Below are 72,089 nucleotides of genomic sequence, written 5' to 3'. Positions count from 1 at the left end.
AAACCCCTATTGTTATAAAATCCCCATTAACTCTAAGATTATTGCTGAAGATATTGCTACGGATAAAAAAAACATCTTAATTGTCATATATTATATTACAAAATGTTTAAACAATAATTACCTTTTTATAACTCACGAAATTACGAACCAATTATGTCCTTTGTATATTCGTATTAAATTTTAATCTTTGACTACTTATATTTTTAATTGCCTTGGTCTCATCCCATACAATTGTAAGTGGTTATTTTTCATGGTTAGTGTTTGTACTTCATTATTTTTTGCACCTAACCCGCGACTTATATTTAGAATGATATATACGGTTAGATCATGCATTGACGCATCTCATGAAAGTAAACTGAACGCTATAAACCCTTACGGTGTCTAAAGTGTTATAAACCGTCGCCGCTGCAACGCGCGGGCACCACTCTAGTTTAGGAGGAAAAGGCATAATAAGGTTAATTTAAATTAGTTGGCTAGATTTATTTAAATTTTTTTTAGCTTCAAATTGATATTAGAACATAATATTTAAAATTTTAATGTAGTATAATCTTAACATTTAAATTACGTACATGTCTAAGATGCAATTCAATTTATCGGTACAAATGTAAGAAAAATGCCTCTCGAACTATGGGTATACTGTACATCACTTTCCAATTTCAAACAAAATATATCTTACATTGATGTTGATATCTTTCGATAGAGATTAGTAAAAATTATAAACATTAAGTCCTTAACTACATTAATTATACGAGCATGGTACCCGCACAATGCGGCGGCGATGACAATGACAATGATGTGGTGGTATCGACGGATGGTGACGGTAGCGGCGACCGTTGGTGACGGAAAATGCGTCAATTGGTGTATGTATTTGCTATAAAGATATTTGATTTAAAAGAGTTGTAGATATCCTTAAGTATTAGCTCAATGGTTGAATGATCATTCCCCATTCATAAGGTTTTGAGTTCAAGTATTCGGTAGGACATAAGGAAGTCTCTTTATGAGAGTTTGACTTGGGTTTACCCATGTTCAAGTCTGAAGGGGCAGGGTTTACCCCTATTATTCGTCGTGCATTCGAGTGGATTAGTAGAGGGTTTCCCCCATCGGGTATTTAAAATAGACATTCTACTTCGAGGGAGCTCTCTAGCGCGGATCCGGTTAAGACAATGTATGCTAGACCTCTCGCTGTCGAATCGTGACACGAAGTTTTCAGCGAAATTCACCTTTCAAAAAAAAAGAAGTTGTAGATATCTTTTAAAAGATAATGAAATAATTCTGTAAGTTAATTTATTAAGGGTAAAATAATAATTTTGGGCGTAAGGTTTTTTTAAGGGTATTTTTGATATTTCAGGAATAAAGTATTTTGTGGTAGTGTAAATTAAAAGGGTAAAATAAGAAATTTAAAGGTAGAGTGTTTAATTTTGAAGGTAGTTTGTTTATATAAGGAGTATAGATATAGATAGCGTTATTTACAACTAGCAATGTTCCGTGTAATGTAGATGAATTATTACGAATTTTAACTCTTAATAGATTAAGAGATTGAAATATAAGCTAAACGTTTTATAAGTGAATATAAATACATATACATTATTTTAATTTTTAAATATGTTTTTTTGAATAATATCACCTATACTTAGAAGCTATAATAACATGATCCAATGTTTCAGTGAAATAATTTTATAAAATATAGAAGAACCGATACAAATATGTTAATCTAGAATTCAAATTTTTGGAATTTTAAATGTATTGAGTAAGGGGGAAATGTGGATACACATATAGTTGCCTATAGTTTACTAACCAAATGCAATTCAATAACATTTAAAACATAGTTGGTGGATCCAAACAAATTTAATTGCTTTTTATAATGCGTTACATTTGATTTTGAAAAAATAAATTACTATAATCGATTTAATTAAGTGGTGAACTAGAGTGCGACGGCAATAACGTTAGTTATTACTGTAAAGGTAATTGAATAAAAAAATAGTATAATTATTTTAAGAATTGATTGATAAATGTTGTATTTCATTAAATATATAAGTAATATAAATTATCATTCACCAAATATTATTATTAATTAATTAATATTAATATATAATAATTCGGCTTCAAAACGTCATGATTTGTCGTCGTTGGCCTTTACATATGTCTATCATGGTCTCTTTTCATTCATTCATAAATGTTTATTTTTAGTTAGAGTTCCAAATTATCACATTTGTATGTTTTAATATTCACGGTAAACAGGACCGTATTTTGAAAGCCAGGTTCCAAAATGAAAAATAAGACCCCTACAAAGTAGAAAGTCAATGTACCAAGATGAATTATGATTGAGAGTTTGACAGTCGAGCAAGTTATAGTTTTTTTTTTCTTTTTTTTCTAGTGTTTTCCTCATTTTCTATTGTCTTATAAAAAAAGTATATAAATTTTCCTTTTCCAAAAGAGTGATCGACACAAATCGTCCTTGTGGTTTGTCCAAACAGTCAGGTTTCATCCTTTAACTTTTGAAACCTCAGAGACAATTCTTTATAGGCGGATAACATTCACGTTTCATCCTTTTCGATAACAGACGTTATCTCGAGTCCGTTAAGCCCCTCACGTGTAAATCACGTGAGGGTATTCTTGTATTTTGCCAGCCTTAAAAGGACCAAACGTGACACGTTTTCTGCTTCTTCTTTAGTTACCTGCAAACCTAGATGTACCTAGTCATACATACATCACACATTCACACTTAATACAAATCTTTAACCAAAACCCAATAATTTTACAACCATACATATGTAGTCATTCTTCACCTGGGCAATAATATATTTATATTAATGGTTTGAAGAGAGACTCAACCAAGATTTGATTTATATTAATCTATATATAAAGTCGGATTTCGGTGGTGGGCGAATCTAAACAAGAGAAGAAGAAAAAAAGATAAGAACATTTACATCAACCATGGTTGCTGTTTTAGCTTTTTTGATAAACAATATCATCTCTGAAGAGGGGCAACGGATCTCGGTGGTGTAACATATCGTTGTGGTGGTGGTGGTTTTTTTCCGGCCTGATGGCTTTTTCTGTCATGCAACAAACTACGGTGGTGGCGGTGGCTTTTTCCTGCGATGAAAAGTGACGGAGGTGGGTTATTCGGGTCTTGGTGGTCAACTTCCGATTTAGATATATTCAGATCTATATATGCTTTGCTTTATAAATATGTATGTATATTGATATATGTAGAAAGATTAAAGGTATGAAAGGGAGTTGGATATACAAGAGGGTTTAGGTCTGAGATAAGGATACAAGGGGTTGGACAAACTAGCTCCATACTTTTAATAAATTGGTTATTTTTATAAAGAAAATGGGATGTAAGAAACGAAGGGCATGTTATGAATATAGATACAAATTGATAGATTATAGTTTTTTTAAGAAACTTGTAAATACAATTTTTGTGTTTGATTTCTTCTTACCAAAAAAATGGAGAAAGTGATATAAATCGATGATATTTATGTATCTATACTTATTTAAATATATTTAGTTTTGCAGGTGGGGTGGAAAAAGAAAACAATCAACTTTGGTCCTTTAACAATGAAAATGACCTTAATACCCTCACTTGATTTACACGTGAGGGGCTTAACGGACTCGAGATAATGTCTGTTATCGAAAAGGATGAAACGTGAATATTATCTGCCTATAAAGGATTGTCTCCGAGGTTTCGAAAGTTAAAGGATGAAACCTGACTGTTTGGACAAACCACTAGGATGATTTGTGTCGATCACTCTTTCCAAAATGTACACTTTATATATTTCCAACTGCAAATTAAACGTCGCCACCACTCTTTATATATTAGACACAATCTTTTGAACATTTACTGAAAGTTTATATATATATATATATATATATATATATATATATATTAATCAACATCCCAGACAAGTATCATCTAAAAGATACCAAAATCTTGAAAGTTAGCAACTTCGTGTGAGAAGAAAATCAAGTGATACACAAGTCACATGAAATACCGTTGAACCTTACAAGTAATCATCGGCTAAAATTATATATAACTTTTTTCCCAGCAAATATTATATATTATTATTACACTAATAATTATACTGAATACAATTAAAATTATTATTTTTTAATGTTTGAATGGTTAAAGTATGTTCGTCCCACTTATCAGCCTTACGTCTTTCGGGCAGGATGCTATTCTAATTTTCTGAAAACCACATAGGGAGGAAAGCTTTCTATTAATTCGTCAAATGACACGACAATAAATAAAACTAAACCTTGTCTCTCAGGATTTGAACCCGGATTTCCCCGGGTCCAAGACCATCATGGGAGTACTAGAATAACATTGATATTTTTCTCGATGATTAAACTTTCGGTGCCAAGAATTAAACTTTAACTTTTACTTCAAGAGGTAAAAAGTCTATGTCAAATGGCTAACCACACATTGGCGGTTAAAACAATACGGAGTATTACATTTATATTTATATATATCTATACTCCATTATAAAAGAACTGAACCTCCTCCCTTAAATTTAAGAACTTGATATGTCTAATTTATCATACATCTTAATATATCATTATTTTCATTTTATAGACTATGACTAAATGTCCTTAAAAAATACAATCTCTATTTATCCCTCACACGAAAACACATAGCAAAAACCTTAACTCATAATGCGTCTAACTTTTCCACCCTTCCACATCTTATCGCAAACATTCATCATATCTCTAGCCGCAATGAAATTATTTTTACATTAATAACCAGACCGTCACTGCCGCCTTCACCGCCGTTAAATTGTACAGACACCAACATAGTATGTATACATGTATATATACAAACACATAAATTTTATGTTTTTTGAACATTATATACACACATAATACATGTATGTAATATTATAAAAACAAATAAAAAGAAAAAAGAAACTAAATAAAACATGAATGGGAAAAAGGTGAAATAATGGGGGGTGTGGTGTCAGTCAGCTTTGTTTCATCACACTGTCAATTTTAGCATCTGCAATGGCATGTGCTCACTCCCTCTTTCCCACCCCACAACAAGGCGTGCAATCACATCTTCTTCTCTCAGAATAATTCCAACTCAATTTATTTTCTTCATATATTATTATTATTATTATTATTTTTCAATATTTGTCAAAGTTGTGGGTTCCAAGCAAACTACTACCCAACACATACACACCTGTTCTAAACTAACCTCATCACCCTCTTTTGGTAAATCTTTCTCCTTTCAAATATATACACACATATGTGCATATGTATATACTAGAGATATTTATAAAAATCTTAGTTATTGATAGATCAGCTTTTTTTAACTGTGTATTTTGAAGCATTTTACATATGAATACAACAAGTGTATTCTAAGCTAAGCTTAAAGATCAAAACTTGAACAACCCCTTTTCTGTTGTGTTATAAAAACCAAATATTTTTCTTGCTTTTATTTCAATTTTTGTTATTTTTTGGTTGTGGGGTTTTTTGTCTTTTAAGTTTTGTTTTTTGGTTTAATAACTATTTAGTATTTTATAAAGTTATAAGGATTGTGGCCATTTTGTCAATTTACAAACCCTACTTTTACTGTTTCTTGGTTTTGTGTATGTGAATAAAGTTTACATTTTTAATATTGGGAATCTGATTTTAAGAGGTTTTGCATTGTGGGTATTCATTGTAATGCAATGGTATGTGCTCAAGTTTTGGATTTGAATGATCAAGATTGGTGAATTTGTTGATGAAGTGTGAGTGTGTGGGTGTATTAGCTGTTGGTTTTCCATTTGTTGTCGGGAAAGATGGATCACCGGAGTTGGTTATGGCGGAGGAAGTCGTCGGAGAAAAGTCCGGGAGAAACAGAAAGCTCTGGAGGGTCCATTTCTTCTCATTCTGAGAGGTTTTATGATGATCAGGTATTTTTACATCGTTGATCTTCTTATTATCATGTCATGACTCATGAAAAATGTGGTTGTAAGGTATTTGTGTTTATTGTATATCAATGTGGATCGAAAATTATGCTTTAGAGATTGAACAAATAACTCTGAAATCAGAAACTACTAGAACGTTTACTTGAAGTAATGGTAATTACATAGCAATGTATGAAAGGTATGAGATATCATTGAATCCACTTAAGGATGTGAAGTTTGTTTGTAATTTCAAATCGGTTTAGAATTTGGCGAAGTAGTAGGTTAGTGTTTGACATTTGAAAGTGTATTAATTCTTAGAAATACAAATAGGATACTGCCGGCTTTCGTTATTCTTAGACAACGTACTTAATATTGATGGTGAGATAGATCGAAGGTAGATAGCTACTTCATCTATCTCGAGATCAAAGACCACTTTTAACTCTTATTTGGATGATACATTATGACTGCATATATCAAATGACAAATTAAATACCCGTATACTAAAATGTATGAGACATTAAAAGTATCTAACACTTGTAGGTTTGACCTTGTTCCTAAGAAGTTTAAATACCTATGGATTATTGAATAAGATAAGTGTCTGGCATAGCATACTTTGCCCACTTTCTATCCATTGGTCTTGCATTTCAGTTAAATAAAAAAGAATCTGATTTGACTGTTTCCCCCTTGGTACAACTATGTTGTGCTCATACCATGTGAAATGCATCTTTTAGCATGAATTTATGATCAGTGATTTTAGGTTTCAGCATTAGGCTTAGTGGTGGCTTTTTTTTATATCTTTTTTATTGGTTATTTTGTCATTATTGTGGGCGTTGGAGTCTTATTTATACTTCTCATATAATTCGTTAAAGGTATTTTCGAATCAAATTTCTCTATCACCTGAAGTCTCATCAAAGGCTGAATTATCACCAGAAGAACTTGATGGTGGCGTCAAGGCTCTATCTGAGAAATTATCAGCAGCTCTTATGAATATAAGTATTAAGGAAGACATGGTGAAACAGCATTCCAAAGTAGCAGAGGAAGCGGTTGAAGGTATATAATGTTCCTAGCTATTTTATGCATTCTGAAAGCACATTTGACCACTGAGGGCAATGACGTAATTATGAACTTTAAAATCAAAATGTAATAGATACTCATCCCATCATTATAAGATTTCCAGTTTTTGTATATTTCGAGGGCACCTGATTTTTCCCATAAGTTGAATAACTAAGTTCGAATTGTAGTCTGAAGTTGGTTCTGTATAGCTCAAAAGTCAAACGGTACCTCTCTTCTGCACAGGGCTGATACCTAATTAAGAAGCCAAATGAACTTCAGAATCTGCTTCACATTTTCTTTATATGTTATTGGATACCGGGTAGTTATCAAATGCTGTTAAAAAGTTTTAAAAAAAGTTGAAAGTTAGTTTTTCTAACCTCAAAGGCTCAAACGTGATTATGTGTCTTTCTTTCCTTTAACTCTTTAAGATGAACTGATAACCCTAGTTAACTTAAAAGTCGGCTTGAGTAATCTTATCTATGTAAATAGAGGTGGCACCAGAATGCATCAACTATGTTAAATACAAAGCTATTAAAATAATTTGTATAAGATGGAAAATAGGTGAAGGTATGTTACATAGATAATCTATATTTATTTGGGATGATAGAGGTTGTGAATAATTGGATACACCATGGGATACTTTCAACCCATTAGTCCTTTTTTGTTACTATTTTGTTTGCCCGTTTGACTCGTTAGAGTTAAGATATATAACCCAGATTGGCCAATTCTAGGTAAATGTGTATGCATAACTACCAGTCCATGTCATCATCTTACCTTATTCTCCAATCTTAGGATGGGAGAAAGCCGAGGCCGAGGTCTTAGCTTTGAGGAAGCAAATTGAGGTTTTAACACTTCGGAACTCGACCCTTGAAGATCGAGTTTGTCAACTTGATGGAGCCCTAAAAGAATGTTTAAGACAGCTACGGCAAACAAGAGAAGACAAAGAGCAGATAGTGGAGGAAGTTATTGAAAAGAAAGCATCCGAATGGCAGATAACAAAAACCAAACTTGAAAATCAGATCTCTGACCTCCATTCACAACTTCAATCTGCTAAAAAAAAGGAATCTACTTTGACTACCAATGGAATGGCAGAGAAAGAAAACTCGGCTCTAAAGCTTGAGCTTGCTTCAATGGCTGAAGAGCTTGAAATAAGATATATTGAGAGAGAGTTGAGCAACCAAGCTGCAGAACAGGCTAGTAAGCTTCATCTAGAAAGCGTAAAGAAAGTAGCTAAACTTGAAACCGAGTGTCGTAAGCTAAATGCCGCCCTTAGAAAAGCACTAGCTACTAATGATCTAAGATCACTTGCTGATAGCCAATCGAGCGATGATTATAAGGAAGTGAATGAGTCTGAAAGTAACCGAAAGACCCCTTCACAGGATATTAAACTGATGGATGATTTTCTTGAAATGGAAAAACTTGTAGCATCACCTGATAGTCATCCAAGAAGAACTGTACAAAATCAAACATCTGAAGTTGAAGAGACTTTGAAAAAGGTACAAACTGAAAAAAAGAAGCTAGAGATCACTTTGAATGAGCGTGAAAATGACCTCAAAGCATCAATTTACGAGCTCAAAACATTTAGAAATAAGCTCAAAGATGCTGAAACAAAGTTGGTCAAGATTGAAGCTTTGTTGACCGAGGCTTGTGATGCAAGAGAAAATACGGAAAAAGAACTCAAGTTGACGAAAGCATTAGTCGATACATTACAAGAACGCGTCAAAAAATCTGAAATGGAATTGGTGGAATCGAGAAGTCAACTAGATTTGGAGTGTAGAGAAAGAAAAGAAGTAGAATCTCGATTTGAAGATGCCTATGCACAGAAAATTGAGGCAGAATCACGCTTGAAAACATTAGAAGCTGAGTTCGAATCCTTGATTCCCAAAGTTGGTTTATTAGAGACGGAGGTTGAAAAGGAACGTGCTTTATCAGGGAAGATGGGAGTCAAATGTCGACAATTAGAAGGTGAGTTGGAATCCTTGATTCTGAAAGTCGATTCTCTAGAAACAGAGGTTGAGAAGGAACGTTTTTTATCAAAGAAGTTAGGAGTCAAATCTCGGGAGTTAGAAGGAGAGATTTTAAGATTACAAAGCGAAAATCAGTACCCGAAATCCGTCATCCTGAATGCAGAGCTCAGGATAAAACAGGTCAGTTTTTTAAATAACAATTAAGGGTGTCTGAATATGTGTTATGTAACTGATTATCCAATTTATGCCATCTGCAGTTAATATGATTTAGGGGTTAAAAAATCAATTTTGGATATTTATGAGAAAAAATCTTTCAAGTACGCCCACCCTGTTCTTTGAATACATTTCTATCTAAATTATCTGGCAATGTTTTTGGAAGCATCAACAAATAGTTTATAAATAAACAATATTACTTCAGTAGAAAGTTTGTACTTCAATGATGTAACACAAAGTTCCTGACTGTGCTTTCGTCATTTTATCTATTAGACTCCCAAACACTCGAGTCATTGGTTATTTGATTATTACAACTTTAAATAGCAAAGTATGTTAAAACACTATCTTGTGCACAAAGGACTATTACCGTCGACTACTTGAGTATATGATTAGTTATTCAGTATCACATAATCAGTTTCAGAAGGCACATCAAACACTCTTTAAAGTTCTATCTACAGGATGAACACATCCTTTATCTAAAATCAGCAATCTTATGATTGAAAACTTTCAAATTTGTTGATATGATTCTTCTGCTATGTGTAGGATACTGAACTAGCCTTGGCTGGTAATAAATTTGCCGATTGCCAGAAGACAATTGCTTCTCTTAGTCATCAACTGAAAACGCTTGCAACACTCGAAGACTTCTTGATTGATACTACTGAATTCAGTAAACGTATTTAAAGACGTGAAGAAAACCCAAGCCTTCAACAGTGTAAATTTTGCTTATGCTCTGCAAAATGATGGTAAGGTTGGCTAGTAAAAAAGTTTTAGTTATTTTTCATATACAAAACAAAAGAACCGAATATTAAGCGTGTAAATCTTATGTTGTATTTAGACTCGTTCAGCCACATTCATCGTTATACAAAAACATTACAAAAATTCGTTCATTTGTTATTGGCTAGACGAAATTTCATAGGTTTATTTAGCATCTAGTTCTTAAGCTAATCGGCTGCTTGTTATTGGTATGTACTGGCAACTACATCTCTTCCGATGGTTGGCGGTGTTTGGGTGTCTTATTGTGGATTCGCTTCGAACCTATCTCAATTTACTCTCAATTGAGTTACTGAGTTTTATTTCTTTTTGGGGAAATTTGTAATGGATTTTGAATTCCTTGTAATTGCTGCAACTATTTTGCAACTCTAGATGGAGTTGGATGCAAGTAAAAGCCACAAGCATTTTGTTCATATACGGAGTATTATCCATTTATGCAAAGTTGTTCATATACACGTCTGGTATGTATGGATTTATATAGCATCTCTTTCTTTACACTAATCAGTATTTTGCACTGTATAATTTGTTATCCCTGTCATGCATTGATTGGTTAAATTACATTTGGAGTAAATAGTTGAAATAATAGGAATAAATTCATATATGTTGTAGATATTTTCTTTTTTCACAGGTTACTTTTACCAAAGGGAAGGGAAGGTTTGTCAATAACTCAATGTAAATCCAATCCCGCTATTAGCAGGGCATGAGGGAGGTTAAATGTAAATAATCATATCCTTACCTATGGATAGAGATACTGCTTTTAGAAAGATCCCTGGCAAGAACTAAAATAAACATATTTCAAACTTTCCTAAAATATAACAAACATTTTGACATTGATAGATTTCTATCTATCTATATACTGTAGTTTTAATTCAACTAATATCAAGTTGTCACAAGGCAGATAAACCAAATGGCTATCTTAAGTTAGTCATTATAGTCAGACTAAATATTGTTGAAATTTTTTAGAATAAGCAATGAAAGGAATACATAGATTCAACAACCGTGGTTAAGATACAAAAGTATTTCTACATAAAATAAGTTGAAAATATATATCCAATGATCCATGAAGGCAAATCTTGTATACTGTTGTTGTTGAGCATGCATAAAATGTGTATAATACTTGTATGCCTCTACTTGCAATAACAAGTATTTTATGAGCAAGCAAGCTAGGAATGGAATCGAGAAGTAGTACTAAAGAAGTCCGATAGCAATAACGATGACAACCACCACCGTAATCCCAATGAGGAGGAGTGGAACGAGGATAGGGAAAAGAAAGGGAAGAATAATAAGAGTGATGAACATAAAAAAGAGAGGAACGATCATGAGAAGGATCATGGGAGTCGAGAGCAGGAGCAGAAATAGCCCCATACTTGCAAGTTCAACTAATTTTCTGACTGTTTTTTTTTACGGTTTATAAATGTGAGGATACGTAAAATATGTTCTTTGTTTCTCATCATTTTGGCATGGTACAAACAAACAACGTATCGAATTGGTCGTTTGTTTTTAGACAGATATAAGATGCCAAATACATGGCAAATTGGAAATGCATGACATGAAAATTTCCCAACTTTTGTTAATCTTAATTACAACATTGTTAATGGTGTCATCTGAAGTATAAGTTATGAAAATGTATACATTATAAAAGAAAAGGTTCTAAGTTCTAACTTTTGGTAAGAAGAAAAGTTTGAGAAAATCAACCAAGAAACACCTAAGAAATACACCTAATATTCTTTAATAAAAGTGTACACATTAGACACTTAGATTTCTAGTTAGAAAAAGTTACATAAAAAAAGAAAAAAGAAAAAAAGAAGCCATGCCTATGATGCACAACATATATATAAATAAAAGTAATGATATATATGCATCACTCTTAATCAATGATGCCCCAAATATTTAATTATGATGAAAAAAACTTAATTCATGTAAGTTCTTCTGAAAAGCTTACATATATATCAAATACAACAATTATAATTTAATTAGTCACTAAATTCTATCATGTTTTTCTTACCAGTAGATGATAAAACGAGATTTGAAAACATTTACAACTCAAAATTTTGAAATAAAAAATCGATGTGTCATAGTCTAGGAAATTGTACTAACATATATAAATATGGTACATATAAAAAAGGTGCATCACAGTTCTTGAACAAAATAGAAACCTCAATTTTTCCTCAAAGCATGTTTTAAGAGTATATCCCCAAAGCATAATTATTTTATTTCTGTATTGAAATCTTACATTTTGAGAAATAATATGTCCCATAAGTTGTTGATATATGTAAATTTTCATTCTCCTATACCTTGGCAGATTTTACATGCTTCTGAAATTCATATGCTTAATCAATTCAACTATTTACGCATGGATTCCACTCCCTTTTTTTTTTTTTTTTTTTTTTTTTTTCATATTCACCTTCAATATTGACATGCGTCTTGATTACCTTTTTAAACATGTTTAGGCCTATAAGTTTTTAGTCACAATATCATTTTTGTTATTATCGAGTAAGCATGTTTTAAATATCGTTAATGTAATAGTTTTACTATGGTATTGATTTAAATATTCTTTTCTCTCCATAAATATTTCAATTTGGTGAGATTGACAAATTGATATTTTCTTAACCATGTCCCATAGCATTTTAGCGCTCTTAGGAAGGTCTCAACACATTGTTGTACTCATTCAATTGCACAAAACTACTCAAAGATGATAAACATTGTGCAGAAATAGAATCAGAACTAAGACTGAATCACATTCAATTCAATTCTCATCCGTTAATCAAGTTTCTTTGTGATAATAACCTACAAAACCGATCTGTCATCAAGATGCCAAGCTTTTTCATTCTTTCAACATAACCCGTGAATTTAAACGTTACAAACACGCAGGTAACGGTATCACATACGACTCTTTTGCACTGGCATCACTGCATTATCCATCTTCCCTTGCAACATGAAAAGAGGTTGTTCGCACCATCAACGACGTTACGTTGGAACTAAAGATGTTTCCCTTTTATTTCCGCGGCAAAAAGAATGCATATAGGATTGTTAATTACTAGCCATTATTTTCGAGCCAAGCAACAATACTATGTTCATATGAAACTTATATAAGCCCGAGAATAACAACAACGACAACAAGTATAAGAATGAGTAGAAGAATTAGAGGCATAGTAAAAGGAAGCAGAAAAGGAATACTAATAGAAATCATGGCGAGAAGAAAGATAGGAATGAGGACGAAGAAAAAGAGGGGGACGAACAAGAGTATGAGAAATAGTCCCATGATTAAATCAGTAAATTCACGAATTTTTTCCTTTAAAGTTAAAAAGCAAGAAGATAATATACGCAATTCTTTGCTTAGCATTATTTTGGCATGCCCTTACAAAATGTGTTCAAAAAGAACTAGTGGTTTTGATTTTTTGTTGACGCAATTGTATCGTGCCAAATGTGTGTCAAATTACATAACTGGACGTGTAGATTTGACCCTTATTGTTTTACATGAATATTGAGGCAATCCAACATATATCAACATGGTTTCAAAATGGTTAAAAGCACAAATCACTTCTTCTCGAAATGAAATCAAGACCGTTTCCACGAAAGGACTCAAAAGTAAAAATGGCGCATTCTAAGTGAAGCACGGAAACGAACTCCAGGAGAAATTAAAACCGAGGCTTGAATATATAAGTTTTGAGCAAATCAACCATCATTTTAGTCATTTGCTACAGGAACTCGCTTCATGTACTTAGGAAACCATATGTGGAGTCAAAATCATCAGATGAACTAATACGTGGTCCTCAAAACCACTTGTATAAACATAAAATATAAATTATATATGAACAATGCGGTGAAGACTTTGCATTCTTCTGGTAACACATCTGTTAAGAATTTTATTTGTTCTTCACAGATACAACCATTTTCTTTATAAATATAACTTATCGTAGTGACAAAACTTTCATGTCATTAGTCACCGAAACGGAACTCCGATGCAAAAGAATGATGTGTCATGATTCCATCAAGAATGGTCATTGGTTGGAACGTTTCAAGTAGACCACACAAGCAATACCTGCAATGACTGCTGCACTTGCCAAAATCCCTGTCTGGAGGTGACCCGACTTTGAAGTTTCTATTGTTTGCAGATGACCTGATTTTGAGTTTTCTATTGTTCGCTCTTCCATAACTGTACCTAGTTGTAATTCTCTTTTTTGTTGCCCGGATTCATAGGTGTCTAGATGCAATCTCAACACCTACAAATGGATGCAAAGATCATTACTCTAATATAATTAATTGTTTATCATGCACATGGACAGACCTACATGGCCACTGCATATCTTGGAAAAATAAATGTACTATAGAAACTTTATGAAACTGAATTAAAAGAATTATTTCAGTCAACCCTCAAGCATTATTCATGGCATACCCTGGTAAAATATCCCAGATCTGCCACTAATCATGTAGCATAAGTTTTAATTGGGTGGCATGGTGCATGATGGCTAATGACTTGGCAAATTTTTGACAGAAATCATTGTAGAAGATTATTCCATTGTGTTTTGTACAGAAGTGATTTACATCGTGCACCAAATTTATTCTTCTGTTATATCATCTGTGAGTAGCACCATGATGAATTTGAGACTGAAAACATTTGAATAACTTTTTAGGCCACTTCCAACCGTTTCCCATTTCATTTATAGACAATTTGATATTGACCAGTTTAACCCATTATAGATACAAATTTAACAAGACCGAATTTAGGGAGGTACTAATTACCTTTTGTCCTGCTGACCTGGCATGATTGACAGCGCCAACCAGATCACTGTCGGTGGTAAGCAACACCCTATCTCCCTCATCATCATCGTACTATGACAATTAATGCAGAGAAGATACACTTGATTAAATAAAGAAGCAAAAATGAACAATATTAATGACCAAGTATCCTTACCAAAAGTTGGGGTAAATTTTGATCAAGACTACCACCACCCATCCTTTGAGCAACAGCAGAAACTAACTCACCCAGGTTTTCTGTGCCTGTGATCAAATGCAGCTTTAATAAGACCATGAATAGCTATTTTTTTCAATTATCTACGCTGACTGATTATCACAAGTTCAAAACATAAATATATACTTTTTTCAATGAATAGGTATGTAGTCTAAGGCGTTAACTCGCTTCCACACACAAATGATAACAGAAATTGAACAATCTTATTAGTATTCACCAGGTCTTATATTACAACTGCTATCTCATTTGTAAATACCAAACAGTAAAACTATGGGGTATAAGTCAAAGTCAATCGGATATAAGTACATGAATTCGATGATCGTAACTTGTACTTCACTCATTTGGGATACCATGCCCTGATTGCCCGCCCACATGTAGCCACCCAAAGTATCTACACATAACCTTTGTGGCCACAAGGGGGTATATTTTTTTGCTCCTAGGATTCAAAACTTGGGAGCTTTAGGTATTTTCCACCCTTAGAGGCCAAGCTTTTAACACCAGGCCAGGTACCCTTGTGCTTAGATTGAGCTGTATTGTTGTGTAGAAAAATTAATACAAAAGATTATCGACTGTAGTTCTTAACTACATATCCTAAAAAATTTGATATAACAGTTACCGAAACAAAAATCTTGGGCCGCCACTAAAAATTGCATTTGTTTTATGTAAGAAAACAAATTTAATAAATGAATCCGGGGTCTTGAATAAAACTCACCAAAAGTAAATCTGTGTACACGTCCCCTTAAGTCTTCAAATTTGAAAGCAAAGGAATTCCCAAGCCCAAGAGACGGATATGGCAACCTCCCCAAGTCCACAGCATCAGATGTCATAATTGCTGACATCGACATTTCACTGTACAAACACATTTTGAAACCCTATCTGAGATACAAACTTCAAGCATGCCGATAGTGAAAGTGTAAAACAGTGTTAACAAACCAATGGGTAACCTTTGACTGTCATCATAATCATCTGGTGGGTCTAGGTTGAGTGCTGAATCCCAGAACTTCTGCATCACTGTGTTTGCCACATCGGCGCCTGAATTACTTTCAGCCTGGAAAAAGGATAGGCTACCTTAGATCTCTATTATTCAAAGCATCAATTAGATGATCTTTATGCAAGATGTCACATCAACAATCCTTCATTCCTAAATAGCTTTTATAACAAGAAGTCACCTGAATAATGTTTGTTTTGGAACTTGAATAATTTAAATTCTAACAGTTGGGTAATGTTTATCCATTTAGGTAACTTGTTTGGTATTCAAAACTCAAAAGGCGACTATATACTCCCTCTACTAAGAACTAAATAGGGAGAGCATGATTTACCTTCCTTGCATCTATTTATTTATAAACTAATACGAGTATATGTTTATGTTATATTTGCCTATAACAATATTTGTCTTTGTAGAAATTAGTGTCTTGAAATGATAAGATATGCAAAAATCATTGGATCAACCTGATGCAACTTGTTACCCATTAGATGCTCATACATTCATACGGTTGAAAATTATTGTATACATTAACATGTGACTAATAGTTGATGACATTTAGACAAATAATGTACTAATATTAGAAAGAAATAAAAACATACATGCAGTGAGCAACATAAATGTATCTTTTATGTATTGCTAAAAGCAAGCTTTTGTTAACAAGGAATTGAATACAAATCATCACTGAGCATAGAAACTATATTACGAGATATTTTTCAAAGTAATTTGTAATTCATAGTGGATATGGGTACAAAATAGATGGATATGCTGGATAGACGGACATCCATTTACCATTTCTATATCATTCACTAACAGTAAGCTAAAACACAAAATATTGAAGCAAATTAAAAAGCCATAGCAGCTTTATAGTTACCATTGAGATAGAGGCATGAGTTATCTGCAGGACATCGATACATGCTACAACACTTCCATCTGCCAAATCAGATATAAGAATATGATACAAATTGATATTATATGTTTGCTAGTTTAAATGTGAAAAGCTTACCTTTGTCTACAACAGGGAGATGTAAAAATTTCCCATCATGCATTATATGTAATGCCTCAAGGATTGTTGTGTCTACTGTTGCACATTCGGGATTTGGTGTCATAACCTTGAGAAAAACAAATGTTGATTAGATCTTAAGGAGTGTTAGGATTTGATTTAGAATAATAGATGATATAGACTCTCAGAATCAGATAATCAACCAATAAAACATTTTATAGATCATGTTTGAATGTGCTTCTGCAGCTTTTAATAATGTTCAGTGTTAGGCACATTCTAATATTTTAAGGAGCTAATAACTGAAAGAATATATGAATATCTACTCAGCATTTGATGAACATATAATTAACTTCACATTACCTTTTGATCACAGCTTTATACAACTAGTATCAAACTGAGCATCAGAAAATCATAAGCAAAAGTAATTTATCGGGACACTAGAAACTAATTTTTACAATCTGAAGTTGCATTACTCAGAATGATCACTTTCAAAACATGCATGCAAACACTCCCGGTTGAGATACAGAAAAGTACAGATGATGTAGATAATTATAATTTCTCTTGCATCTTTAGTAACAGAATTATCATCTTAGAAAAATTATAACAGTTGTAGAAGTATCACCTTTTCAACAGGTGTTAACTCAGGAGGAAGATTTTGTGCCACAACTCGCATTAGAAGGTCCTTGGAACTGTCAACAAGCCAAAACACAATTATTATTTTTTTATTATAGAGTATAAACAAGCAATATGGAACATAAATGATCAGTTAAAGAAATAACTAAACAGCAATCATACGTCAATATGCCCTGGATGTTATTCCCAGCCATAATGATAACAGAATTAACCCGTAACTCTTGCATCCTTTTAGCAGCAACAGAAACTGGATCTGATGCTACAACAGTTGCAACCCTGAAACACAGTGATTCTACAATGCTTAGTCACTCATAAACCCATGTATTCACATTTACACAAAGTAAACGAAGTACTTGGATGTTTCGGCAATTATGGTTGACAGAGAGGGCTTGAACATGCGGTCCCTGAGTGTCTCTATAAAAGCAGAAGGTGCTGAAAATGATTGTAAATAATAAGTATTAAAAGGTAGCAAAGGATTTGCAATTAAGACTCCAAAAAGATATGTTGCATTGGAGAATTAAAGTTTAAGTAGCTTCCCAACAGAAGTAGAGCTTCATGATAATTATAAGACTTGTCCAGTTTTAGAAGTAAGATTTAAGCAAGAAATAACATTTCAGAATAATTGCAATACATATCAACATAACTTTCACTTCAATTGTGATATGGCTACTGGCTTTAAATCACTGTACTTCTCAAAATTCTTTATTTAGGGATAATCTCATCCAAAAATCTGTTGACAAAGTCAAAATGTTCTTATAACAGTCTTCCAAAGTCAAATGGTTTTAGTAACGACTTTGTATCATTGCTTGAATCTTGGACCCATGCAGCTTTAGGTAAATGCCTCCTAGCAGGGAAAGATAAGTAGCTTGCTAAGGGATCTATGTCATAAATCAAAGTTTTTGTAGTGTAAAAAGTTTTCTTATAACATAGAGTTGGTGCATACACACTTTAAGATACTTGGGTCTACCACTGGTACCTGATCTAAGGAGTCATATATACTACAAAAAAATCGCTAATACAAAAGAGCCAATGTGACATACGTAACAAGCTCAAATAAGGCACAAATATGATTTTAGGATCATACAAGCATTTATTGATATAATTTCCCTATCTTCATAGCATACAAAGATTTAAGTAGCCACTCACCAGCAAAATTATTTCCCCATTGACGTTCCACCCCTTCAACAGCAGCAGCAATGGCACTACCCTGTTCAGCAGCTTTTTCCATTCTAGATATAGCATCGTATAGGCACTTCGTGATATCCAACAATGCAATTACTTCACCATTTTCAACAACCGGGAGATGCCTGAACTTTCCTGTTTGTAATAAATGAGAGCAAAAAGAGAGGAGGTGCCATAAAAACTTCAGAAGAGATAAGGAGAAAAGATAATCTACCATCATAATGAATATAAGCATACAAAAATTAACAGGCAGTCAAACGGCGTTCCTAGAGCTACATCACCTTCAAGCATAGTGAAGAAAAAAACATGAACTCCAGAAAACAAACCTTGGACCATCTTTTGAAGGGCATCTATAGCCAAAGAATCAGATGAGACAAAAGTAGGATTCCTAGTCATAATTTTCGAAATTATTGTCTGGTCTGGTCGTAGTTCTTCTGCAAGAACTCTAGTGGCTATATCCTGAAAAGTCAGAAATAACTAATTAGCCTGAGAGCATATATAAAACTTATGTAAGCATGTAAGAAAGAACATAAGAGATAATAAGTGCACATATTCCACATTGTCAAACCTTGTCAGTGACTATTCCAGAAAGTAAAGCATTGGAATCCGTCAATAACACGGCATCAACACGACGGGCTGCCATTCTCCTACAAGCATCCGAAACAGTGGTCCCTTCTGGTATAGTGAGGGCCTTTGACAACCTAAGCTTCTTCACGGTCCTTTCCCCACTAGTCAACCCAAAACAAAGAACTTATCAAACAACCATATGGAAACTCAACAAGAGAAGTACCAAAAAATAACTCTTTTGTCTGGCAAACGAATAACCAAAAGTAACTACGACACTGGCCGACAGCCTGCAACATGAAACTTTAAATTGGTCTGAAACCCCATAAAAAAGTTTGTTGTAACAGTGTATACCGCTGTTGAAAATCTTAGACTACCACTTAACGTAAACGTTAATATTGCATTTCCTATCTATCCTCCTGGACAGTCATCCAAATGAAAATCCAACAAGCTCTGATATGGTTCCAAAATAATTGAATGAAGTCATACTAATCACAATTTTAGCTAGTGGGCAGGTCATTCATACGTCGATTATTTTCTATTCCTAAGTCATCTGATGCTACTATGAAATTCCAAAAGTTATGAAATTCTGATTCTTCGATAAAGTAACAGACAAAATATATATACACACAAACAAAAAGACTTTTGAAAAATGATTCAAGAACTGACCTTAAGGAAGAGGGTTTGTGGGAAAAGCCATTATTGGTGGTAGTATGGCCAGTAGAAGTAGTTCCATTTTCAGATTGAGTTGATGAAAAAGATGATTTCTTGATTGTTGTTGATGGGTTATTATTTCTTCTACTACTCATTGAACTGTTTCTTCTTGAAAGTGGTGGCACTTGACCACTCATTTTTAAATTTTTTTGTATATATGCTGTGATTCTTGAAATATGATGAATAGGGTTTTGATGGGGTTTATGAAATGAAGGATCTTTTAAGATGGGGTTGTCAAGATTTCAAAGATAGAGGGGTTTGTTGGGGGCCTTTGCCCTAAACCCTCTTTTTTCTGCTGTTGTTTTTTGTTGTGTTTTGTTGGGGGCGATGGAAGACAAAAATCAACTAGAAACATGGGAGAATGTGACCCAACATTCATCATCAAAGAGTCAAACCAAAGGTATCTTTTATTTTTACTCGAGATAAAACCGAAACACGAGTTTTATGAAAATTTAACATAACTAACTACAGTATCAAAAATAAACAATACTAACTTTTGAGGTTTTAAGTGGAGCTATTTTTATTTTTTTAAAACTATCCATGTATAGCGGGGCCGATAATGATATAGCGGTATTGATGACCGATTGGTGATTATGACAATTAGTATCTGTTGTAAGTAATTAATGTAAATACGTAAATTTACGTAAATTGATTTATTAAGGATAAAATGGTCATTTAATATAAAACTTTTTTAAATAGGGTTCATCAATGATATCTTGATCAATTCATTTTTTTTTCTAACACTTTCACAACAAAAAAAGGGTGGGGTAGGGGGGCTTTATAAACTATAAAGTACTATAGAAAATTTTTAATTTTATTTTAAAATTTTTAAATTGTACTATTGAAAGGAAACGTGCAATTTTCGTCTCTGTGGTTTTTCATAAAAACACTAATCATTCTTACAGTCAGAAAGATCTTTTTTTGTCTCTTCGGTTTTATTCCGTTCAAAAAAAAACTCGTCTCTGCCGTTATGTCCCCCACGATCACGTGAGGGACTTTTTCCACATGGATGAAAAGCATAACCACATGAACGGAAATTGCACTTTCCCTGGTTTGGATTATGTTATTGACTTATATATGTATAAAAAGATATTTGTCTCTTTATTTTTGATAGAAAAAAACATTATTGAAATATCTTCTAAAAATTAGCTTATCCAAGTCCAAAAACATGAGCTTAAAAATTCAGTCAAACATTAAACTAGCTTATTTTATTAAAAACAACACCTTTTAGTTTTTTTTTTCTTTACAGAAAAATAATTAAGTGTAATCTACTAAACGTGTTTCTTTTATTTTGTTTTCAAATAAGAGATAAACAACAGAAAAAAAAATTACTTATAAAAAAACGATAAAGATTAAAAACAAACTAAGCTAAAAGCATATATCCCTTATTATTATCACTTAAATTTACATATTTTTAATATATGTTAATTATATTTATTAAATATACTTGAATTTTTGGATTTTAAAATATAAACTATTGATATTCAGTTTAAAAATGAATTAAAACTATAATTAAGAAATTTTTTTCTTTTTCAAGTTTAAGAAACTTCTTTCATGCATTATAAGTGAATATTACCTTATAACCCATAACTATAAATTTTACTTATATTTAATGGGAAAATGTTATATGATGTTAATATTATCTAATTTAAATGATGTTCTCTCACAAACTTGCTCACATCAATTTTTACACATGTCAAAAAGCTCCCCATGATTTTCATGATTTGTGAAAACAACATCATCTAACTAGACAATGTCAACATCATTTAAGTTATCCTCATATTTAATACCTTGTACTTTATTAAAAAAAAGAAAGGGAAAAGAGATAAATACTACTCGTATATTACAATAAACATAAACATTTTTTATGAAAATAAAAGGAAGGAGATCCCATCCCCAACACTTGTAATAATTAATCAAAGTAACAAGAGTCTGTTAAGTTAAATTTCGATCTGGTTTTGCCGTGCCTTTGGGTAATATATCTGGCTTGTGTCTACATAACAAACTCCACCTTCCCTTTTTTTTTTTTACCAAGATTCTCCGCGCACCCTCCTTTTTTTTTTCTTGCAAATTCATAGCAATTTTGGGACCTGTTAAAAGAAAGAAAGAAAGATTTGTTATAAAAGAAAACCCAAAACCACTAATTTGAATTTTGGGCCCTGTTATTCATAAAAATCTTTTTATTGAAAAGAAAGAAAGAAAGATTATGAGCAACAGAGGTGGAGGGAATAGTAGTAATAGTAACAGTAATAGTAATAGGCCAGAATGGTTACAACAATATGATTTGATAGGAAAGATAGGTGAAGGAACATATGGGCTTGTTTTCTTGGCCAAGATTAAGTCTAATAGAAGCAAGTCTATTGCTATTAAGAAATTCAAGCAATCCAAAGATGGAGATGGCGTTTCCCCGACCGCAATTCGCGAAATCATGGTTAAAGTTCTTTACTTTTTCTCTTTTAATGGTTGAATTTTCCATCTTTTATATATGGGGTTTCTTGTGTTGTTTTGTTTAGTATTGTTGTTACATTACATGGGTTTTTTTGAGAAAGTTTAGGTTTTGATGAAATTAAGATTGGAAGTTTAGTTTTTGAAAGGAGGACTACTTATAGTACACACCTTTGTGAAGGTGGTATAAGGTTTGAACCCCCTTTTTAGGATTGGTGGAATGAGACGTACCTGGTTTATGGGAAGGGGATGCTTTGCATAAATGTTGCGGATTAGTGGCTTACCAATGGTGGAGTTGAAACCAGGTCTAGAAAAAACATCGATTTTTGATAAATTTAGGGGTTTTTATTTGTTGGACTTGAAGAAGGATTTTATGCTTTAGGTGGAGGTAGCGCCTCGCATAAGACCAATGGATTAGCCGCACTTCGAAGGTTGATTTGAAACCATGTCTAAGATAAAAGTTGAAATTATTGACAAATTCAAGGGCTTAAATAGAGTTCAATTTTGACAATGTTTCCATATATGTAAATTTATTTTAAGAATACATATTGTTTTCTTTATTTGGGAGGAAGGGTGTAATTATGAGGGTAATCACTTGTTTGGTCTCTAAAAGGTAGTAGTGATATTGGGGGTAGACCTAGTTTCCCAAAACTTTTCTCTATTATAATCTTAATTTAATTGTTTGCGATACATCATACATGTAATTAAGCGAAACACCTTACTATCGTATTGTTTATGACATAAGTGTCATTTGTGTTTGTGCGTGTGCACGTGCTCTTGTTATTCTAGCTAGTGTGGGATTCATTATACTTTGGATCAAAAAAGAGTTAAAATTCTTCATCCTCTGTCAAACCTCTTTTATGAGAGGCAGGCCCCTCATTTTAGAGCACAAGCGTTACTCTAATTCTTGTTACTTTAGTTACTTTAGATACTTGGTTTACATATGAAGAAAAATGTTTTGCTGAAAATGCAACGTGTTGATGCAGTTGCTTAGGGAGATATCCCATGAGAACGTGGTGAAGTTGGTCAATGTGCACATCAATCATATAGACATGTCTCTCTATCTAGCATTTGATTATGCTGAGCATGACCTCTATGTGAGCCTATTCTATCCCTGCTTATATAAATCTGCATAAATTATATATTATATTATATTTGTTCTATATGAAATGTAAATCTAAGCATAGTGAGCAACTGATATGATTTAGAATGTAATAAACACAAGTCACGACACACATTGACGGTTGGTGCTATACTATTCATTTCTCACCTTTAATATGATCTACGTGGGGATTCCCTGGATCATTTGATTGGATATATGATGTGTACACAATGAGACAATAAGCTCAAGGAGAGGTCTTGTCTTGTCAGATAATGTCATTTCTTTGGTGGTGGGGAGATAGCGTGGTGGGCCATAGATAGAGGAGAACTTGCTCAAAACGAGCATGCTTTGTCTATGTCACTACTATGGTTTGTGAATTACATAATTTATATGTTATTTAAGCTTGTTTTAATCAAATGGCATTTGCCATTTCATTCCCTATGAGTTATGATAGTTGTTGCAAACTCTAACTTAAATGTTAGTTGAGGTTTTTTTTTTTGAGACAAAAGGGAAAATTTACCCCAGCATATTTAATATGATAAGATAAAACATTACAATTATAAGGCCGTGGAAGACCACATAACGACTTAGCCAACAAAAACTAAGTGCATACACATAACAGGCCATCTGTATGACCTCCCTTTTAACACCCACACTCCCAAGACCAATACAACTATCTCAACGAAAACTAGTTGAGCTTGTTTTAATCCATGGTTGCTATATAAATGCTCAGTGTTTCTTCGAAATGTACACTTGACTTGATACTGGTACCATTCATAGTATCTATTTTTAATGACCCAGCTGTATTCTGTAAAGTATCTATTTTTAATGTCCTTTCTGATGTTTCTTATTAGATTTTTAGGTCTGCAATGCAAGATTTTGGTACTGGTACCATTCATAGTATTTCCGTAGTGCCGGATTTTGCTTCACTGCATGATTTGATGATTGTGATATGACTTCTGACGCATGAAACTTTCTAAGATATTTTTACCATGTCGCTAACCTTCTTGACATACCTTTTTGTGTGAAACTACCAGGAAATTATTAGACATCATAGAGACAAGGTAAACCAAGGTATCAACCAATACACTGTGAAGTCAATACTTTGGCAGTTGCTTAATGGTCTAAATTATCTTCATAGGTAAGTCAAACTTGGCAAACTCTTCCTTGTGGTAGTATAATAATCACGAGTATAACACTTACATTTAGTAAAATAAATGCAGCAACTGGATTATGCATCGAGATCTTAAACCCTCCAATATTTTGGTTAGATTTTATATCTTTTGTCATCATTGATATTTTAATGCTAATTACTTGGTCCAATGGATATTGACATTTACTTGTTTTTCCAGGTGATGGGTGATGGAGAAGAGCAGGGTGTTGTAAAAATTGCGGATTTTGGACTTGCTAGAATCTATCAGGCTCCACTGAAACCTTTATCCGATAATGGGGTGAGAAGCAATATATAAGTTCAATTCTAATGCTTCTTGAAATCATTTTTGCTTGGTAACATATCAATATGGATGCTTGTTGAGTATGATGAGCTTATTGCACCAATGGCGTATCTTTTGTTTAGCTTAATGGCAGTATCTGGCTCCATAAGTAGGTAACTAAAGTCTCAAACCTTGATTGTACCCTTGAGCTTTGGCTCATGTGGTATGTGTGATGACCTATCAATCTGTATGTCGTAGGTTCAAGTCATCACAGTGGACACTTAGTAAAGTTGTGTGGAATTTGTGAGATTTTACCTTTCTAAAAAAAGACTAAGGGGAGTAAAAGTATTTAAACATTAATAATAACATTTTTTATCTGTCTATTTTCTTGTCCATGAGAGTAATTTATTTTCATCGCATTTGTTTACAAAACTTTGAGCTGTACCTTATGCTAGGATTTACTGTGACATCTGAAATATATTTTTTGATATTATATGTATGGTCTAATTTCTACATGTTACTTGGTGGTGATAACTATTTGCAGGTTGTTGTAACTATTTGGTATCGTGCTCCAGAGTTACTCCTCGGGGGAAAGCACTATACTAGTGCCGTTGGTACGGAGTTTTGGAAACCATTTCCATATTTCTAGAATTATTTTGTTAGTTGTAATATTAGGTATGAACTTATAATGATTCTGAAACAACATACTGAATATTATTAGATATGTGGGCCGTTGGCTGTATATTTGCGGAGCTTCTGACATTGAAGCCATTGTTTCAAGGACAAGAAGTAAAGGCCACACCAAACCCTTTCCAGGTAACAAAATAGCTGAACTCATTAGTATCTTTTCGATAAAAGTTTCTTTATGATGTTAAAATAAATTAGTATCTTTCCATATTGTAGACTTTTCTAATATGTGTTATTGCTTGTTCAGCTTGATCAACTCGACAAAATTTTCAAGGTCTTAGGTAAGAAAAAATTAAGTTGTAATTTGATAAAATCCAAAATGGAACAATATTTTATCGTTTTGCAAATACTGACCTGTATACGAACTTCTAACTACTTTTGGATTCAGAACCTAGATGATCTTTATGGTTCCCTTCCTCTTCTCTTCATTCCCTTTGGATTTGTTATTTTGATCTAATTTAACCATAATCACAATATCAGGTCATCCAACAGTAGAGAAGTGGCCAACACTTGCCCATCTTCCACATTGGCAGTCAGATCAGCAGCACATCCAAGGGCACAAATAGTAAGTTTAATTCTTGCATCTTATTTCTCTGACTTTGTGAGTCATGTATATTTTCTGTGATCATCATCTTACACCTACAATCTGTGATCCTTACAGTGATAGTCCTGGTCTTAACAGCGTTGTTCATCTCTCTGTAAAACATCCTGCATATGATCTTCTCTCTAAAATGTTGGAGTATGTGCTGTTCCTCAACTTGCAAACCTTTCCATAAAGCAGAGTTAATAACATGCTAATTAATGAACTATTCAATGAATATCTACCATGTGGAAAAGTGTTGTTATGAATATCTATTTACTAGCTATGGTGCATAATGGAACATGCCACCTCCTTGTTCACAAATTGGATTGTTGAGTAAATGAACAATGTTGTAGGGTCTAACCTTGTTAATACGCACTTATCAAAGCTTTCACAAAGTAGAGGCAACAATGGGGAGCTCTATATTTTCATTTGCTAATCTTGTTCACATTCCAAAAAGGCTCATACTGATGACTGGATGAGGTTTTTTTTATTAAGGTTATCCCGTGACTATCAATGAACCCTTCCCTCGATTGGAGGTGGTTTCACATGCAAAAAGGCTCACTTTACAAAAATAATCATTCAAGTTCTTGATGAATATCTTAATATATTTGGCTAGTTGATTTTCTTAATTAATTTACTGAAATATATATTTTCTCTTTGCATATTGTTTATTGCAGATATGATCCACGAAAACGTTTAACAGCTGCACAAGCTCTTGATCATGAGTGAGTCTCAGTCTCTGTCTCTCTCTCTCTGTGTTCTCTCTCTCTCTCTCTCTCTCTTCCCATGCATACATACATATGTACGTACAGGCGTCATATACATATAAACGGCATGTGCCTTTGAGCAATACTGGTTGGTCATAGCTAAACTGTGAATGTAGAATTATATGTTGTTGAAATATCTATTGGTATTTTGTCTTGGTGTATAACAAGTTTCTAATGATTGCCTACAAATAGTTTTCGCAAATAATATTCAAGCTGTCAGAATTTGAATTCAGCTATAATTTCTGTACAATTAACCAAACTTCACTCTGGTAGGCCCACTATCTTCTACTCCATTGTGGTTTCACTTGAGTATTGGCTAAAACCTGAATGTGTGTTTGTGTTTCCAAGATTGACTGTGAACAAAAATGATCCTTTTACTGTGTGTTTTCAAATACAATATACTCTATCTAACGGCTTTTATCTATGTAGGTATTTTCGGATGGAACCTTTACCCGGACGCAAGTAAGGTTTCTTTCTCAAAGGTTTTTTTTTTGTATCATTATGTGTATTTTGTTGCTTTGGTTTTGCTGATTTGTATTGCTGTTTACATACTTGAACTTTTTTAAGTTAACAATTTCATACTTTTGGTAGCTGTTACATGTATGCATCTATATCATTATGTTTGATGAGGTATCTTTTTAAACTGTAATGCTCAGTGCACTGGTGCCTCCTCAACCTGGAGAGAAAATTGTGAATTATCCAACTCGTCCTGTGGACACAAACACAGATTTTGAGGGTACAGCAAGTCTTCAGCCAGCTCAACAGGTATGCTTGTACATGCTTTATGATGCTCATGCAGATTTGGCCTCTGAAGTACTAATTTGACCTTGTTCTTTGCTTTTCTTACAATCCATGAAATAGATCTGCTTCATATACAGAAAACCTTTTTCTTCATTTTATTTTGTTGACTTGTTTTAGCATTAATAACCGATATCAACCTAGATCCATATCTTAGTTTTATCATAGTGTATTGTGCTAGATCATTTCATCATTTGACATAAAGTATCTACGATGTACTTCCGTATCTTTGATTCCCAGGAAAAAAGTTATGTACTTTTTGGACTAATGATATAGTGTTCTAAATGTTACTCATGAAAATCAGTAATTCGTGTATGTATTAAAGTATATCTAATGATAGTTGTATTACCATATTTATGATACAGATATAAGTCAATAATTTTCTTGCATATGTGGACAGCTTGATGTTCTTGCTGTATCATGGTGCATTTACCACATTACCTGATACTACATTACGCTGCGATTAGTTTACCATTTTAATGCATGATTCATACTTTTATTTGATTTAATTGTTGCATGCAAGTTTTTGTAGTTTATACTTTCGAAAGTATGCCTGTTATTAGCTGTCTAGAAATATAGATCATCTATCAGCTTCCAAGAGAACATAGAACACCCTAAATTGTGGAAATATGATATCTGCTAAATGTAAAAGATATATTCGAATGCTCTCTTAATATTGTTTTAACATGTCTTAAAACATTCTCTAGAATATCTTTGCACCAAAGTAGGTTCCAAATTCATAGAGATTTGTACGTAACGGTTATGGGCCTTCTTTGATTTTCTTACCTGATTTTGACCTGATCATTCGATACTAAGTTGATTCTGCGTTGGAAATCACCACTCCTTTCGTAAATGATTGATGTGTTTTTGTTTTCTTAAAATATATCATTGAAATGTATTTTGGACTCATTAATTGTGTTATAGGAGCCCTTGTTGTACAAACTAATGTTGTGCCTTGTGAGTACATATGATGTAGAGATTTTAGCAATTACATTTTATAAAAAGAGCAAATACACATTTGGACAAATTACCCATTTTCTAATGATTTCATCAGGCATCTAACCAGTCTGGGGGTATGGGAGGCCCTCATGCAATGGCAAATAGAAATGCTCCACGGCCAGTGCATATGGTTGGCGTGCAAAGGATGCAGCAACAGAATATGGCGGCTTATAATCTTGCCTCTCAGGCTGGAATGGGTAGTGCAATGAATCCGGGAAATATCCCCATTCAGCGTGGTGTTGCTGCCCAGCCTCATCAACAGCAGCAACAGGTTTCAAATATGTTTATTTTTTTTTGTTATATTGATCATCTTGTCCAGCTTTTGCGCAACACTCTGATGCTTTTTTCTCTATGAAACCAGTTAAGAAGAAAAGATGGAATGGGGATGCCTGGATATCCGCAACAGAAATCAAGGCGTTTTTGAGGTAGTTATTATACAGTTTATAAAATTCATTACTATTGAGAAATTTAATCCACTTCCATGTAAATGTATCAAATAGCATAGGTTATGTGATCATAACTTCAATATGGTTTCTGCCAATCTTATGCCGAAGCTTTTGGTTGGCAGTTGGTAAAAGAGATGTAGATTTATTAAAACATGAACCATAACACCTATTTGCCTTTTAAATCAATAAATACCTACTGATGCAATATATCTCATCTGCGATGTCCCTAAGTATTTGCAATATATGCTTGTTAGTTTTTGGAAGTGTTTTTTAAGTAAAGTTACATATCTGTCGTCATAGATATCATAGTGTAAGCTTTACTCAAGCGTAATATGGTTTTGTTTTGTAGCCTCAGTCAATGTAGTTCATTTATTTTTCCTGAAGTAGTGAATCACGAATTGTCCACTCTATTATATTATATGCCTCTTACTAGTTTTTGTACTCTAAAAACATTTTCTTTTTTGAGGCAATTAAGTGGAATCGGATATATTTACATGTAACTAAAAATTTTCAATGTGCGAGTCCAATTTTTGGTTGTGTTTTGGGATAAGATTAGTAATATTATTGCGTGTCCAGAAAGGTTGTGCCGGGTTGACGACTCAGCAATTGTATGCTATTTTAAAATAAGTAAACTCATAAATACCTTGGTATGTGACTACTACACTTTATCCCCATTTCCTGAATACAGCATATTAGGAGGTCTAAAACACTTTCGGTTCTGCATGGGAACAAGGGAACTTGAAGTCATTTCGGTTCTGCATGGAACACGGGAAGTTGAAGTCATGTCAGTAATTTAACAAGGAAACTTGAAATCATTAAGTGATAACAGCTTGGTGCACGTCAGATCAGAGCACGCTGCCAGATATGCATATCATGTAAAATGTTTCCTGCCGGTCTTGTTTAAAGAAATTGTGTGTTGTATATTGTAAGACTGCATATTATTCACAAATATATTAAAAGGAAAACCCTCATGGGTCTTTTCTATTCACGTGTTCAATAGCTACGAGGCATCAACAATTATCCTATTATCCTTATGCATTGATGATTAAGTTTAGCATAACTCGTGATAAAAGTCACGTTACTTTGGGCAAGTTGCATAGAACTGTTGAATACAGTAATTTACAACATTTTCAAGTTTGTGGTTCATAAGTAAAATAGAAAAGCATTCTAAGGTTAACATTTTCGGTTTGCAACTTTTGAAGGTCCATACTGTTTATCTTAAGCTGGCATTCGACTTAGATACTTTCCTTTAATACGTTTGTCAATTGATAAGGTATATTTGCCGTAAACAATTGTTACTGTAGTGTGGAGCCTTAATTTTTCATTTAAAGACCAAGCTACAATTTTTTGGAAGCAAGTATATTGTCTCTGCAATTTGCCCTATTTATGGACGGTCGTGCTGCAAGTCTAATGTTAATTGTCCCAAGCAATACCACAAGCTTGACGAGATACGACACAACTGCTTCATGAATCATGATGCAAGTTTGGGGAAGACTTGTGATAGAATCACTGCACCAAACAACTCAAAAAGCCTACCATATATGAGGTTCAATTTTCAAAACCAATTGACAATAAAAGTATATTTTTTTTAGCATGGGAGAATTATGTTTGCACCTAATAGTTCAGAGGTTGATTAAAATACTTGGATAGTTCAAAAGTATTCATCAGAAACCATTGACAATTAAGCAAGTTCGGTTTACTAAAGGTAGCATGAATTAATTGGGATGAGCTCAAGTTGGATTTGAGCTTGAATAAGTTCATGAAAATTTGATTCATGCGTGCTAGGAGCTTTTGATCATCCCTCCACGTCCTAAACTTACACCCACCAATGTTCTCACCTAAAACTTCAAGAACACAAGCACACCTTCTTGGGTTGAAGTTGGGGATTAGGAGGAACTTATCATTTTCATTGTATTTTGGGTTGTATTACTTACTCTCTTTTACTACTAACTTGAACAACATGATTTTGTATTTTTCATCGATTACTTTTAGATCAATCCCTTCACCATAAAATAACTACAACAACATTTATATCAATTACTTTTAGATTAATAACCATATCGTTACCACCACAGCCACCATCACCATCCGTTGCCGTCACCGCCGCCGCATTGTGTGGGTACCCATCTCGTATGTCTATATATGATGATGTATACATTCTAGTATTATGGGCCTATGGGGAAGTGGCTTTATATGTGTGCTTAGACATATAACATATTGGTTTCCTTTTTGATTATTTTTGATATTGTTTGATTGTTGGCGAACACCCAAATGTGAGTTATGACTTTTAGGTCAAAGCTCGATTAGTGAACTGACTGAAAACTCTTCTCGGTGATAACACGGAGCGTTGTTGCACCTATTGAAAGTTTAGGTATCTAACACTTAATTTTCGCGAAATTACAAAATTTAAAAATCGAAGACTGATTCTCAGAGTTAAATGGGTGAGAACCGACTGGTCTCATGTACCGTCTTAATACCCAGAACGTATGCCGTATAGATGTCATGCCTTAGTGACTCACAATTTTTCACACATATATCATATTATTTAGTTTTTTCATTTAAGATTTAAACTTGTGATCTTCATTTATGTACGCATGTGGTTGCATAGTAATCGAATTAGTTGATCTATAGATTCTCTGTTATTAAATAGGTGTAACAAATATGATGATGGTCTCAGTTATGAAGTTGAGGAAAATTTATACATTGAAAGGACAAGTTTATTGAAAATAATAATTTCTAACAAGCTGATTGTAACATACAGTAATATGATGAATTGATGTTGAAATAAATTTTATATTGGAGGTGCTTACTAATAAAAGAGAACCAAACAAAACACTCCATAAGAATACACCTTTGAGAATGCATGTAAAGAGTAAAAGACAACTTCAAATAAATGCATTTGTTTTCAACTTTTCATCAATTTGCCCATTTACATTAAAATATTCAGTTGTCATTTTCCAATAAAACCAACCCATCACCCGTTAAAACTTTTAGGTACACCAATTGCTATAAATTTCTATATTAAGACGTTTCTTGAGTTTAGAATTTTATATTATATATCCCTCTATTTTTAGTGTTTATAAGTTGTTCACAGAATTACAGGTATATAATATGTAAAAATCTTTATTTTCATCTATATGTATAAAATTGACTTAACATAAAATTAAACAATTAAAAGAATACAATCTGATTCAAAGAATTAATACTACCATCTAGTACGTCGGTGCAAGGAAACCTTCAAAGATGGAAGATGAAAATAATGAATAATAATAAATCAATTTAATTCATATTTTTAAAACTTAATTTAATAATAGAATGATAACAGTTGACAGAAGTATATAAGCTAGTTTGTCCACATGTGACCTTTTATTCAACATTTGATTATTTATGTTTCTTTGACTTTTTTGCTGATTTCAGACAAAAAGTGGTTAAAGTACCAAGAAACAACAAGTTGGCAACTTGTCCAATCCAAAATCTAATCTAATAGGCAAATAGAAAAAGATACGGATCGAGTATTCATGTTACACACGGTAAAATTTTCTGATGACGGTTGATAAGTTTCGGGAGCTAATTTGCTCAAAGAAAAGAATTACTATGCACACTACATAAATTATTAAATGACTTAAAAGCCCTTAGTTTCATTTTCACTAAACTCCCTCTCACTTTTTTGATTTTAATTTCGTATGGATATATTGTTTAGTCCAAAAAGTAAATATTTTAACCCCTTCAATCTTCATAAACCTTTTTGATATTCACATTGTTAACGTCGGCGGCATCACTGATTAAAGAATTTTACTCCAACACTTGTAAGTAACAAACTAATGAAGCTTCCAATAATTGTTTAATGATTCTCGTCATATTATGTTTGTAATGTTAGATTTGTTTAGTTTCTACAAATCTTTGCATATTAAGTATATTATTGTTTCATGAATAATTTTAGATTATTGTTTTATGAGTGATTTATCTACTTCGATATATATATATATATATATATATATATATATATATATATATAATTGTTGATTTATATGTTTTTATTTGCTAGAATATGAGTATCACAAAAAATCATTCTTGTCAAATTCATTTTTTGTATTTTGTTTTCATCAGTGTAAATTCATATAAACTTTTGTCGTCATCTAAAAAGTGAAGTGCTGTGTTATGTGTATAAAATATAAATATATATTAATATTAAAATATGTAGTCATTTGTAAAAACCATATATCCAGCAATATATCTTGTACGAAAATAAAGTCAGAGTTCGAAAGTGAATGGGGGGTTTTAGTAAAAAAAAAAGTAAAATATTAATTAATTCAGTGTGCATAACGGCCAAAACTAATACTTCCAAAAATCAATCAAAGAAACTGAGAAAGGCTGAACACATAACCCGCATCCTTTCACATTGTTTACTTCGTACTTTCATCACAATAATACACAGTATACACTTACAATTTATTTCCATCTTTTACTGTACACACAATTTAACACTTTTTTATTAATCAACACATAATCTATCAAATTTTATCCACATTATTATATCAATCAAATCACATAACATCTAACCACCGGCTTAAAAGGGTATTTTCTAAATCCACTATGTGGATCCCAGAGTGAGTTTAACCAACATCTCAGGTTCGAGTCTTGGGATTCTCATCTCAAAGAAATTTTTCATGAGGGGTTGAAGGTCCAGAAAATCTATGGTTAAAATTGTCTCCAACATGTCTGAATCGAAACTCACTTTACAAAAAAAAATAATAATAAAAAATCACATAACATCTCATGTAGAGAGTAGAGTTATATCATTTACAATTGAACCTCATAGAGGAATTCAGTTGTCACTTAATTAATAAATGTCTATATACGTATAAAAGAAATGGTTATTTAAAAACTCACAAATAAAAAAAAAACGTGAGAATAATTCATCCAAGCTATTCAAAATGCTTTATCTTACAAACCGTAAATTGTTAGATGAAAAAAAAATATGGGTAGTCTTAAAATTTTGTCCTCTTTCATTAGAGATGCAATTCGATATACTTTGTAACTTTTGTTTTTTTTCTCTTTGTACTTGTGTACCTACACATGTTGGGGATCTTTGTTTTCATTTTTAAATTAGTAAATAACCATATGTACACAACAATGAAGGTTAAAAACGGAGCCCGTCAATCCATGGCAGAGCCATGGTGGCCAAGGGCGGAGCCCGTCAGTCCATGACGGAGTCATAGCGGCTAAGGGCAGAGCCCGTTAGGTAGATCACCCATCACCGATCACCCCCTTTGACCTATCACCCTCTATGAACTACCACACTATGACCTATCACCTTCAATGACCTATCACCCATACCAGCCACTATTTATGAATATCCTCAGAATCACAATTTTCTTTCAACTTACACATGTGTAGGTTATGTGTAACTATAAAAAAAATAAAAATTAAAAAGTCGTCTAAATATATCGAATTGCATCTCTGATGAAAGAGGACGAAATTTTAAGATTACTCATACTTATTTTTTCATCTAACGATTTACGGTTTGTAAGATAAAACATTTTGAATGATTTGGATGAATTTTCTTATTTAATTGAAGAGAGAGAAAAGTTGGGGGAATATGTAGCCCAGAATTGTTCTCGCGTTCTATTTTATTTGTGAGTTATCAAAATAACTCACCCCATATGTACAAACACGTATGATTAATTTAAAGGGAAATAAATTACTTTTTTTTGAGAAAAATGGATTAGATACTCTTTAGCAAGCGACAAAATATAAATTAGTTTAATTAATTATCTATCTTTTTGACAATAATCTATTTCAAAATGGGTAGTGACAAAAGCCAAAGGAAGTATCAATTAGTATAAGAGAACTACTACTTCGTGCAATGCGACAGCAACGGTGATAGCAATAGCGATATGATGTTGACGCAAATGATGGTGGTGGTGGCGCCTGGTGACGATTAGTGTACGTAATTGATGCCAAGAGAAAAGTATAAATATACTAGGATTTAAAGTTATCAAGTTGCGTCATCTAGGTCATTGTTAACCATGATAGCGTAACTATCATTTTAACAGACACATACTCATTTAACTAAGAGAACATAATTTTTTGTCATACACCACCATACATGGTTCATATTATTATACTGTACAACACCTTAAAACATATTAGGTGGTGTACTACTAATAAATGGTGGTGTATGGATCATAAAGCGTAAAATAAAGGCCACATAAGCAATGCAACAATGTCACCTCAATTAGTTGAGTTCATGTTAGCTAAATGATAGTCACGTTATCATAGTCAACATGGTTTGAAATTAAATGATCTAGATGAAGCTATTTGACAGTTAATGTAAAAATCATTTGAATTAAAAAAAATCATTAGAACTTATAAGTTATAATTTGATAACTTGATATGTTCATAAATAAATAGTATATATGAATAACTTTGTTTATACATGAACAGATCGATTAAGTTATACTTAATACTCTATTCGTCTCACTATAAATGTTATGTTTTGAATTTTCCAAGTTTTTTTTCTAAAAATTTGACCTTAAATATTACTCCCTCTGTCTCATCATATGTGTCATACTTTGAATTTTCAAGGTCTTCGTTTTATAAATTTGACCATAAAAATTTCTTATTATGTTACATGATATTCGATAAAAGTTATATCAATGGAAGCACGTCTAAAACCGAATAAATTCTTATAACTTTCATCAAATATCATATAACACAAACAAATATATTTAAGGTCAAAGTTGCACAAAAAAGACTTTGAAAATTCAAAACTGGACACTTTTAGTGGGACGGATGGAGTATTGTTTATGTTATATAATACTTGATGAAATTTATATGAATCAGAACTTAGATGCGTTTTTATTTGTATCACTTTCATTAAGAATTATATACTGTAAAAAGAATATGTATTTAAGATCAAAGTTGAAAAAAAAAGACTTTGAAAATTAAAAAAAAAAAAGAGAAATGATATTCGTACCACCGAAATTGATTCATTTACCACACAATACAAGTATTACAGCACACTGTACATTCAGTTAATGCAAAGTTGTGGTAAATTAATCAATTTTTGTGGTACTAATATCACTTCCCAATAAACACTTATAATGGGACAGAAGAAGTATTACATATGTTCATATGTGAATGATTATCACATAAACCTTATCTTTTAATATACAGAGGGATAACCAATTAATCATAAATCAGTTAGTATCGTCACCAAGTGATTATATGGGTCCACAATATGAAAATTGTAGGGTCACAGTTACAAAATGCAGTTAGTATCTTGTGTTCTATGCTGATGATGTTTCATCGGACATTGATATGATATTTGTTCCGAATACCAAAATTGTAATTTCACCCATTTAGCATTTTATATTTATTTTAAAGGGATAATAAGTAAGTAGTATTGAGCATTCGCCCATGGTTTTGCATTTGTTTGAGGTGCATGCAAAAAAACAAACACGTACTCCCCTCTAACCAAATAATGTTTTTGTATTTGGTGGTTAGTTAAGGATTCAACTTGTGCACCCGGCCTCTACTCATGTCAATATGCATATACAAAATACATCCCATCGTCATCACCATCTTAAATTCAATCCTCAAAGTGTACTTTTATCAACTTGCATCATTTCTCTTGCTACAAATAATAATAATAATCATTCACCCATCATTATGTCAATTCAGCCTAATAGCGCTGCTTTTATGGCTCAAGCAATGCATACAGATACTCCCAACCGTGAAACATTCCACAAATTCTTCGAATGTTGGATCTCCGAACAGAATTCGTATCTCGAGGAACTTGTTTCGGCATCTAATTACAACCACAACGACGACGACGAGGCTGTCTTGGTTCCTTTGATAGAAAGAGTTATACGACATTACGAACATTACTATCAAGCCAAATCGAATTGGGAGAAAAGAGACGCTCTTTCCATGTTTAAACCCACTTGGAGGAGCAAACTTGAGGATGCCTTTCTTTGGATTGGAGGGTGGAGGCCAACCTTAGCCATTCATCTATTATACTCCAAATCAGGTACTTCTAGCCCATTCGATCGTCTCTTTTTCTCTCTCCATCTGGCCAATTTCATTTTAAATATGAATTAGTTTTGATAAATTTGTACTCGTTTTTTTCATCTGATAGAGGTAATACTGTTTGCAACTCATTTTCTCATACTTTGCTTGCTTTGCTTGTGCTAGTATTGAGTACAATTGTTGTGGTGGTGGTGGTGTAGCCATTAGCCCATTATTAGTCATTCCAACCATCTACTCTACAAATCTTAAAACAACTTCAAAAAATTTATGCTTTTCTATTTTTCATACAACGTACACTTAATTTTGTTCAATATGAATCTATTAATGAAGCTTAGACTAGTCCTTGGGATTTAATGTCCTCTGTGTCTTTCAGCCAAATGTTAGTCATGAGTTCAAAACCTTTGAAATACATATCGGGAAGTCCTTGCCAATGAGGTAGGACATGATTTTTTTTCTAGCATTTAGCTGGTTTCCTCCAGAACAGTCGTGAGACTTCCACCGCAGTCATGCCTTCGGATTGACTATGCTTGTGACGTGGTCAATCTCTACCGGACGATGAAGAGGCAATGTCACTAAGTCAATCACCACTGTTGTTAAAAAAAATTAGACTAACTAAAGTTAATAATGTTTGAGTACAAAGATTAATGAGGCAATATGATTTAGAGAAAGTTAAATGAGAAATTAGTGTTTTCAAGGAGTGGACACTCTTAGTTTTATCCATCTAATGACTTCTTTCAACAAAATCTAGAGTAATAATTTTCAATACATTTCTCCATTTTTTTAGGTTTTGTTAAAAGAAATACTAACGATTTTCATTAAGATGCATTAAATAGTTGTACACTTACTATAAAATTCAAAGGTGAACTTTTGATATTGAAATATACAATCTTTTTATGCACATTAAAAGAATTCTTGAGGGCTTCATTTAGCAGTTTCATTTTTTTTTTTATCCGTAAATCTCCGAATTTCTAAAAGAAGATTTCATTTAGATTGGGTGGTTTTCGGGTAACGATGAAAAGTTTGACTAAATGAGATAGGTACTTTGCACATCTAAAATTTAGGTAATCAGGTCCAACAATCTTTGGACAATTTTCTTAGACAACATAGATATTCTCCTATTGAAACATTTGTAGAGTATGTTAGATTGTATCTTACAAAACATTGTTTTCCATCTATTCAATATAAGGCGTGACAGTTCTATATAGTCCATTTTAACTAAACTTCTATGTACATCTCTTATCTAATAAGGTATTCAACTAGAAGCTAAACTTGGAGATCTCGTCCGTGGACTAACAACCGGAGATCTAGGTGATTTGGATGCAAGTCAAATGAAGCAAATCGACGAGTTACAACGAAAAACAATACATAATGAACGAAAATTAAGTGAAAAGTATGCGAAACTACAGGAGTCAGCAGCTGACAAATCAATGGTTGAGCTTTCAAACGTGGTATCTGAAATGAGTAGGAGTGAAAACAGGAACCATGACGAACAAAATGAAACTGAGGAGAAAGTGCAAGGGACGTTGGACTCAAAAGAGGATGATATGGAAGAATTGTTACATATGGCGGATGATCTAAGACTAGAGACGTTAAAGGCTGTAATTGACATACTAAAACCGATACAAGCAGTGTATTTTTTGATCGCGGCTGCTGAGCTGCATCTACGGCTACATGAGTGGGGGAAGAAAAGGGACGCAAATGCAACAGAAAATGTTAGCACGACTAGTAACATGGATAGCGGTGTGCACGTATTCACATGACTTCAGAATTCATCATCACTATCCCAGCTGGTATTATTTCTTAGGGTATACTTCTTTAAGTTCAGTTTCTTCATTAAGTTGGATAAGTTGCTTATGTAATGGATGTCACAAATATTAAGGGCCAATTAGTACTAATGACAGGAAAATTCGTTACCCAGCAAATCTATTTGTATGTAATATATAAGTAGCACATTCAAACTTTAGAAAAAAAAAAATCTAAAATTCATATGCCTAAGCATTCCTAATCAGTTCAATTGTTGTCATTCCATTCTTGATTCTTATACCCACATTCAAAACACACCCTTGTTCTTGATCTTAATCAGAATGACAGAATTGCAATGACAACAACTTATTTGTTGACCATCTCGTAAACTGTTAGGTCAAGATCATTTTGATTCTACTAATAAAAAGGTATGTTTGAAACTATGGAGTTCGATGGAGAGATATGCAACTTTGGAGAATATTAAAAGTAGATGGATGTCATCTATCGACCAAATATAAAGTCATTGAATATTTGCCCATTCCTTTCAGGTAGGCTAACTAATCTAGTTAACTTAATAGTGTATAACCCATGTTTAAAACGAAATCTTTTTGATTAAAATCCATTTAATGACCTCACTTCTCTTCTCTTATTTTCATTTCGCTACTGTATAAAACACATCATAAGAGCTGAATTAGTATGTACATTTGACTTGAGCATCGTTTCTTGTCTTTTGGATTGTATATATATTTTTGATGGGTGACCACTATTGAGTGCCTGAATTTCGACATGTTAATGAAGGGAACAAATATGCTGAACATCTTAACTTTTCTCACTTCCATTATTCTTGAGTAGATGTTTGTGTTACTTGCTTAGTTACAAACTGTGATATGAGATGTCAAGGCAAAACCAGGATGCCTAGCTTCTTGTATCTTGCCAATTTCTTTTGCCAATTCATCAATAAATTTCAACACGTTTGAGATGCTAATAACAAATAGTTGCAAATCAAGGTTTATGATATTGTTTGTAACTCGGAAATGAGAAACAAGAAGATCAAATAAGTCTTGTATATGAGCTGGAAGTGGCGAATCAAGTATGGATTGGAGATTAGTATACAAACCTCTTATGGAAGCTTATCACAAAGCTTGCAATGATGGACAAAAAGTAAGGAATTGTGATAGGTGACAAAATTTACTTTTTCTTCGAAATAAGTCAAGCTCAGGCCTCTAAGCTACTCACAGGCCAAGCTTCGCTCATCTACACCTATGGTGCACAAGATTGCGGGGTATCATCATCGTCAATTAATATAACCCACGTCGCACTCAACAAATCTATAGGCATGGCAATAAAATTAGTATCAAGTTGGGAGATTGTATATTAAATTCTTCATAGGTGATGGGTATTAGAATATATTTTATTCGCTTTGAGAAGTCCCGAGACCTAAATGCGTGATGCAACTTAATGGCACCCATATGCTCAAATCAGTTGCTAGTACGTGAACTTAGGTACAAGTCCTAGTTATTCATGTTACTAAAATTTGGTTTTAAAATGTGGTTGTTGCTATTGTTTGCATAACAATGCTTTTGTTTATCTATTATTGTTGTATTAAATGTCAAAAGTCGTTCCATTCAGCACTAGATAAGATGGCATCACAACTTCAGGTTGGAACAAAAGTCCTCCTTTTTCATTACTTTAGTAACTTGCAACGGATTATTAGACCCAATAAAATATTTATTTATATGAACTTTCTGACAGTAGCTGTATCTTTTAAACCTCCCCATTGGTTTCATATACAACTATACAGAATGTGTGCTACAAAAAACCCCCATCATATTCTTGGTTGTAAAATGGTTTTAATGTCCATCACCCACTATTCACTTAACGTACTGCAGCTTGACAAAAGTTACTTCGATTTTATTTTATTTATCTTCATTCTAGTCACAAGACTTTATTCATATCATGCACTACAAAAAGTCCACGGTAATGATGGTAGCGACAATGTGGTGGCGGTGGGGGTGGTGATGAGTGTTGTTGGTACTAGTGATGGAACGATAAATCCACAACTTAACTTGGTCTCATAACATAAAGAGTACATGCAACTGACCTACGAATATTAAAAGACAACTCTAGGAGAAAAACTCTTCATAGCTCATCTTTGCCTGATTCAGTGGTGGTGGTTGTCGTTGTGGTTTTTGGAGAGGCCTCATCCTCTCGGTTCTTTTGAATGAACTCGATTATATCCTCCTTTGTCCTGTTACCTTCGTATGGAACCACTTTACCACTTGAAGATTTGAAGTATAGCGTCGGGTAACCTTGAACTTCAAATGTGTCGCTTGGAATGTCGTTGTTAGATCCATCCTAATACAATACAATGCAGAAGTATTAACACTTGGAGAACAAGCAAAAAGAATTTCTTTTAAATCAAAAGGAAAATATTGAATACAACAATCATTCTGCATGATAGGAGTTAAATTGACATAATATACCTAGATACAAGGGGTTATAAATTAATTTCAGTATTAACATTATGTGTGAGTCAATTTCAACACACTGAAATTCAATGGTCAGTTAGGCACTTAGGCTGTATATTATTGATATGGTTCAAAAGACCAAAAAGGAAGTTTAAAATACAAGGACAGGGTTCAAACATGTTGGAACTCGTCTAGAGTATCCAAATGCTCATGACCTCCTAAATCCCTTTAGGTTTATTTTCCAAAATTTAAATATATTTTTACTGTTTAAATAATATAGTTTTGTAATCATATGTAACACATTCACTTTATTATAACAAAAAGTATTTTAGGCGTACAAAAAGTGTCAGGTGGTTTTATGCCAAGTTCCAACCAGCCTGACCCACCCGTTTTGCCACCTTTGCTACGAGAAAAAAACACAATTGGTGACTTACGAATTTTGCTATCATAACATTGGCATCATTTTCAAACGAGACAGCAACTTCATCCAATATCGGAGCCAATTTCTTGCAATGCCCACACCATGGTGCATAGATCTCTAGTAAAACTATTAAATATAAGGCACAAAGTACAAACCATAAGCTTAGGAAAGAGGTGGGCTCGTACCCTGGAGCAAGTAGTCTTATTTCTCTAGAAACAGTTTAGAAGAACATAAGAATATAGATAAAATCTTACTGTTCTTGTTGGAGTCCAAAACCATATTTCTAAGGCTATTGGCGACCACCACCTTCACAGGCTCATCATTGGTTTCAGGAATAGGTTCTGACTTTATAAATGGCTTCACTTTTCCATCCTACAACAATCAAGTATATATCAATACAAAACGAGATGAGAATGGCAGGGCAGGGCAGGGCAAGGATAAATGGCATGGCAGGGCAATCATTTAAAATGTTAGGAAAAACTTCATGTTTTCATGTCTTTTGGCATCATAGATGGCAGGGCACGGATATGATATCACCCTACTTTCTGTAACTTATGTAGTTACCATTTGTAAGCCTGGCTAAGCTGAATAAGTATTTGTTTCTCTGGAGGTGGTATTTTCAACGCATTCGTAGAAAAACAGATTTGGGTATGGTTCAAACGGATAAAATACAAAGGAAAAAAAAATAACAGGCCAACTGGATGAACCTTGCCCATAGTGTATTTTTATACTTGCAATGTCCTCAATCATTTTATTTAAAATATATATATATAGATTATCATTTAATAATACTCAAAATAGCTTTTTGGAATAAGTGTTTCCGGGTCAACCGCACCATTTTGATTGGCACCCACTTCTTTTGACCCAATACCCACCCCGCCTTACACGTCCAAGCTTTCACTTTCGGTTCTTTCAAAAATGAGAATAGCTTAAGCATTATAAATGGCTAAAAAAGAATGCAGCAGGTCTTCAGATATAAAAACTTGCAGGGTAAACCGGTAAACAAACCTTACAGCTTAAACATGATGATATCTGAATCTTGGGAGAAAGGATAGAAGTTCAAACTTACCATATAGTCCTTCAACCAAGGAGCAAGTTGATCAGCTTCAACATTTGAGTTGATAAACTTCAGACCATTAGTGTTTTGTACAATAAGAACAGGTGACTGATCTTCGGTAAGCCCAAAATACTGCATATCCAGGTTGACAAGTAGCTCAGGATGGGACTCAAATTTTGGAAAAAAAAAAAAGAAAGAAAATGAAAGATATGAAAGATAATTACCTGCAATGCAGCTTGGCTAGCCTTAACATCACCCAAGAGGAAATTCAACCCCTTTCCTTTGTATTCACCAGCAACATCCGAGTATTTTGACTTATAAGAGTCAACATGCTCATGACTGAAATCTAAGAACAGCATAGCCTGAACAAAAAACATACATACTCGGTTGCTGAGTCACAATTATCTTATAAAGGCAATCATCATATAATTACAAGACATTGTCAATATAAGTTGGCAGTAGAAGATTGGTAGGGATTTTGAATTAGAATGGCGGCCCTATAACAAAAGAGAAGTAAATTGAGGCCGACAAACAGTTAGCTTGTGAATCATATGCTTAGATATGGATATTCTATTATTTGTACAAAAATCCCACTTGAAATGCTGGTCTTTACTGCATTTATTCCGCTAAATAACGGTGGGTGCAGTGAAAGGGTTGTCCTCTAAGTAAAATGGGCATATACCTTTGTGTTGGGACTTTCGAAGTATTTGACTAGGAATGGTTGGTTGGCTGGGCTCTGGTCAAAGAGTGTCACCAAAGGAGTGCTAGCATCTTCAATGAACTTCTCCAAAGCATCGACTTCAAATTTCTGTAAGCTCAAATAAGCGGGTGTCAATAAATTGTGACGGCCTTTATCTTTTATGAAAACAAAAAAGCAAAACCACAAAATAATGATAATAGTAAAATATAGCTAGATACAGTGGATGGCTTGTACCTGGGAATCAACGACTAGTTCATCGAATGGTTTGAGCAACCTAACAGTTGGGACGGTCACCGATGAATCCCCACGGGGAAGAAGTTTAACATTTGTAGTGTGAACAAAGTCATAGTCCGAACGAAGCTTGTCAGCCAAGTTCAAGAAGTTATCAAATTCTTCCCCAGATAATTTGGGGAAAATACCTACCTGCAACAACACAACAAATATTAAAGAAGGTGTAAATCAAATCTCATGAAAATTAAATGTAGTATAAATTGAGAATTTGAAATTCTTACCACAACGACTTTCTTGTCATCAATAAGGCTACCTGCATCTTCTGGAGTTTTGACTTCAAACGAGGCAGGACCAACTTGCTTCTTCAAAAACTCAACAATGCCATCAGCCTCACGGGGGCCTTTATAATCCTGAATAACTTCGCCTCCTTTTTTGAAAATCTTGAGAGTGGGGAAACCTTGTATCTCATATTGTTGTGCTAGTCCCTTGTTCTCTTCAGCATTGGCATCAACCTTTGCTAAAACAACTGGAGGGTCATGGCTTGATAACACAGACGCGGCCTTCTCATACTACACATATTACAAAAAGCACACAAATCAAAATCACGAAATAGCTACGTATCATCTAACTCGACCATATGGAAAACAAAATGGATACCTCTGGAGCTAGGTTTTTACAATGACCACACCTGTCAAGTAGAACAACATGCAATTCACAAATATTAGCAATCGATTTTACAACATGCAATTCACAAATATTAGCAATCGATTTTACAACATGCAATTCACATATATACAAAGTTAAACCAAAAGATAAGTAACTATAAATGCATGTAAATTTCAACCAAAAAAAAACAAAAAATTACCAGATTTATTCACATAAACTACAATGAATAAATTATACAAAGACCCTATAATCGAAATTATGATCATGCGAAGGTTTTGCCTCTCTTGAGGTCCAGGATTCAAATCGCGGCATTGGCGTTCAATTAAGTACGTACTAACAACTAACATTTGTCGTTAAAAAGACACTCAATTATATAATGCCTCTTTAAAATATCAGCCACAAAAGCATTTTCTGTATTATTCTTAATACTTATTTTTAGACAACTTTTATCTAACTATATATATATAAACCCCCTACGGTTCAGAATCAACGTCACTGTTAAAATGCCCCAAATCATCATCATGAATTTCACATGAATCAACAATTCAACATTATAAACCTATCAGATCTGTATCCATCTATAAAAAGGGAGAAATAACTTGTAGATAACACAAAGCGATTTACATACATTCAATAATTTCAATTTCCAAATTATTCAGGACAGTTAACAAACAGTCAAACTTCAAGTCAACGGTGGTCAAACAGTTGCTAAATCAGATCGATCAAATTGAAACAGCTACTTAAATAAATAACTAAATCTATACAGATATAGAAATATATATATATATTAGAAATAGATATATAGAGAGAGAGAGAAATACCATGGAGCGTAGAATTCAACAACGATGAAATTGTGTTTAGAAACAACATCAGAGAAATTGGAATGATCTAAAGTCAGCACAAATTCTTTCTCAGGTACAGATTCAGATTCAGATTCAGCAGTGCATGATGCAAAAACAAATAAGCACACGAATAATACGACAGCATAAACCCTAGAAGAAGAATAAATCGTCATAATTTCTGCTGCTGCTTATGTTAAATTGCTATATCTCTTCTGGCTAAAATATATATCTATATCTATATCTATATCTATATATGTATAAATAACAAAATGTCGTCACGAGATCTCTTTTTCTGGCTAAGCTTATACTGTCATGTGAGAATGAAGGCTTCAAGACAATGGAGCGTGAATAAATAGGGTGAGGTTTGGTGGAAACGACGTCGCTTTTTGTCAAAATTGGTGATGGGAAATGTTTTAGAGATAATTTTCGCATCCGACGTGGAGTATAACTTTAAAAACATATATATGTTTTTAAAAATATCAACGGAAGATTAAATGAAAAGTTATTAAATTTTTGGTGATGGTATGTAACGTATGTATGTCCTATCATTCTTTGCCACGTTGCATGAAACTCCACGTTGCATCTCACCTTGATATATGTGCCACCTTGCATTTCTTTTATTTCCTTTCTTCTTTTCTTTTATTAAATACATATTAAATTTTCGTTATACCTTAAAATGGAGTATTTATATTTAATAGTTATAAATAAGACAAGTTTGATATATGATTGATACTATTATTTAAAAAAAGTATATCAAAATATTTAAAAAAAAGTAAATCAAAATTTATTAATACATGTATATATTACTTGTATCTTTGTAAAATAACGGTATAAAAATAAATGTAAATATTTTATGTTGAAAAATAATAATAACATTGTTTTATATTGTACTAGGTCTTTTACCCGTACGATGTGCGAATTTTTTTTAAAGCAGTATAATAATAAACTATATTATGAAACATGAAAAATGTAGTGACCTTTAATCCTTGGATGATAGATTATGTAATGTGAACTCCATGCATAATGTTTTAACATACAAATAGACCTAAATTCAGGTTGAAATTTGGCATTGAGGACTTTGGCTATACTTTAAAGAATTGTTATAGTTGGTCGAATACCCGCAACATACAATTAGGTCAACAAAACAAAACAATGAAGTGTAGTGTAGACCTACATGTAAAGTTGAAACACGCGAATTCGATTTATAGAGTGCCCAGAGTATATGATCAAGAATTAGGTGAAGATGTTTGGACTCTGAACCAACCTATTTTAATACATCTATTACCGTTTATTAGTTCATATAAAGTATATTATTTCCACATCATGATGATTGAATCTTTTGACTACATAGAGCTTGATAAATGTTTAACTATTTGTTAAATAGCAATTATATACATACACAAAATAAAGCTTAAAAAAACTTTTTTTATAGAATTACTAATGTGATTAGATTATATTACCATTCATCCTAAATACATACAAATGGAATCAATAACAAATGAATTTGTAATTGTACGTACAATTCTAACAAATATAAGGATTTAGTAATATAGAATTTGTAATCGTACGTACAAAGTGACGATTTTATTTAAAATAAAAATAAATAATAATAATAATAATAATAATAATAATAATAATAATAAAGGGTATGTAAGAATTTGTGGATTTGTAATATTCTTGCCAAAATAAATGTTGATCAATCCCATGAATATATTGTTTTTCATATATGATATATCCAATTTTATAGTTTCTATATTCTAATTTATACTATATTTTCTATAAAAAAGATTGATAATATAAAAAAAACATGGAGATGCCACATAGGATAAATCTTATGTGGCAACATTTAAGCATAGCTTTGATTTAGGAAGGATAACTTAAAAGGCTAAGATTCTTACTGTTTTAATATTTATATGGATATAGTTCTGAGGACTTATATGTTACATTTTTTTAACAATGACGATGTAAAATAAAAATATGTTAACAGAAAGATGAATATAAGGTTGTCTGACACATAAGCTAAGTGTAGAACTGTGACAACCGTCATCCGAGCTTATCGTCCAATTGTACTTTTCCGTTCGTCATCCCTATGACTAGTCATGTACGTGTCAGTATAGTTCGTCATTGGTCAATTCAGAGTATGTACATGTGCTTTTGTAAGACATTAAGTATTAATATAGCGAGTACATGTTCATTCGGTTTTCAGTGCATTTATTATTTAGAGATTTAGTGCGAGAGTTTGAGTTCGAAATAATACTAGGTGTCTTGTAGAAATATCAAATAACCTGAAAATACTTAAAAATGAACTAATGAATTTATAATAATTAAACATGGTTATATTTCTAATCGTTGGAAACCTAGTCGAAAAATATGTTCATTTATGTCATTTAAAATTTTAAATGGAACATTGGGTCTCTTTAAATTTTGTGAGTCAAACGTATATGGTTAAAGAGTCAAACTTGGTGTTGGAGGCTAAGAGTCTACTGACTCTCCCCACCTCTCATTTCTCCTTATCATTTTCACTTATTCACTCTCTCACTAAAACCTTTGCTACCCCATCGTTACTAGCCATTTTATCTCTCTAGAAATCTACTTACTTTGTTTATCAAAATCCAAGATCTATACATAAACCCACTTGATAATCGTTTTTAATACTTAATTTCTTAGCCAAATCGTAAGTATTTTAGCTTGAATCCCGTTTTTATTTGAGATCTAGTTATTATTTTTGGTAATCAAATTTAATCTTAAGAGTCAAGAAAAAGAATAAATTTTGGGTAAAGAAAGTGAATCAAATCTTTACTTTTATCTTTATATTCTAGATCTATGCATTTTACAACCCAAAAACTTGTTAAATCGTGATCTATAGTTAAAAATATATGATTTTGAGTGAAAAGCGCGTCGGGGTCGTAAAACCTCTTTCAGATCTGAATTTTACTAGCCCAGATGTAATTTATGAGTTCGTAAATCGCTCAGGTCATTGTGAGGTCGTATTTAAGTTGCGGGGTCGCATTTGTGTAGTGAAGTCGTATTTCCCAAATACGAGGTCGTATAAGTGTTCAGGACGTAAATCTCAACTTTTAAATTTTAATTCTGATAGGACGCGAATTGGGACGGGTTGCATTTAATGCTAAAGTAATGGCGTGAGACAAGCTTAAGCACCTCAAACCTGAAGCACGTCAAAATTGATTTAGCACTTTGAGTCTCGCAATAATGACGATGGATATTAAACATAACAAATAATTATATAATTACTATTATTTATTTAAGGGGTAAACATTAATTAATTAACCAATTATCTTATAAAAGGATCACTAGTCATTATTTAATGAAGTGATAAAACGACTTATAAATACGTTAAAATTAACGGCATTTCTTAAGGCACCAATATAGGTCATAGACATGTACATTGGAGTTTTAGTACTTATTGTGTGATTTGTGACAGTGTGGAACATTTGGACTGTTCGAGTGCTTATTGTAAGCTAATATTAACTGTTCGTGTTCAAGATCATGGTGCTAGGTCATTTGTACTTGTTCATCTGATGGCTAGGCGAATGTGGGGTTGAATACTCCGAGTCAACAGGTTCATCTTGTCAAGTGAGTTTCCTAGCCCCACTTTTATGTGTTTTGGGGTGAAAAGTATACAAATGTTTTCTAACAGTTTGTCGAGTGTTGTTTTTATTATGTACAATATATATTGTTTACTGAGTTGTGCATTTGGAGTTACTTGTTCATGTTCATTATTTGGTACTAAGTTGACCCGTGTTCATGGGATTTGTTCATTAACGCCATTGGGATGCGTTCCTGATACTAGTCTCGGTCGTATGTGCATTAGGTCATTATTTGTCATTGTGTGCTTACTTGTGTGTTCGAGACATTTGGTATGTAACTCTATGATCTTACATATATTGTACAAAATACTCATGTTCATAAAGAATCGACACGTTTTCATGTCCATCACTAGTTCTTTCGTACAAAAACCTACGAACTCACCAACCTCGTGTTGACATATTTTAGTATACTTTTCAGGTGATCAGGCTAGACAGGGATGAAGTAACTAGGAGCGAGAGTGTTCTTTGATTGACTTTTGATTCACAGGCTTAACGCCTTGTATGCACCCCTTTTGAGGGTTGAGTGTTGTAATGACATACTAGTACGTTGTTCATTTAGGCATGCTTTGTTGATGTTCATATACGATTTGTTGTGCTTATACTTACGCAAGTACCTGATCATTTAGATTTTTCTATGTAATGCCATGCCATGTTGTGCTTTCGTGACATCCTGATATTCCGCCGTAGTTCGGGTGTTACAGGAACCCCTTACATACAAAATTTTTAATATTTCTTGATTAATGAATAAATATTTGGGCCCTCTTGAATTTTATGGATTAAAAAAGTAATATGTGAGTATTTCACATCTAAGTTTAGATACCTAACAATTTTATATTCCCATCCCCCATATGTTAAACATGTTTGTTGTCTAATAATAAATTAATCAAAAAACATATTTTATTTTAACGAGCAATATTAGTGCTCGCGCGTTGCGGCGACAAGATGGTGGGGGTGATAGGTCAAGTCATAGAGTATGATAGTCAAATGCTTTAGCTCCACGGGCTCCGTCCTCGGTTTAAAAATTCATTGAAAGTATATCGAATGACATCTTTAATGAAAGAGCATGAAAGTTTAATAACACTCATACAATTTTTATAATTTATCGATACATGGTTTTCGAGATAAAAGACTTTGAATGAATTAGATGAATAAAATGATTTATAGAGGAGAGCGAAAAAAATGAGTAGTTGAGATTTAAGGGTATTATAGGTTTATTAGGTAGATATGTTTAAATTAGTGAATAAAAAAAAGGTATATTAGGTATATCAAATCCTTAATTGAGTAAAAAAGGGCAAAATATTTTATAAAATAGCATTAGATGATTATTTTATACACCATATACATATCGGTTATATCTTTTCTTATGTTATAAGATGTTAACGATGTAAAATGAAATATTTATAACCAATAGTTATTATGTTATATGATAAAAATCCTATATAAAATCACAATTTGATAACAACGTACGACATAAAACAAACTGAAATTTTATAAATAAAAAATCAAAAAAGTGATTAATATAAACAAAAAGTGATTACTTTGCATAACTAATGACCGTATTTGAATTTTTAAAATTAAATTAAATATAAAAAAAATTAAAAAGGTACGAAGTATAATACATTATCGTTTTGATCTAATGACTATAATAAAAAGTTTATCTTCATCTAGAGGTCCAGACTTATCTATTTTATAATTAAATTTTCTCTTTCTATATATTTAGAGATTAGAGAAAAAAATGATATTAATTACAGTACTAAAAATTATCAATAACATACATGAAAATATTATATATTTTATATTAAAAGCACACCTATTAAATATTTATGATAGACAACTATTTTATACACACTAGCCTTGTACTCGCGCGATGCAGTGGGGCATAGGAAAAAAAGCTAGTTAAGTAGTTGTACCGCGTCATTACATGAATGCATGATTTAACTCAAGTGTTTCTTACCGTCGTTGTTGTTTTAGAGTGAACATTTTTTATGTTGATTGATTATTAAATTCGGTAACGTATGCGTGTTTTTTTTTTGAGCAACTTAAGGGAAGGGAAGAAACACGCGTAAGGATTATTTTTAGGGTATTTTTGGAATTATAGAAATAAAGTGTTTGAAGGTAATATAGATTAAAAGGGTAAATTAGAAATTTTAAAGGTAGAGTGTTAAATTTTAGGGGATAATTTGTTTATATAGATAGTATAGATATAGAATAATGACAATTCATAAGGTTACTATTAGTAAAACTCATTAAACTAATATATTCTTATTTATAAACGTCTTTGAATCTCAACATAAATTAATGGCAGTAATACAGTTAGTTCACACTTAAGACTTACCTACATAATGCATCGATGATTTTCCTAAAAAAAAAAAAAAAAGTAGTGTGCATGTTAAATTTCGTAACGTTCATTCGATACATGTATTAAAAAGCAGCGATGATCCCCCATTGTCGGTTTACCACGTCGGTATACATGTACTAAAAAGTAGATGATCCCCGATAATCGGTTTACCGACGTCGGTTTTAAATTGCGTATCTCACATGTTTATAAAATATGTGTAATATCTATATATGTTATGTGAATTCATAAATAAATAAAATCTAATTAATTGATATGCAATTAATATAAACATTAAAAGATATATATATCAAATTATATTGAATGCTATATATGATAAATAATTAATTTTTTTAAGAAAAAATACAGCATTAAGAGATGTATCTAAAGTATATGAAATATTTGTACACTTACCTTAAAATTTAGTATTGGACTTTTGACATGAAATTTATAATTTTTTTATTCATATTAATTACAACCCTAAATGTTTTATTTATCAATTTTCCTAGAAGTATTATTAAAAATTCAGAAACATTCAACATGTTAATTTGGTATTATACTCTCATGTAAAAGTTATTTTACAAAAAGATTATTTAACTAAAAATAAAAGAGTTAAATACAATTGATACATTTTTTCTTGATAATATTATTTTTCAAATAAGATTGTATATTATATATTATATTTAATAAATATTTATCATAAAGAAAATAAATATTTATCATAAAGAAAACTCTAATAGTTTATAAATTATATATATTTCATTAGTTTTGTTTTAACATATTTAACATATATCATATATTTAAGGGAAAAATCTATAAAAAGGTAACGGTTTTACACAAATTTCTTATTAAAGTGAACTTATTTAATTTTTGTTAATTTAAATGATCCCATTTTTAAAAATTTCGCAATAAAGGAAACATCGTTAATTTTTAACTCCAACCCTCTATTAAATGTTACGTCACCACTGCCACATCAACAACATTGCCTACGTGGCCTTTGACTGATAAAAAAAATACGTATATATATATATGTTTTCATAAAAAAAAAAACAACTATTTAATTTGAAATATGTTGTTAATGTTGCTTACGTGTCCAATTATGTTTGTACAAGAAGTTTAAACACTGTTCTCTTTGATAAACGCTATAATCACCCAACAGCTCGTTGCTTTTTTTTTTTAACATTCGGTCGGTATGCGACATCAGGAAAACCTCACCGTATAATGGTGAAGCCTTATACATACTATATCCTAGACAACGAGATGTTGACCATAGGCTCATGGGCGGTACCACATGGGGGGCAAAGGGGGCAATTGTCCCCCTCAAAATTTAGATTTTGTCATGTATTTTTAAAATTTTCATCGATTTTTAAAATTTTTCTTATAGGTTTTTAACATTTTGACCCCTTTTATATTTATATTTCACGGATTTTTTAATTTTGCTCCCTCTGAGATTTTTTTTCTGGCACCGCCTCTGCATAGGCCGTTACAAGTATTCAGAAAAAAAAAACTCCCAAGACTTGTCATCCTTAAAGATCGAACTCAAGACCTTGAGTAAAACCTGTGATACCTCTGACCAGTTGGACTAGTCATAATTTGCCTCTTTCTACAAGTACTTATGGTGTAAATAAAATGAGTACACTGAACAATAGTTTTTCATGGCACACGTTACTTCTAAAATGCATGGGCAACTATGCATGGCTGATTACTTATTATGACTATCACGTAATCACTTTCAAAAACATAGTAAGTTAATTTAAGAAGTACCTGCCCGTCGTGTCAGTTTGTCACTACGCCAATATGTGAAGGTATCCGAAGTGAAGCTGAGAAGTGAGAACATTAGTGATTCATAAACGGTCAAACACGAAGAGTGACTTTAACAATAGATTTCGAATTAAATAGGGTAGTTGTTTTTGCTTATGAAAACATATATATATATACGCCTATAGGGTGACTATCAAATGAGAACACTTTTAAAATGAGAACAAATGAGAACACTTAAAAACTACATTTTGATGCACTAAAAGTCCATAAAACTGACATAGTGCATAACTAACTATCATTATTTAAGTGTTTAACAACACATTGATTTGTCAAAATAAAAAAAATCACGTTTTTTGTTGGATGCATCATTTTGATGAACATGCATCCAAGATGGATGCACAAAACAAAAAACGTGATTTTTTCAATTTTGACGGATCAATGTGTTGTTAAACACTTTTTTTTTAGAACGACATAAAATTTTATTGCTAAAAGATCGACTAACAAGGTGCTAGTGATCCAAGAAGTTCAAATACAAATACAAGAGAAAGAGGCTAACACCAAATAAAGTAACAAAATAACGATACAAAACCATGGAGCGGAAACACCCATAGTACAACTTTAATATTGATAATTAGTTATGCACTATGTCAGTTTTATGAACTTTTAATGCATCAAAATGATGTTTTTAAGTGTTCTCACCATTTTTATTTTAAAAGTGTTCTCACCAGAGTGTTACCCTATATAAGGTTGTCCGGCACCTAAGCTTAGGTGTGGAACCTCTCACATACTAATATTTTATTATTTCTTTTTTAATGAATAAATGCATGGGACCCCATGATTTTTATGGATTAAAAAAACAATATGTGAGTGTTCCACACCTAAGCTTATATACCCGACAACCTTATATTCCGATCCCCTATATATTTATATATATATAATATAACTAAAAGAGAGGGTTGGGGGTACACTTCACCCCTAATCCACCTCCTTGAGTCTAATCTTCTCTCCTTATTAATCCTCTAATTTTTTTAATATTAATCTAAGTTAATTTACACTTTTTGGTTTTCCATCACCAATTTACACTTTAAACCCAATCTAAAACAATTAATTTACACTTTTTAGTTTCCCATCATCAATTTACACTTTAACCCAATTTAAAATAATTAACTTACACTTTTTGATTTTTCATCACCAATTTACACTTTAACCTAATTTATATTTAATTATACTTTTATATATATAATTTACACTTTTAGAATATAAGAAACTGTAAAATTTTTATTTAATTAAAGTTGAAAAAAAAAGGTAAACTGAAATCAATATTTATATGAAGTTAATTTTCGTATGTTTCTTCGTTGGGCGGATAATTTTTGGAGTATTTTGACCGATGGAGTGGCTATTCAGCTAGCAAATTTTCAAGTTGATTTCGGTATATCTATTTAATATATTTGAATTCCATTTTTTTAGCTTTAATTAATATATTTTGAGACTACCCGTCCATTGGACGGGCCTGACCACTAATATATATATATTCGTGCTCATTCTGTTGACTTTCCACCATTCTGTAACCATTCATTGTAGTTTTATTTTTTAGATAATGATGTTTATATGTATATTTGCATTAACTAATTTTATGAACCTTTTATTTATAATATATTTGTATTGTATAAATATATTTATTTGAGTATCTATGCATATGTATGTGATCATCAAATAATCTAATGAAATTGTCATTTACATAATAATTGCATACATGTGTTCATAGCATTATTTATGCACATGTAATCACTAACTAAACAATTACATACATATGCTCATAGCATTGTTTATGCACATGTGATAATCAACTAAATAGTTGCATACATGTGTTCATAACATTGTTTATGCACATATGATTACTAACTAAATAATTACATACATATGCTCATAGCATTGTTTATGCACATGTGATCACCAAATAAATAGTTGAATACATATGCTCATGACATTGTTTATGCACATGTGATCACTAACGTATACATACAACTTTTATATACAAAATATTTATATACATATGTTTGTAGCACTTTTCACTATATATATATCAGTCAAAGGCCACATTAGCAATTTTGATGACGTGACAGTGGTGACGTGACACTTGACGGAAAACTGACGTTAAAAACTAACGACGTTCCCTTTATTGCGAAAATTTTAGAAGTGGGATCCTTTAAACAAACGAAAACTAAATTTAATAGAAATTTTTTGTTAAAATATTACTTTTTTATGGATTTTTCTCTATATTCAATCATAATTTTATTAGTTGCATCATAATCTGACATTTTTATTACATTATCATAAACTACAAGTTATGTTGTAACCATCAATTGATTTTTTATTTAAGTTCTCAGTTAGTCTTATACAACGTTTAGTTTAATAATAAACTTAGTTATTGATATTTGGTTTATAAGATGAAAATGAAAATTTAACAATATCAATATCTTTGAATATAATTAAAAATTGACAAAAACATCATTTGTTAAACGCGTAACAATTACTTTAAACTACATGTTTTTCTCTAACATTTAAACTACTATATATTTATTTATTTATTGAACGGTAAATTTAAACTCATTTACATGCCTCTTTACGTACGTACATAGACCACGAAACATTGGATGTAAGGTAACTCACTAAAATTAAGTTTAACAAGTTCTTTGCGATCCAAAACATATCGTCTTACATATCTTAAAAGTAGTAATATTGTAATAAATATTAGTTTCCTCCAGAACGGTAGTGGGACTTCCACCGCCCGTCATGCCATCGGATTGACTGTGCTGGTGATGTGGCTGATCTCTATCGGACGATGAAGAGGCATGCCACTAAGTACAATCACCACTGTTGTTAAAAAAAATACGTGAAGTGATAATTATTTTGTGCCTACCCGTGATATAGATGATTAGAATGGATAAAATAAGGCGGCTGATATCCCGACCACTTTTTTGGTAATTAAACCAGACTATTTGCAGCGGTTATCGCTGCAAATAGTAGTGTTTTTGTCCATATCCAATTATTTACAGCGATTACTGACAGGGGACCCGCTATTTTTTGCCAGATTTACCATTACAGACAGAGGCCCGCACTATTTGTAGCGACTATCGTTGCAAATAGTATATATGGTCTAGATACCAAAAAAGTTTGGTTAGAATATGAATCCCTTAAAATAGCCATTAATATTATTGTTTCTAGTAGTTGGAATAATTAACTCACACTAACAAGACGCCAAAAATCTGTTTTTCAATTAAAGAAATAACAAAATAAGAACACGTGGACCACGAGTGGAATTATAGAATAATGAATGAATATGAAACTGAGCGTATTCTAAAAAAATAGATGTGCATATCTTTTTTTATTAGGAGCAAAAGATATGGATATTTACATAAGTTGTAAGAGCCCAAAATTCCAAGGATAAAACACCCACAATCGTCTTGTGGAACCTGTAAGAACATTAAAGCATAATTGCTATTGATTTTGGGTTCTCATAACAAGGTGATTGAGTAATAATGAGATGAGTAATTCGGCTGGAACATGATGCACGAATTTGAGAGGAATACCCACACGAATTTTAGGGTTTATTATGTGTTGGGATTAACCTTAACTTAGGGTTAATTACCCTTTATTTATAATGAGAGTAATTACACATTCAACCCCTTAGTATTTACACATTCAACCCTTCTGGTGTTTAATGTGTGTAACATTAGTCCTCTTAGTTATAATCACCTAATGGGAAACCCTATACTACGTCTCTGAGAGTAAATACGTCCATCATATATTTACCTAGACATAGGGATTTCAGTTATTGTCAATTATCATATCAGGAATGTTACATGATCAGTGACGGTCACACTAACGTGGTTCCAACACGTAGCGTTTACACATCTCTATATGGCATAAATCGTTCATTTAGTTTGATTCACGTCTCACAAATTGAGCCTGGGGTTGTTTGGTTTGATCGCATATATGTATGCCTTTTGACCAATGGTGAATCTTGACCACTTGTTTCAGGGGGACAAAATATAAAGTATAAAATTTTTTAAACGGCATGTAATTTAACATTATAAAAATTAAAGAAAAATCCATAAAAATGTAATACTTTTACACAAATTTCTTATTAAAGGAAATGTAATTAGTTTTCATTTATTTAAAGTATTTCACTTCTAAAAATTTCGCAATAAAAGGAACGTCATTAGTTTTAACGACAGCCCTCCATTAAGTGTCACGTTACCACTGTCATATCATAAAAAATAAATTTGTTCCCTTTAATAAATAATTTATGTAAAAGTATTATCTTTTTATGGATTTTTGTGGTATGATTTTTTTTTTTAAAACTTCACCCATTGTAGACAAAACTTTAACTAAAAACTTATCAGTTAGAGCTACAATAAAATATTGTAGTATTTCGTAAAACAATATATATATACACACTGGGGGGAGGGGGCACAACCCCTCCCTGACCCAACTAAGTTTCTCTCTTGCTTTTAAAAATCTAAAAAATAATTCTAAGTCTCTCGAACATTTATTTTTTTTAACTTATTCAGTTTTTGTTTGTTAAGTGTATTCGATCATACTTTATCTTCATGATATAATATTGACGATCACATTATTTATCATTAGACCCCTAAAGCAACAACTCAATCATTTCTATGATTATTTTTTTTTATCAATTGTAGAACAAGTCACTTCGTATTTCATTAATACTACACAACGTACATTATATTATTATATATAGATATAAATACGAAATGGATAACATACTTTGTTTCGAGTGACTGTTAAACTTTTTGATAATCATAAAAACCACAAGTAGTTCGCAAATGTCCCAATTTTGACTATTATGGTTAATTCCCATAACCATCAAATTATACCTCCATCTCTTAACCATCAAGGCTGTCCGCGACCACCACCTTTAATGGCTCATCGTTAGTTACAGGGATCGGTTGTGATTTTAAGAATGCCTTCAGCTTTCCCTCCTATATACATGTAACAAATACAACTATATTATTTTAAAATAGATGCATAAAGATCATATTTGTGGTAAAGTAGAGCATTACAGCTTTGACTAAAAGTCAATTGCTCTTATAAGCTTAGATTTCCAACCAAATGCTAAACAATATTCATAAGTATCTGGTGTGCTGCATTACCTTATATTCATTTAGCCATGGTGCAATGTCATCAGGCTTTAGATTTGGTTTCATGTAGGTTGGACCATTATTACTGTGTATGATAATCAGAGGTAGTTGATCAAATGTCAGGCCATCATACTGTTCACCCAAATGAAAACGTTAGTTAAATTTCTGAATCATCATACTAGATCTTGTTGCAACCAAGGCATCTTTTAGGCGTGATGATTACAATGCACAAATAAACTACAGAACACTATGCTCAATCTATATAGATATCCCCAAGAATGTTGAGGTGTTGACTTCTCTTAAAACAAGAAACCAAGTATGACTGTGTGAAAGTTTATCACTCAAATTACACAATTACAAAATGGGAATATGATGAGCCATCAACTAATGTAGTGATCGAGAAGTGAGAAGGAAACTAACCTCGAGCACATTTCTATTAGTCACTGGATTGGCCAAGAGGAATCTTATTCCCTTGCTTTTATATAGAGCTGCAAGTTTGTGATACTTATTCTTGAAAATATCAAAATCTTCACTATCAAAATCCACAAATAGCATAACCTCTTCATCCGGAAGTTGAGATAGCAATTGTGTGATCTTATCGGGGAGGTTGTTGTTAAGAATTCTCACAAGAGGAAAGCTAGCTACAAAAATGAAGTTTTCCATGGCAAGAACTTCAAAATTCTGTAAATCACAGCATAACGCATCACAAAAAGTAAAAATTTCGATACGAGATTAAATTGGAAACAATGAGCTTGTGCCAAACCTGAGTGCCAACAAAGAGTTCATCATATGGTTTTAGTAACCTAAGAGTTGGCATTGTTACTAATGATTCACCACAAGGAAGGAAACTGGCATCCGAAGTGTGGAAAATATCATAATCCCAGGATTCCCATAACAATTTGTTAGCTACGGCAGTAAAGTTTTCAAATTCCTCACCAGAAAACATAGGAAATATTCCAACCTACATAAATTTATAAAACATTATTTGTCAAAATTTCTCACAATCAACCAAGTCCCTACAAGAAGTACTAGTACATTATATAGTTAATATGAGATGAAATTGACAGAGTTACAATTGATAACTTTTCTTCATTGATAAGGCTAAGAGTATCAGTGGCAGTTTTTATCTCTATTGAAGGAGGGGCTATGAGTCGTTTGAGGCTTTTCACAATGCCATCAGCATCTCTAGGACCTGCATAGTAATGAAAGTCTGTTCCTCCATTTTGTAGGATCACAATAGTGGGGTAGCCTGTTATCTCAAACTGATGGCGAAGTTCTTTATTCTCTTCTACACTACCATCAATTTTTGCTAGAACGATTCGAGGCTCTCGAGTACTCAACACTGATGCAGCCTTTTCGTACTACACATCACATAAATACATGTGAAGCTTGTTGATGTAACAATGGGAATAAGTTTGTGATAGATCAACAAAGAATGAAGAGCGTTCTGTACATATTACCTCTGGTGCAAGTTCCTCGCCGAATTTGCATAGGAGACTATGCATATTCTCACTAGAAAACAAGGTAAATGTGTTGGTAAAACCTTAAAAGAGTTTATCGCAGATTATTATAAAGAATGCAAGGATACTAGATGTAATAGCAGTCTTTAAACAAATATGTGTCCATTCCATTCCCGGTAAAAACAAAATGGCTTACTTCCTGGTTAGTCTGTGAGTTAGAACTTGGTATTTGAAAACAATGTTGATATATACTGTTTGTAGTACATATTTTTCCGTATAGTATAAGTGGTGGAATAGTTATCAGAAGCTTGGTATAAACTGAAGATAAATATAAAACAATATCCTTGTATCAGGTCCTTTGGCAGGCAATTCCATGATTGTCATTGAGTCATATCCCCAAATAAACTAAAACAAATTCACAAGTATACAATAATGGAGATACAAAATATAAATTTTGATCTTCCGTGTTTACCGAAAAGATATGACTTGAAGGGAAAAAAAAAACTTGTCATGATTTCATAGAAAAACAAGACACTATATTAATCTGACAATTGACATTTTGGACAAAGTAGTACAAAGTACCCTTTTCTATATTTATATAAAACAAGAGTAAAAAATGATAGTCTAGTAAGTAATGTTTTGTAAACAACTTAAACAACTTCAGCAAGTTATATCTATTGAAATCTAATAATAGAGCTATATTTTGACTTTTGTGGTCACCGTTAAGGTGACATGTGGTATCCATTAATTCTCATCTAATCTTGGCCCATGATTTTTTCACATGTCATCATCCCATAGTTAAAAGGATTATTAGGCTATTTGGTTAGAAGGATTAATCATTTCCCCTTTCCAAATTATATATACTCGTTTCTACTTTAAATCTAACCATTTTATATCAAACTTTTTTAATTAATGACTAGCAGTAGTAGTATGTGAATAACACAAAAAACTCATAAACTAGACATACCATTGATTTTTACTGGTCAGACACTCAGGCAAATCAATTTATACGAAAAATGGACATATATTTATCTTTTCACCAAAAAACAACAACAAAGATGATTGTGTTAGCTTATGAACATTTAAGTATAAGAAAGTACCATCTTCAAAAGGATATAAGAAGCATCAACAATATATAGACAGACATACCTCTACCCAAGGTTAGAGAGACTGCTATATTGTCATGTCTGTATACTCAGGTATGCAAGTAAAAGTAAAAAAGGTTTTTAACTGACCATGGAGCCCAAAACTGAAGCGCAAGGAAGTTGTGATCTGAAATAGCTTGAGAGACATTGGTGTGATCCAAAGTCAACACAGACACCCCTCCTGCTCCTGCTGCTACATTGTTAGAAAATATTGATAATGATGATGCAAACAACAAAATTAGAATCCTCAAAAAGATTTCATCCCTAAGAAAATATTTGCAACCCATTGTTGTTGTTGCACCTTTCTTTCCTTCTTCTCTGTCACATTGCTTTGGTTTGTTCAGTTGACTTTGACATCTTTTATTTTAATTAAAAGCAGATACATACATCGAATAATATATCCTTTTTGTGAAGGGAAATTTACCTAACTAGACAATAAAAAAGTGGCATTTTACAGTTTGGACAACCTTTTTAAAAATTCTCAAAGTAGACACAATACCCGTGTGATTGCAGTATAAAGCTCACGGATGACAACAACCAATTAAAAGCCACCACCTGGCCACTACTCCCAATACCATCATCTTCTCTGTTATTTTCCTTCTCTTTTTCCTATTTCTCTTGAATGTTATCAGAAAAGAAAAACACCGCATCCCATCTATGATCTATCCATGACACCCTATCCCTTATTCTTTCCCGAAAACAGCTCCCCATTCAATCAATTGTTATATGAAATTTTTATTTTTAATCCCGTCTTTGCTATGTAAATTTTCTGGAATAACTTAGTGTTTAAATTTATTTACCATTCTATTTTAGGTTGTTTGTAGTTGTTATTTAACGCGATAGTAGCTGGATATTTCGGAGAATGTGCTGCTACATCGATTGTGTATAGTATCTTGCCCGTAACGGAAACTCCTCAACAAACTGGCTACCGGTGTGCCAACCGCCAACAATATGGCCGACTTTTGTCAAGGTGCATCTGGCTTGCTTATTGGGTCATTTGGAGCTATCGTCGGGTAAATACTAGTAATCGTGCTTGGGGCCATAGAATTATCTCGACACGCAAAACATATACTCTAATTTAGATTCAAACACATACATAATTAGACATATATAATTAATCGTATTTGACATTATTTACAATCACTTGCTATGCTAGTACTTCCACAAGATCATCAATTGATTTCAAGGCCTTCTCGTAATATAAATAAGATTAGTAAACCTTTGGTCTCAGAACGTAATAATCAAACTGCAACACACACAAAGAAACCACTATATTATTTGGCGAAAGAACGTTACAACCATGTGGTGTGTGGGGGGTGTTCATCAATATTTCAAACCTCAAACTCTAGACTTCATCGTCATAAAAACCACCAATGTCCATACCACTATACATGAAGGAGATTGTGATTTAGGTGAAACAACAAGGGAAATGATGGTTTGATTTGTGGGATCTTCCATTAGTTTTGTAGGGGAACACTGATGAAGAAGACAAAGAGAGTAGGAGATAAATGAGATGGGTGAAGTTGTCAGGTGGTAGCTTTTAATTGGTTGTTGATTTGTTGTACTTGTCGTCCGTGAGGTTTATACCACGATCATACGGGTATTTTGTTTACTATGGTAACTTTTGAAAAGGTGGTCTAAATTGTAAAATGCCAAATCTTTTTTTGTTTAGCTAAGTAATTTTCCCTTTTGTTAATATAAGAGAGAATCTTATACTCCTATTTAACTTTTTTTTATGTATTAGGATTGAATTTGTGTTTTCTTTTTAGTTAATTACTAGTTTTATACGCAACACGTTATTGCGGATATCTGTTTCTTTTTTCCGAGGGAATACTAAAACCAAACCAATATGAATATATTCTTTTTTGAACTTTATAGAAAAATTACTGTAAAAGAGAAGAGAAAAATCTACAACAAATCACAAAAAACAAAAAAAAAAAAAAAAAAAATATACATGTGTTTGCTAGAAAATTTCCTAACTTGAAAGCATTATATTCACATGGATAGCATCAATAACTTGTATTTTATGCACATAAACTTATACTAATAGATACAGTAACTTTCCCTCACAATCTCAAGTTACTTTTTACATATATTTATAACTAGTTAATCAATCCAGGTATTTTAATAAAACTTTGGCAGATAATTACTTGATTCGTGTGACCCAAATAGACTTAATCATAAGTAAATAGGTTGTTGTTGACACCTCTAAGAAACTCACTATCTTTTCTACTCCGTAATATCTTTAAAATAAAATTATATGAAAATTTTTTTAAACACATTAAAAAAGATAAATATTCAACTCTAAGAACCTTAAAATCTAACAAATGAGTCTTGGAATCATTGGATAAATTAAAAATCACACAAAATCCAAATGAAAATTTTCAAGTAAACAAACCTAGCATGAAAAGTACTTTGAATAAAACATTTATAGCCAATAACATTAAACAAAGATTAAAAGACCTTATCAATTTTCAAGCAATCGATTTCTATGCATAATTAAAGTTATATGAAATAGACACATTAGAAATGGCAAAAGATAGAAGTAAAATATTAAAAAATAAAAAAAATTAAAACACATTATGATGTTATAATTTCTTAAAAAGTAACTTAAAATAGGATGTTAGTTTGTCACATAATTTTTTTTTTTAAAAGTATTTTGTACAAATAATTTTGTTTTATTAATATAAGAGATTTGTTATGTGTAATTACTTATAAAGGTTGTTGATAGTAATTTTCTTATATATTTTTTCTATCTGTTATTATGTATATTAATTTTGATACTGGGTATACTCTTTTTATAGGACGAGAGCAAATACCCGTACGTTACGGCGGTGAGATGGTGAGGGTGATAGGTCATAGAGTATGATAGGTCATAGGAGGTGATATGTCATAGAGTGTCATATTGTCATAGCCAAATGTTTTACCCGTTCGGGCTCCGACGTCGGATTTAAAAATTCATCGAAAGTATATCGAATGACATCTCTAATGAAAGAGCATGAAATTTTAAGAATACCCATATAATTTTTATAACTTATCGATGTACGGTTTCTGAGATAAAAGATTTTGAAAGAATTATAAAAATAAATGATTTATGCAGGAGAGAGAAAGTTGTAGGCATTGATGTATGGTACATTATGTATTATCATTTATACATTGTTGAATTTGAAAGTTGAAACTTTACTTGTTTTATAATATAGTATCTACCAATATATATATAACAAGGTCCTAAATTTTCATTCCTAAACAAATAAGAACCTTGGATGACCTTCATCTTTAATTTATTACCATTAGATCAAATTTAATTATTTCATCTTTAATTAATGACAATATTAACACCTATACTTTATATAATTAGTCAAAATATATCCCTCCTATATCTTACTCTTAAAATAGTTATAATAGCACATGTATATTTTTAATTGTTAATAAAAACACATTATGTCGATTTCTACTAAATAAACAACATTTGTTTCCTAATATATATTTAACAAGGGGCTTTTAATTTTAAGACTTTTTTATTTTTGTTCCTCAGCCGTAGCCACATTTTTAGCTTGTATAAATTTTATTTGTTTTTTGGTAACGATCTAGTCATTTAAATAAAGATATAGATATGAAAATAGATGGATAAGAAAAAAAAAAGGAAGGGTAAAGTCGTAAAAGATGTGAAAAACAAAAAATAAATTAAAACATTAAGCCTATAGAAAGAAAAAAAACACACACACATGTAAGCCCATAGTTGGTTCCTTTTAGCTACCGTGTTCTCCTCACATCAAAATTTTGATGAATTGTTATTATATAAACTAGATTATTACCTGCGTAATACGCGGGAAACATTAAAATTAATGACAAGTTAAAATTTTAGATACTTACCAGAAGTTGACAAATATTTAGTCAGATAAGAATTAAACCACTAAAAAACATGAAGTTATATTATTGGCCGTTTAGATTCCGGTTAACAATAATCAGACAGTTGAAAAATAGATACATCATTTATTAGATGTCTCACTAAGTAAGGTTTTTGTTTCTTTTGATGTTTTATGTCTGCATTGTCATTGTACTTATGTTTTAATGTTTTGCTTGAACAAGCTTAGTATAGAATTCATATTTGTTTTTTAGGTCTTTATTAAGAAGGCCGGTTTGACATTCAGTCCGATTTTCACAACATTGATTTAATAAAAATGTTATACAAAAATATAATTAATTAAAAAAAACGTATTGCATTTAAAAAGAAAATTTTATTGTAAAAAAATTAAAAATTAATTTTAAAGACAAAAATTGATATAAAATAATAAAATATTAGTTTTCATAATTATATCATTAAAAACATTAATTATTAATATCTACAAATTAAATAAGGAAATAATAATAATTTAAATTTATTAAAATTAAATTAAATCTCAAAAGTTAAATAAGGTATATGACATCATCATTTGATCTAATGACTCTAATTAAAAGTTGAACTTTATTTGAAGATCCATACTTCTCCAATTATGAATTAAGACTTCTCTTTTATATATATTTAGAGATTATTTAGCTTAAAATCATCATGTTTCCAAAATTACTAACGAGTCTGATCGAATAAATATATATACAAAGAATTTGCATGATCAGTACAACCTTTTGTGAATAAATAAATAAATAAAGGATATAATCTTTATAATCCATGTTTAATTTCGATGTGATTCACAACACATTACATGTAATATACTATTTCATTATTGTTCTAAATTAATAAGTAATAACATAAAATCATATATAGTAATATGTTATATTATTGTCTTTTACTCCAATTAACATATATACAATAGTTATATATATTTTATTTGTTTGTTATTATTATGAACATGACTTTAACACATATGAGTTACCCCATCTGTCCAACTTTAAGTGTCCAATTTTGAATTTTTAAATATTTTACTTTTAACATGATCGCAAATATCTTTATTTGTATTATATAGTTGTTGATGAAAATTATATCAATGAATACATTTAAAACTCAATTCATTCGTATAACTTATAAAAAGTATTATATAACACATGCGAAAATATTTACGGTCAAATTAAAAGGAAAAAAAAACTTGAAAAGTCACAGTAGGCTACTTAAAATGGGACGGATAGAGTAATATTTAATGACTTACGTCAATGTAATTTCATGTTGCTTTATTAGCTAGGATTTGATATTTGATATTTGTAAATATAGAAAATAATATATATTTAACTTTACTATATCATTATATAGATATATAATACACATATATTATTAACCATCCTTGATACACAATATTTATTAACTAATGACAACATCATATTCTAACATCTGCCCACAAGACACATGTTTAGAAGATTAAATAAAATTAAAATTTCTTAAAAAAACGAAAATCTTAATCATAAAATGGTAAGTTTTATACTTTATTAATGACTATCAAATATTTTTTATTTAAAGAAAATTAATTTAATTATCCTAAATATGTGTCTTGTGGCCGTTGTGGGTACATGTTAAAATAATCTTTATGTTATTATAAAAGTTGAATATATTTATCTCGCGTATTATGCGGAAAAATAATCTAGTAGAAGTATATAATTAATAAAGTAAAACATTTAGATGTATTCGAGATCAAAATTTTGTTTGGTGACTAAAACCATATAATAAATGTGGAATTCTCGGTGAATTTGGGAGGGGGTAGAATTGATACATATACACTACTTTTTAATTTGGCCTCGATTAAATGAAACAAAATGGTTGTGGCTAAAGTAAACTTTGACGTCTCTTAATAAATCGTGTAAAAGTAACTGTTCAGTGCCGCCTTCCGCGGGTTTTGAGCCCCAATACCTCGACGGTGTATAAGGGAGGTTAAGATGTAGGCAGACCTTACCTCTATCTAAGTAGAGAGGCTGCATGGGATAAGGATCGATCCTATGACCTCTGTCTCCAGAGACAAGAGTGTTTACCTACTGATCCAACATCGTGTACCTATTTGCTTTAAACCTAAGCTCTAAAAGCCTCAACATTCCATCACTTATATGTTTGTTTTGTGATAGTAAACCTAAATCTCTTTTCCGTGTTATGGTTGATTTGTGAGGTTTCTATAAAAGTATAAAAGTCGATACAAAATGGCTAGACATTCCTTTACATGTTGAGTTTGCATTTAATCTCATACTCAAAGATGTTGAAAACTTTAATAGATTGCAAATATTGAAATGTTGCTCGAAATTATTATCAATCACTTTGATGGAGCCTCGTTGAGGTTTCGAAATGACAATGTGTTTAACTCTTACAAGTGATAAGATCAACCTGAAGTTATATTCAATTGTTATTATAATAATAAGAACATGGTTTAAAAGTTAATTTTTTTATATATGTATCATAATTTATCTTTTTAGTTTGAACTCTTATCCAATGAGAAATATTCATTTGCACATGGAGTTTGTGTGCATATGAAGGGATAATCCTAGCTATTAGATCATCCTCGTCAAAACTTACTTTCTACTTCTTCCCCGTTTCTTCCATCTCCATACACACAAACACACACTGATTTTCTCCCCCTTCTCTCACCTCCCTCTTTCGGCGACCACTACCACCAGCATCATCTCCAACCACCACCACCAACATATAGACACACAATCGTATTTTCTTTCACTTCTCTTCCGGCGACAGCTAGGGCGGAGCCCTATCCAACCACCACCATCTCTTGGATTTCCGTCCGTCAAATTCATACTATTCCTATATGCGTCAGTTGACAACCTCTTTAGAACGGATGAGGGCAACACCCGTACCGTATCCAACCGAAAACGAAACTGATTATCGTCGGAGATGACATCGGCGATTACGCCGCCGCTGGCAGAGATGAAGATGACCGCTAGAGATGTCACCAGAGATGAAGAAGGAAGATGACCGGAAAAAAAGATCGAATATACATTTCCTATGTAAATTTCCTTTGATCTTTACCATTGAATCATTGATAATTGTTGATCAAATGACTAGAATACATCCTTTCATATGCATACAAGCAAGTGAATACTACCATTTAACCAATTAATAAAAAATTAAGTCTAACAAATATTTATATACTAGGTTTTTTTTTACCATCGGGTTATTAAAATTTTTTATAATGGAATTGTCTAAGTAACAAAAACTATTATATTGTTAAAAAAATAAGTTTCATTAGGAGCATTTTGGTATTCTAATATTCCATCTTTTATTAATGAAATCATATTTGCACTTTTTCTAAGTAAACCGAATTGTAATGGAAGAATTATTTAAATGGAACTTACATGACCATGAACGAAATTGTGATTCGATGAATCAAATAATTCTAATGGATAGAAGGAAGTGAATTTGTCATTCATTTGCTAAATTTCTATCGTCCGCAACAATGAATTTGATATCTTCTTGTTTATTATTCATATGCTAAAATGCTAAATGTATTTATTAGTCCCATATCAGTCTCAAAAAAATTATCAAAAAATTTAAATTATCCAAAATCAAAACAAAACACTAAATAAACATATAATGACACAATCAAATAACAATATCAATAGTTCATTAGAATTTAAAATTAGTTTTCAAAATATATCGAAAAACAAACAAAAGTAGAAATCTTATTTAAAAAGTAAAAATCTATGTTACCAAATTATGTTCAAGAATATTAATGCATCCATTCATGAAAGCTTTAGAATACTTGAGTACTAGCTAATGAACCCGGTTCAACCCGGACCGTTTAATTAAAAAGTTAAAATCAAAAAGTATATAGGAATATGTATGTAATGTGTTGTCGATACATTATAATTTGATACGGAGATAGCAACATACTTATAAAGATGAACATTAATATATAAAACCGATTAAGGTGATGAAAAGGTAAAAGAACTACGATAAATCAATAGTAGATATGAATTTAAAAATAAAGAGTTAAGATAAAGTCGATCATTTTTCATATTAATTAAAAAATAAATAAATTAAAGTTAGACAAATGATATGAAAAAATGAGATACATAGGGCCTAATAAAAAATATATTAAAATAAAACAAAAATGATTATGACATCATATATGTTTAAAAAATAGTTTAGAAAAAATGTTGGCATACCACATAGGAAAAAAAACTTATAGAAACAATTTTGTTTTATTTATATAAGAGATACTCGTTCAATTCATTATTATAACTCATCACAACCACCGTCTAATTTATGATGAAATGCCACAAAACTTATCAAATTGTTAGACAAAGAAGAAAAAAGGAGTAGGGACGTACCAAACAGAAGGAAAAAAAAATGGGACTTAGGATTTTTCTTTATTACGTTAGTTAATAATGATATCTTTATATAACTTATAGTCATGTAGATTTATGCATATTTTGAAAGAGATTTATATAAGACAAGGTTTTTTACCCGCACGATGTGCGGATATTAAATCTATTTTTTAAAAGTTTTAATATTGACATTGAAATCAATAATATATATAATGTTCAACATTTAAATACCAAAAAAAAATTAAACTTAGTTGAACATATTTAGAAACCTAATGGTGTCATGCTACTTGGATAGTGAAAATTAGTTTAAATGAGATTGACAGTATATTGTGGCTGCATATTTGCTCTAAATATCATATTTGATCAGGAATAATTGTAATTACAACCCATGTATTTATTAAAACAATTTCTACCCATGAAAGAAATGAATCCGCATAACCTATAACTTCAATGAATCAAATTGTGATATCATTATCTAGTTAGAAATATTTAAATTCTTATAATGAAACGATTTTGATAATATACAATTTGATTAAATGAATCCAAGATCAAAAAAGTTAGATAAAGAATATTGCCTTTACAGGGGGAAAAAAAGATATATAGAAAATTTAAACTCATATTTAAGTTTATACAGTTTTAGTTTTCTTTTTTGCATATGGGATTTGTTTCTTAAATATAAGGGATTTGGTTTCTTAAGTTTGTATATAAATATATTTTTTATTTAATATTTAATGGATAAAGATTGTCAAAAAAATGTGATAATGACACATAGGATAAAAACCTATGTGGCAAATTTTAAAAATAGCTTTATATTAAAAAGGGCTTTAAAAGGTTAGGATTCCTATTGTTTTAATAAATATATAGATTGGATTTGATATTAATTTTTACTAAGTAAATTTGGACCGTGATATGAATCTACCAATATATATATATATATAACACAACAATCTTTTTTCATTTTTTTTAATATATAAAAATAAAATTATAAAGATATTACGTAAGATTTTATCATATGTGTGGCATCTTTATATATATATATATAATTCTCTATCTTAAATCGATGATGTGGCATATTTCTCATATCGCCACATCATCTTTTTCCTACATGGCATTCTCACGTTGTTTGACTCTCAGAGATTGACACGTAAGCTGCCACGTATACATATTGTATTTATAGCATCTTTTTATTAAAATCAAAAAGAAAAGTCGGGACTCGAACCCGTGCAAAACCAATTCACGTCGGAGTCAAATTACCCACTTCATCTAAATTTAAGTTTGTTAGCTAATTCATGTCCACAATAATAATAAAGCTTTCGTCCATCGTGTTGTACATAACAAATAAACTAACCACTTAATCAAATATTGTATTTCTTTCTATGTTTGTATCTAGCTTGGTAAGATATTATTAAATATTTATACAAATCTCAAAGCATATATATAATACTATAAATAATGTTGCAATTATATACACTTTCAATTAGCATGAACATCTTATAAAATCTTGTCTCGCTAACTATATTCACAATAAAAAGTGTGAAGTTTTAAAAATCTACATTTTTAGATGTGAACTTTCATATCTAATTTGTGACATCACTTTTGCCAACACATTTTTAGTTCAATATAGTTTTACACACATAAAAACGTGACAAATTTTCATAAGTTATTCACACTAATTGAAAGAGTGCATAGTTACAATATAATTTGTAGTGTAATTTTTATGTATAACTATAACTAGAGTAAATATAACATTTTGTTTTACCTATCAATCCATTATAACTTGACACATCATCCAATAAACAACCACATAGAAGTTTGTTTTTATTAATCATAAATAGCAAATTAAAAAGCATAACATAATTAGAACCCACAACTTTCAACTTTTAATCTCAAGCACAAACACTTGATCCAATGGTATTTTTTAATATTTTTGCAACACACTATATATAGTAGTCTAAAACTTCACATAACTTATTAAAAAGAGATAAATTGGTTAATAAGAAGGGGTTTTTTCTCTAAAACCCCCATATACTTTTTATTTTGTCCCTTTTAGGCCATCAAACTTTTTTGTTCCGTAATAGGTCATTAAAAGTTATCAAATTGTCTTATCTAGGTCATCGAACTTTTTAATTTCTTAATAGGTCACTAAAAGATGTTATTATTAAGTTTTACAAATTGTATCGCGGGGTTCGGGTTCGTATTCGGGTCCAGGTCTTGGATGCGGATTTTTAACTGGGTCTGGGTCTAGGATTACCTAAACTCTACCCATACTAGGCCCGTTGGCATTCCTAAGTACGAATAGATTTTTTTTAATTGAAAACCTAAATAAAACATAATCACGGTCATAAATCTCATAACTACAACTACTAATTTATGGCTCATATACTCCAAATCTCTTAAAAATTGATTGAGAATCAAATGATTGGCGATATAAAAGGTGGAAGTGGCTATCGTTAAGCTTAATAACATCTTTTAGTGATCAAGTAGGAAATAAAAAAGTTTGATGACCTAGATGGGACAATTTGACAACTTTTAATGACCTAATGAGGAATAAAAAAGTTTGATGGTCTTGAAGGGACAAAATGAAAAGTATATAGGGGTTTAAGAGAATAAACCCAATAAGAATTCACCTAAAAATTATATATCTTAAGGACATGTTCCAAATGCGACAGGTGGTGTTGACGGCGGCTATTGATGGTGGTCTCGATGTCGAGTGGTGCAGGTTAATGCAAATGTAATTGATGTAAAGATGGTAATGAAAATATTTTATAAGATAAGAGTTTAGGGTGTAAATCAGTAATATGAGAGTTATGGTGTAAATTAGTTCAATAATAGCAATTGGGTCATTTTCAACGTCTCATTTTTCCTCAACATTTCCAAAAAGAGAAAGATGGAGAATTTTTATAAGGTAGTATATATAGATTTTAAGTATCATTAAATTTAAATATGTGAGCAAATTCGATGAACACGTTTAACCGGGTATGCCTAGAGAGCCCCTTCATAG

General features: G+C 31.8%; 6 protein-coding genes across 6 annotated transcripts; 3 read left to right on the top strand and 3 right to left on the bottom strand.

Annotated features, from left to right (window-relative positions):
* Positions 1 to 5,482: 5,482 nt before the first annotated feature.
* On the top strand, positions 5,483 to 10,198 carry LOC122582616 (filament-like plant protein 3). The gene is made up of 4 exons (XM_043755038.1): positions 5,483 to 5,894; positions 6,758 to 6,938; positions 7,734 to 9,088; positions 9,665 to 10,198. Exons 1-4 carry the CDS (start codon positions 5,781 to 5,783, stop codon positions 9,800 to 9,802), a joined length of 1,788 nt encoding a protein of 595 aa, XP_043610973.1. The 5' UTR covers positions 5,483 to 5,780; the 3' UTR covers positions 9,803 to 10,198.
* Positions 10,199 to 13,642: 3,444 nt separating this feature from the next.
* LOC122604936 (CBS domain-containing protein CBSCBSPB3) lies at positions 13,643 to 20,268 on the bottom strand. Its single transcript, XM_043777797.1, has 14 exons — positions 19,898 to 20,268; positions 19,233 to 19,392; positions 18,991 to 19,123; positions 18,629 to 18,799; positions 17,836 to 17,914; positions 17,645 to 17,758; positions 17,472 to 17,538; positions 16,853 to 16,958; positions 16,721 to 16,779; positions 15,809 to 15,912; positions 15,577 to 15,713; positions 14,808 to 14,893; positions 14,636 to 14,725; positions 13,643 to 14,115 (listed from the first exon to the last, which is right to left on the bottom strand). The coding sequence occupies exons 1-14, from the start codon at positions 20,077 to 20,079 to the stop codon at positions 13,894 to 13,896; spliced, it is 1,710 nt and encodes a 569-aa protein (XP_043633732.1). The 5' UTR covers positions 20,080 to 20,268; the 3' UTR covers positions 13,643 to 13,893.
* A 1,697-nt stretch (positions 20,269 to 21,965) lies between these two features.
* LOC122584906 (cyclin-dependent kinase E-1) lies at positions 21,966 to 30,190 on the top strand. Its single transcript, XM_043756982.1, has 16 exons — positions 21,966 to 22,373; positions 23,374 to 23,484; positions 24,527 to 24,630; positions 24,713 to 24,755; positions 24,842 to 24,940; positions 25,467 to 25,536; positions 25,644 to 25,738; positions 25,857 to 25,890; positions 26,090 to 26,174; positions 26,271 to 26,348; positions 26,870 to 26,917; positions 27,389 to 27,421; positions 27,616 to 27,724; positions 28,812 to 29,027; positions 29,118 to 29,181; positions 29,891 to 30,190. The coding sequence occupies exons 1-15, from the start codon at positions 22,149 to 22,151 to the stop codon at positions 29,178 to 29,180; spliced, it is 1,413 nt and encodes a 470-aa protein (XP_043612917.1). The 5' UTR covers positions 21,966 to 22,148; the 3' UTR covers position 29,181; positions 29,891 to 30,190.
* A 6,587-nt stretch (positions 30,191 to 36,777) lies between these two features.
* Positions 36,778 to 39,158, top strand: LOC122585198 (protein DOG1-like 3). The gene is made up of 2 exons (XM_043757309.1): positions 36,778 to 37,237; positions 38,485 to 39,158. Exons 1-2 carry the CDS (start codon positions 36,877 to 36,879, stop codon positions 38,994 to 38,996), a joined length of 873 nt encoding a protein of 290 aa, XP_043613244.1. The 5' UTR covers positions 36,778 to 36,876; the 3' UTR covers positions 38,997 to 39,158.
* A 1,711-nt stretch (positions 39,159 to 40,869) lies between these two features.
* On the bottom strand, positions 40,870 to 45,560 carry LOC122600425 (protein disulfide-isomerase-like). Its single transcript, XM_043773139.1, has 10 exons — positions 45,344 to 45,560; positions 44,514 to 44,544; positions 44,138 to 44,425; positions 43,860 to 44,048; positions 43,608 to 43,733; positions 43,150 to 43,287; positions 42,938 to 43,057; positions 42,123 to 42,240; positions 41,882 to 41,994; positions 40,870 to 41,334 (listed from the first exon to the last, which is right to left on the bottom strand). Exons 1-10 carry the CDS (start codon positions 45,535 to 45,537, stop codon positions 41,119 to 41,121), a joined length of 1,533 nt encoding a protein of 510 aa, XP_043629074.1. The 5' UTR covers positions 45,538 to 45,560; the 3' UTR covers positions 40,870 to 41,118.
* Positions 45,561 to 57,978: 12,418 nt separating this feature from the next.
* LOC122593253 (protein disulfide-isomerase-like) lies at positions 57,979 to 61,182 on the bottom strand. Its single transcript, XM_043765642.1, has 7 exons — positions 60,929 to 61,182; positions 59,694 to 59,745; positions 59,307 to 59,594; positions 58,997 to 59,194; positions 58,654 to 58,914; positions 58,246 to 58,365; positions 57,979 to 58,074 (listed from the first exon to the last, which is right to left on the bottom strand). Exons 1-7 carry the CDS (start codon positions 61,123 to 61,125, stop codon positions 57,979 to 57,981), a joined length of 1,212 nt encoding a protein of 403 aa, XP_043621577.1. The 5' UTR covers positions 61,126 to 61,182.
* Positions 61,183 to 72,089: the final 10,907 nt, after the last annotated feature.

Source organism: Erigeron canadensis, chromosome 1 (assembly GCF_010389155.1).
Source record: "Erigeron canadensis isolate Cc75 chromosome 1, C_canadensis_v1, whole genome shotgun sequence".
NCBI lineage: Eukaryota > Viridiplantae > Streptophyta > Magnoliopsida > Asterales > Asteraceae > Erigeron > Erigeron canadensis.
This window is presented reverse-complemented; position numbering and strand designations above follow the sequence as displayed.

Excerpts from the sequence above, each read along its gene's own strand:
- LOC122582616 (XM_043755038.1), top strand. The coding sequence starts at position 5,781 with ATGGATCACCGGAGTTGGTTATGGCGGAGGAAGTCGTCGGAGAAAAGT. Across the intron at positions 5,895-6,757 it reads AGAGGTTTTATGATGATCAG|GTATTTTCGAATCAAATTTC; the intron begins GTATTTTTACAT and ends AATTCGTTAAAG. Across the intron at positions 6,939-7,733 it reads AGCAGAGGAAGCGGTTGAAG|GATGGGAGAAAGCCGAGGCC; the intron begins GTATATAATGTT and ends CTCCAATCTTAG.
- LOC122604936 (XM_043777797.1), bottom strand. The coding sequence starts at position 20,079 with ATGAGTGGTCAAGTGCCACCACTTTCAAGAAGAAACAGTTCAATGAGT. Across the intron at positions 17,915-18,628 it reads ATGGGGAAATAATTTTGCTG|CACCTTCTGCTTTTATAGAG; the intron begins GTGAGTGGCTAC and ends AATCATTTTCAG. Across the intron at positions 16,780-16,852 it reads TCTCCCTGTTGTAGACAAAG|ATGGAAGTGTTGTAGCATGT; the intron begins GTAAGCTTTTCA and ends CTGATTTGGCAG.
- LOC122584906 (XM_043756982.1), top strand. The coding sequence starts at position 22,149 with ATGAGCAACAGAGGTGGAGGGAATAGTAGTAATAGTAACAGTAATAGT. Across the intron at positions 24,756-24,841 it reads TTAAACCCTCCAATATTTTG|GTGATGGGTGATGGAGAAGA; the intron begins GTTAGATTTTAT and ends TTGTTTTTCCAG. Across the intron at positions 25,891-26,089 it reads CAAAATTTTCAAGGTCTTAG|GTCATCCAACAGTAGAGAAG; the intron begins GTAAGAAAAAAT and ends TCACAATATCAG.
- LOC122585198 (XM_043757309.1), top strand. The coding sequence starts at position 36,877 with ATGTCAATTCAGCCTAATAGCGCTGCTTTTATGGCTCAAGCAATGCAT. Across the intron at positions 37,238-38,484 it reads TCTATTATACTCCAAATCAG|GTATTCAACTAGAAGCTAAA; the intron begins GTACTTCTAGCC and ends TTATCTAATAAG.
- LOC122600425 (XM_043773139.1), bottom strand. The coding sequence starts at position 45,537 with ATGACGATTTATTCTTCTTCTAGGGTTTATGCTGTCGTATTATTCGTG. Across the intron at positions 44,426-44,513 it reads GTAAAAACCTAGCTCCAGAG|TATGAGAAGGCCGCGTCTGT; the intron begins GTATCCATTTTG and ends TAATATGTGTAG. Across the intron at positions 43,288-43,607 it reads TCGAAAGTCCCAACACAAAG|GCTATGCTGTTCTTAGATTT; the intron begins GTATATGCCCAT and ends TTTTTTGTTCAG.
- LOC122593253 (XM_043765642.1), bottom strand. The coding sequence starts at position 61,125 with ATGGGTTGCAAATATTTTCTTAGGGATGAAATCTTTTTGAGGATTCTA. Across the intron at positions 59,595-59,693 it reads GCGAGGAACTTGCACCAGAG|TACGAAAAGGCTGCATCAGT; the intron begins GTAATATGTACA and ends TGTGATGTGTAG. Across the intron at positions 58,366-58,653 it reads CTAATAGAAATGTGCTCGAG|TATGATGGCCTGACATTTGA; the intron begins GTTAGTTTCCTT and ends TTGGGTGAACAG.